General features: G+C 50.7%; 2 protein-coding genes across 4 annotated transcripts in view; both read left to right on the forward strand.

The window, feature by feature from the left end:
• Positions 1 to 3,211: 3,211 nt before the first annotated feature.
• TBC1D21 (TBC1 domain family member 21) lies at positions 3,212 to 18,360 on the forward strand. 2 transcript variants are annotated; one of them, XM_025390523.1, is made up of 11 exons: positions 3,212 to 3,414; positions 10,710 to 10,817; positions 10,954 to 11,057; positions 13,454 to 13,548; positions 14,083 to 14,193; positions 14,305 to 14,405; positions 15,384 to 15,480; positions 15,820 to 15,920; positions 16,936 to 17,052; positions 17,745 to 17,828; positions 18,215 to 18,360. In XM_025390523.1, exons 1-11 carry the CDS (start codon positions 3,355 to 3,357, stop codon positions 18,245 to 18,247), a joined length of 1,011 nt encoding a protein of 336 aa, XP_025246308.1. In that variant the 5' UTR covers positions 3,212 to 3,354; the 3' UTR covers positions 18,248 to 18,360. The 2 variants fall into 2 exon arrangements, with proteins under 2 accessions (XP_025246308.1, XP_025246309.1); XM_025390524.1 differs by lacking the exon at positions 10,710 to 10,817.
• Positions 18,361 to 53,245: 34,885 nt separating this feature from the next.
• LOXL1 (lysyl oxidase like 1) overlaps positions 53,246 to 70,398 on the forward strand; it is a 25,982-nt gene continuing 8,829 nt past the window's right edge. For both annotated transcript variants that reach the window (XM_025390496.1, XM_025390497.1), the window contains exons 1-2: positions 53,246 to 55,142; positions 70,044 to 70,152. In XM_025390496.1, the coding sequence (XP_025246281.1) occupies positions 54,035 to 55,142; positions 70,044 to 70,152 (1,217 nt within the window). In that variant the 5' untranslated portion in view covers positions 53,246 to 54,034. The remainder of the gene's footprint in view (positions 55,143 to 70,043; positions 70,153 to 70,398) is intronic.

Below are 70,398 nucleotides of genomic sequence, written 5' to 3' on the forward strand. Positions count from 1 at the left end.
CAGACTTAGACAGTCATGGGTAGGTATCCTTTGAAGAGGTTGATACTTGTTAACGGAGACAGAGTTGCATGGTGTTTTACAGAGTTGTGTCTTGTTGCATTGATGTGAAGGGGACTGGAGTGAACCTGGTTTTTAATACTGGCCTTACCTGCTTTTATAGTAATCCTGGTCCCCTAGGTTCCCAGAGACATGCAGAGAAGTGGAAATTGGCTCAGAGGGTCTTTGAACTTGTACATGGATGTCACTACAAGCCTCATGGAAGCAGGCAGCATCTTGACGTGAGTCTAGTTCACAGAAGGAAATTTTCCTAGTGATTTTTGTGGACAAGTCCTAGGCATTAGTAACAATACTGGTGATGCTGAGGATAATAATAACTACCCTGCACTCCAGGGCCATGCTGGGCTCTTTACGTACACTGCTTCAGTTAGCCTTCAGTTCTGTAAAGCATTACCATCCTCATGGCACATGTGAAGATGCCGAGACTCGGGCAGGGTAGAGAAGTCGCAATGTGTGGAGGATGGCAAACAGCACAACAATGCCCGCCAACAGGAGCAGCAGAACCAGGATGCCAGCCCACTCCATGGTTTATAGGTGTCGCCATGAAAGACACGACTCATGCAGGCACTAGATGGAACAACACTTTACTCACACAGAGAAGAGACAGAGCAAGATCAGCTGCAATCGCAGGTTCAGTCCCTCATGGCCAGGGGTCTCTTCCCACAGCAGACATAAGGTGATGGTCTGCATGCCTCCCTCTTGTGCAGCAGGGGGTGGACCCTGTTTCCTCCCCACCTGGAACAGATATAACAGCGGGGTTGGCCAGGTGCCTGCCACATGACGCACAAGCTTAAGCAGAACAAAAGAGTACACACTGAGTCTGGAACAGGAAAAACATATTCCCACACAAGGCGATAAGCCCAACACAAGCTATGAGAGTTCTTTATCTCTTGGTAAGCAAGTGTTTTTGGCTCAAGGCCATTTGTATGGGGCTGAGCAGAGGTTAAAAGACCACACGCATGAGACTGCCTTTCTCAACCAAGGTCATATCATTGGTGTGCAGCAGAGCCAGGATTTGAACCAGGTCTTTCTGGCACCAAAGCCTATGAGCTTTCTCACGGATGAGAGGTCTTCCCCAGGCCCCTCCAAGTCTCCTCTCTCTCCTCACACCACAGCCACATCAGCTAATGGACAGCCAGATTCTGCAGAGAAAAATGGACTGAGTGGTTTTCTCCCTTCTTGGACTTCTTTAATGCAAACACCTAAAATGATATTTTCCCTGAAGAATCCCCATGTACAGGAGTTTAAAGCAGAAAGCTGAATTCCCATCAGAGATGAGAAAATGCATAACAGAAAAGCAATATATGGGAATCTAAGGTACTTGGGCAATTATGTAAATCAATGGACATGGTAAGGATCATTCAGCCCTGGAAAAAAATGGACACATGTAATTCCCTTTCAGAATCTGAAAAAAGAAGAAAGAGGGATGGAATAAAAGCCCTTTTTGCTTCAGTCACAGAGTCCTGCAATTCTGTTTAAATATTAAGCCTCCATGTGGTTGCTATGGGGCTTTTGTAATATGACTAAACTGTATTTGCTCATTTGGGGAAGGGTTATCACCTGCAATTCACAGATAGGATGCCAGAGGTTAAAAGAAGTTCGGTAGCTGATCTATGTTCACCATGTTCATTTTAGAAGCCAGGTTGAATTTAGCCCTCAGATATTTCCAATTCCCGACCTGATCCTCATCTTCTCGAGGAAAAATTGCAGTGAATTCTCAGTTGCCTATTTGGTTAATGTGGAAGAATAGAGACATATATAATTCTAAATGATGTCTATGTCCCTTGCTCTAAACATTTGCTTCGGAAACTTCTTGCAGATCTTAGAATGAAGCCACCCTAATGTGCAAGGGGCCCCATCCTTACTCCACACCTTCCCTACTCAACATTGCCCACCTCCCACTCCATGAAGACCTAGGGGCAGTAGATAAAAGGCAAGAGCCTCTTAACTCTCTCCTAGGTTGGGCTAGGGTAGTGGGTAGTGGAGAGAGGCTGATAATAAGGCATTCTGATTTAAAAGGGCTTCTGCAGTGCCGCAGGCAAGCAGAACAGAAACAGTAAATGAGACAATGAATTGTGTCCGCGGAAGACTTCCATATGGATGGTGATTCATTATGTTAATAAGGAGGTGAAAGCCAGAGGTTGACTGTATTCTGATTTCATGTCTGGGGAATCTGTAGCTCAGAAGCGGGGAGCATCCAAATTTGAGGTCAGAGTCCAAATTCCAATTCCCAGCTCCTGATTCCAATTTGGTTGGTCTAATCACTGTCGTCTTCTAATGACTAAGGATGCTTTAGAGCCAGATGGGACCTGAGTAGAAGAGCAAGCAATGCTTAAGGTGGAGAACAGTGATGCTGGAGACAAGCAGAGCCAACTCCTTGGATCCATGCAACAAATATTGAGCACATACCAAGTGCCAGCTGATGGCAGAACTGGTATCGGGAGAGGGAACCACAGAAGAATCTGATACTGACCCTGACCTAAAGGAACTCAGGGTAGGAGATGATAAGGAGCATGCACAAATCTCTGTCATACATACAGAGAGGGAAGTGAGATGAGGTCTAAGACTGCTTCATTTATTCTCCCATTCAATTAAATCATTAACTCAGCTACTCAGGCACGATCCTGAGTGCTCTGGATAAAAAGCTAAGTAAAACTGATCTCCACCCCAGAAGCTACCATTCCAGTGCTGAAGCTGAGTCACCCCAGGAGGCATATCAAAAACATTCCCCAGCCCCTCAGGCCCCAGCCCTAACATACTGATTCTGAATCTGTAACTGGTACCCAAGACATCTGAAGCCTGGTTTCTAGCTATTCTCCAACTTTGGGCACTGGTCTGATGGAATAGGGAGGGAGTCCAGCTAAGAGAGTCCAGAGGAAGAGTCTGAGATAGAGAGCAAGGATTCATGACCCACCTCTCCCTGGAAGCCCTCCTTGACCAGCATAGCCCACACTGATCCCCATGTCCTCTGAATCCAACCTCCACTGTGTGTACTGCAGTTTTGCTTTTTTTTTTTTTTTCCCCCCTAACTAGCAGCTTTAATCCCTCCTCTCCTGCTTGTGTCTCATCTCTAAAGGTGGGTGCTCCTATCTTCCAGGTCATTGTGATGAGGGTTCCGGGGGCCTTGTGACACACCGCTGGCCGGCCCTGTTCCAGTGTGGGAGGTCAGGAGCAGCCAGTTCCTCCTGGGAATGCAACCCATCTCCGAAAAGGAAGATCATATTCCTCTGCTGATTAAGCATCACTAGGGCTCCAAGTGAGTTCTGATCAGAGGCTATTTGGAAGACAGCAGAGGCCATGACCACCCTCTCTCCTGAAAACAGCCTCTCTGCCAGACAGTCAGCCTCCTTCATCCTGGTGCGTGTTCTTCATCAGTTCTGAGTGCCTCCCTCCCCAGCCTCTGGTTGACACTGGGACCATTTTCCCCTGCTGGGTGGGAAAAGCTAGAACCCTGAGCTAACATAGAAGGTGGAGCAAGGGCGGTTGTACCTTACTCTTACCATCAGCCCAAGAACAGGACTGAGATATCCAAGCACCCTTTCACCTTCTTTCCAAGCCAGCAAAACCTTCTCCCCAAATGTGCTATTCTAACTTTATTGAGTTGTGTAGGTTTGCAAGCACGTCCCTGAAGATGCTGATAGATTTTCATCAGCGCTTTTTGCCAACAATTTTGGTATACGGCCACCAGGTGGCAGTAATGCTTTTGTTAGTAGCTAGTTCTAAACCCAGTTTACAAGATACAGCTATTTGTTAGAAGTCGGCTTCAGTCATAAAAATTTTCCACACAGTATTTTTTCAAAATCATAACTAATTACAATAACTTTAGCCAATCTGAGGTCTCATTAATCATAGTGATTAAGAGAGTGATACATAAAAATGCAAAATGGACACCCCGTCCCTGAATTTTAAATGTTATTGCTTTATTGCAAATTATCACCAGGCCTTGCTTTAAATTTTCTTTACATCTTTCTCATTTCTCTGAGCTTAGAGAAGGCTAATAAAATAAACTGTCACATAGCATTTATTATATACGATGACTGTTCTAAATGCTTTATTTATAGTCATTCATTCTCATCACAACTCTATGAGGTGAATAATGCTGTTGTCTTCTTTTTATAAATGAGAAAATGGAGCCACCGAGACTTTGTCACTTGCCCACAGTCACACAGCTTGTAAGTGGCTTAACTTGTATTTAGACCCAGACAGGTGGGGTGCAAAAATCAATATTCTCAACGTGTGGCACCCAAACCTGCAGCATTAGCACCAACTGGGAACTTGTAAGAATGCAGACTCTTGGGCCCCAGATCTTCTGAACAAGAAACTTGAGACGAAGCCCAGAGATCTGTGTTTTTTGTAACTCATCCCTCCAGGGGACTCTGATGCACAATTAGCTTTGTGAACCACTGTTTAAAACCATTTTCTTCATCACTGTGCTGTACTGATGGTACACCATCCACACCTGGTGTGGTAATAATTGCTGAAGTGGGGACCCCCTGTTACGGTTGGGAGTGTATCTTGTCCTCAGGTGAACTGGAGTAGAAAAGAGAACCTTGTCTGGGCGCAGTGGCTCACCCCTGTAATCCCAGCACTTTGGGAGGCCAAAACGGGTGGATCACCTGAGGTCATGAGTTCAAGATCAGCCTGGCCAATATGGTGAAACCCTATCTCTACTAAAAAATACAAAAAATTAGCCAGGCATGGTAGTGAGCCCTGTAATCCCAGTTACTTAAGAGACTGAGGCAGGAGAATCTCTTGAACCAAGGAGGTGGGGGTTGCGGTGAGCCGAGATTGTGCCACTACACTCCAGCCTGGGTGACGAAGCGAGACGCCATCCAAAAAAAAAAAAGAAGAAGAAGAAAGAAAGAAGAAAGAAGGAAGAAGGAAGGAAGGAAGGAAGGAAGGAAGGAAGGAAGGAAGGAAGGGAGGGAGGGAGGGAGGGAGGGAAGGAACCTTAAGCAAAGTCAATGACCTTCCCTGGGCTTTATTGGAGGCTCTGTGGCTATGAGTATTCAGAGAAACTTGGCATCAAAATCCTCATAAAAAGTTTTTCTTGTCCTCCAAAAGCTTTCTTATTTTACTGAAAATAAGGGAGAAAAGCCCTAACCCAATGATGCAGTGGCGAGAGGAGATGTATGCCTGAAGCCAAGGCCTCTAGCACAGGAAACTTTTAGAGGGGCTGAGCCACTTAGGGCTCCCACTTCTGATCCCCTTCCCCAGGGGAAGAAAGGCCAAGGCTTCCTCAGATTTGCTGATGCAGAGCTTTAACCTGCCTAGACACACCCTGAAGGTGAGAGATTTCCACAGCTGCTCTATCTAGCACTATGCTTCCCAGGAGACTAGGAAAGGCACCATTGCAGAGCTGGAGGTAGCCAGCCCCTCGCAAACTGCATAGTTCCCCTCCTGGATTACCAGCTCATTATATCCAGTGTATGGGAAAGGGTGTTAATAGGTTGGTTGAGCAAAGAACAGAGGAACATGGGAAGATGAAGGTTGATTTGAGAAGCCACTGTGCTGACAATCTCCATCATGTTAAAGGAGCCTAGATACACATTCTCTGATTTCTAGCATAGGCAGGTAGGTAGTGTGCATGTAGACAGGGGGCTTCTAAGTGACATTTCCCCCTTGGCCTTCTACGGGTCAACAGCCTTCTTGTTCTGGTCCTTGGCTTAATAGCAAGTCTCTTAGATAGTCTTTTGGGTGGCCTATAGTTTGCTGAGGTTTGGAGAGATACAGGGAACTGGTGGGTGTAGACAAATGAAGTTTCCTAGAAGGAAGAAGCAGTGACGTTTTATAAACAAATTCAACCATGGCAAAGTAGGCAGATGGCCAATTGTTGCAGGTAGAGGTTTAGAGATGCAAAGTCTCTGAATACTCAACAGATGTCTTCTTGTGATGTTTCTAATTATTTCTGTCTTGTTGTGTTGATGCTGTATGTTTTGTTATGGTGTGCTGTGCATATTACTTTAATTTCAATATTACCTCTCCATTGTGTTTGACATTTTTTCATACCTTTGTTCGTTGTTTATTTTTTAATCATTGTAGGACATTTGATTTTAAGGTATTTCTTTTGTTCACAGCTTACGTAAGATACATATTTTTTATTTGAGTGGAAAATCCTTGCCTTTTAATTCCTTCCCACTGCCCCTCCCACCCCCAGCATGGCATTAGGGTTAGGCCTCTGACTCTTGCATCAAACAGCTTTGGGTTCAAACTTCAGCTCTGATACTTTCTGTGTGGTCTCAGATATGCTAATTAACTCTCCTATGGCTTCAGTTCCCTGATCTGTAAAACAGTTCAAGAACTATACCACCTCATAGATACTTGTGAAGATTAAATGGGTTGATATATATAAAGTGCTTAGAACAGTGTCTGGCACATCATCAATTGCTTTTTAATGTTTACAGCTAATAAGAGAATGTAATGCATTTATTTTCATAATTAATTTATTTGGATTTCTATCATTTTTATGCTTTATGCTTTTATTAATTCCTTATTGTTTCCTGTATTGCTTGCTTTTATTTTTTAAAGTGAGTTAGAAGGAAGATGTCCTGTTCCTTTAAATTCCTAATGTTTAAAGTCAAAAATAAAGCAATTTCTTTTGACTCCATCCTAATATCTAATAAAGAAATGAAATCTGTAGTTAAAAACTTTCCCACAAAGAAAACTTTAGCCCAGATGACTTCGCTGGTTCTACCAAATATTTTAAAAAGAAATGATACCAATTCTATAAAAATACTTCCAGAAAACTAAAAAAAAAAAAAAAAAAAAAAAAGAAACACATCCCTACTCATTCTGTGAGGCCAACATTACCCTGATACCAAAATTAGAGATATTACAAGAAAAGAAACTCACAGGCAAATGATTCTTGTGAACATGGATGCAAAAATTCTAAATAAAATTTTAGCAAATAGAATCCAACAATGTATAAAAAGCATAGCACATCATCACCAAGTGGGGCTCATCCCAGGAATGCAAGGCTTATTTACCATTCAAAATTATTCAGTGTAATTTACCATCCTAACAAACTCAAAAACGAAAAGCCATATGACCATTTCAATAGATACAGAACGCTATTTGACAAAATCCAACATCCATTCCTAATTAAAAACTCTCAGTATGCTAGAACGGGAAGGGACTGTCTTCAACCTGATAAAAGGCATCTGTAGGAAGCCTAGAGTTCACATTATACTGAATTGTGAAAGCCTGAATGCCGCTCCTCTAAGATTAGGAACAAAGCAAGAATGTCTTCTCTCATCACTTTTATTCAACGTTGCACTTGAGTTCTAGCCAGTGCGGTAAAACAAGAAAACATAAATAAAAGGCATCCATACTTGAAAGGAAGAAGTTAAACTGCCTTTATTCACAGATGAACATGCTCATCTATGTCAGAGTTGATAAATTTTTTCTGCAACGGCCACAATAGAATTTTTGGCTTTGTGTCCATGCAATCTCTGTTGCAGCTACTCAACTCTGCCATCATAGCATGAATGCAGCCACAGACGAAAATGAATGAGTGGGTGTGGCTGTGTCCTAATCAAACTTTATTTAGAAAAACAGATTGGAGGCCACATTTGACCCATGGATCACAATTTGCTGACCCCTGGTCTATGTCATAAATCCCATGGAATCCACAAGAAAACCACTAGGACTAATAAGTGAGTTTTACTAGGTTGCAGGAATACAAGATCGATATATAAAAGTACATTGTATTTCTATTAGAAATTTTAATTTTAAAATGATGCTTTTTATAGTAGCATCTGAAATATAAAATACTTACGGCTAAATCTGACAAAATATATGAATGACGTAGACACTGAAAACTACAAGACACTGCCAGAGAAATTTTAAAAGACCTACATAAACGGAGAAATATACTGTGTTCATGGGTCAGAGGACTCAATAGTGTCATCAGTTCTCCCAAACTGGCTTACAGATTCAATGCAGTCTCCACCAGAATCACAGCTGCCTTTATTATAGAAATGGACAAATTGACTAAAATCCTTATGGAAATGCATTTCTAAAGTTAAAGCATTTCCTTTTATAGTTAAGGATCCCGGGACACAGCCCAGCTTTGCCTGTTCCCTTCTGCTTCCTGCCACATCGCATGCTGAGTGTTGCAGTTTCTGAATGAGTGTAGGTTGGGAGAACATGATGACAGTCAGAGGGGCAGAAAGCTTGCTCTGATGAGTGGCAGTGTCTATGCAGGTGCGGAACACATCAGGGCAGACCCTGCTTCCCAGGGTTAGGCCCACACCGAGATTTGTAACTTCTTGGCCCATATGTCCTATTTGGGTCCAGATGACAGGGCATGCACGAGTTATTAAAGAATGTGTTTCTCAATCCATTTCCATCAAACATACAGTTAGTGGAATTATCCCGATTTGGGGCCTGTGGGCTCTGATTTTTAGTTAACAAGGCTGCTTTGCCTTCATTTATTTCTGTATTTATTTATTTGAGAAGGAGCCTTGCTCTGTCACCCAGGCTGGAGTATAGTGCCATGATCTTGGCTCACTGCAACCTCCGCCTCCCAGGTTTAAGTGATTCTTCTGCTTCAGCCTCTCGAGTAGCTGGGATTACAGGCACCCCACCACCACACCTGGCTAATTTTTGTATTTTTTTTTAGTAGATACGGAGTTTTATCATGTTGGCCAGACTGGTCTCGAACTCCTGACCTCAAGTGATCTGCCCGCTTGGGCCTTCCAAAGTGCTGGGATTACAGGCGTGAGCCACCATGCCCGGCCTGTTTTACCTTCTAATACTTTACTACTCATGTGGTTTGTGGACCAGCAGCATCACCTGTTACTCAGGAGCTTGTTAGAAATACATCATCTTGGGCCCCACCCCAAACCCTCTGAATCAGAACCTGAACCTGCAGAAGATATTTAAGTGATTTGTATGCAAATTTAATTTTGAGTCACATATTCAGATGTATACTAATGGGAAGTTGGGAGTGTGTATATTTACCTGTCTCCTCAGCTCTGTCCATCAGCACATCTTTATGTCTGCGATGTGGCATTTCAAGATATTCTTCTCTCCAGTAGAAGGGAATACCCCAGGAAGAAAGGAATCTTCTCTTATTCCAACAGGAACCCCCACTCCTAGTTGTTTTGTTGTCGTTGTTGTTGTTATTGTTATTATTATTAGAGACATTATTATTATTATGTGCTCTGTTGCCCAGTCTGGAGTGCAGTGGTATGATCTCAGCTCACTGTAACCTCTGCCTATCGGGTTCACTTAATTCTCCTGCCTGAGCCTCCCGAGGAGCTAGGATTACAGGCATGCACCACCATGCCTGGCTAGTTTTTGTATTTTTAGTAGAGACAGGGTTTCACCATGTTGCCCAGGCTGGTCTTGAACTGACCTCAAGTGATCCACTTGCCTCGGCCTCCCAAAGTGCTGGGATTATATGCATGAGCCACTGCACCTGACCCTAGTTATTGTTTTATAAGCATTTTGAATTACTTTGCACACAGTGCACTCACCTCTCTCCAGCACATATACACACACACACGTCCACATACACATAGCACACAGATATATACAACACACACACACATACACACACACTCCCTTATCAAAAGCAGAAACCATCCCTCATAATGAACCATTTTACATTTCCAGGAAAGGTAAAGTGGAGCTCATAACTGTGTCTAATTAATGCTTATTTTATATTTTCCTATGATCAAAGCAGTATACATTATTATAGAAAATTTTAAAAATACAAGAAAGGCCAGGTGCGGTGGCTAATGCCTGTTATCCCAGCACTTCGGGAGGCTGAGGTGGGTGGATTACCTGAGGCCAAGAGATCAAGACCATCCTGGCCAACATGGTGAAACACCCTCTCTACTAAAAATACAAAAATTAGCTGGGTGTGGTGGCGTGTGCCTGTAGTCCCAGCTACTCAGGAAGCTGAGGCAGGAGAATCGTTTGAACCTGGGAGGCGGAGGTTGCAGTGACCCGAGACCACACCACTGCACTCCAGCCTGGCAACAGAGTGAGACTGTCTCAAAAAAAAAAAAAAAAAAAAAAACAAGAAAAAGGATAAAAAGTACTTATTTCCTATCACTCAAAGATAATCGCTGCTGTTTTTAGTTGTGGGGGGGACTTTTTTGTTTTTTTTCAGTCTTTTTCTAACAACTTTATAGTAAATGCATTATATATTAGAGTTTATGCGGGGGGTTATTATAATACATAACAGACACAATACATAGAGAGGTATTACTATGAGTGCCATAGTTGTACTACAGAGTATAGCACATAGAGAACATGCTAGATACACAATTCTGTATTCTGCTTTTTTCTGTTAACATTTGTATTTTTTCAGATTATTATTCATTCCTTGTAAACAACATTTATATGCCTCAAAATATTCCATTGAGCACATAAACCACAGTTTACTTAACTACCCCCTTATTGCAGAACATTTAGAGTGCTTGCATTTTTCATGTTGGTAAGTAATGTGCAATGAAAGTTATTGTGCATACAGGATTTTTTCTGTATATTTTTAGTAATGTCCTCAAGATAGATTTCCAGAAGTAAGTCGGGCTGTGCGCTTTGATTCATATTGCAAAGTCCAGAACGTATTATTTAAAATCACACTTAAAAGCTGAAGGCTCCTAACATAAGGTGGAACTGGTTGCTGCTTTTGCCAGGTGAAGAGAAAACCACCCATTGACAAGACGGAATGGGACAGCTTCTTTGATGAGAACGGCCACTTGGCCAAGTCACGGGACTTCATTTGTGTTAACATCCTGGAAAGGGTGGGTCCCCAAGCTACCCTTGGCCTTGCCCTGGAACTGGGAGCATGGACGGGCAGGGGGCAGGTGTGGCGTTGGATGAGGCCCTTTCGGTAGGCATCGAAGAGTCCATGACCCCTACCTCCCACCCCCACCCCAGGGTCTGCACCCCTTCGTGAGGACTGAAGCCTGGAAGTTCCTCACGGGCTACTTCTCATGGCAGAGTTCCCAGGATGAGCGGCTCACGGTGGACAGCATGAGGAGGTAGAACACTCCAGATCCTGTTGGGACGGGAGGGGGCCTGCAGGTGGCAGGTGCTGCCTCCCCAGCCTGCAGACTGTCTTCTGCCCCCATGCAACTTCTCATTCCGAGAGGAACCCCACGCCTCCTGACCCAGGCACAGCACACAGGAGGTGCGGCCAGTTCATGCCAGTGCCTTCTCTCCCTGAGCTCCATTTACCAGCCTACCAACTGCCAGGCATGGGCTTGGTCCCAGCCACTCCTCCCACCCCTGGGCCCCCAAGTCCCATCCTTCCCTAGGGTCTATGCATTCTCCCTCTGAAGCAGCCTTTGAACACAGTCTGCCACCCGCTTCCCTGGGTGCCACCCCAACTCCACCTCCTCCCTGCCCCCTGTGGCTGAGCTGCCTCCTGGGTCTAGTCTCCCCACTCCCCGCCTGTGTCCAGTGTTTCCTCCCAGTGCCCAGGGGGAAGGTACAAAACCCGTATGGGCTGCCCGTGTCCTTAGATGAAACACTCCCAGTGGTATAATTGGTAACGTTTCAAATAGCACATCTCTTCCAAAAACTTCCTGATCCGAGCTCCACATCGCCCACTATCCCAGAGCCTGACATTCCAACCACACTGACAGCCTCACTGACTCCTCATTTGCCCGCCCCTGCCCCACCCCTGCCCCAGCACAGACCACATTTGCACTCCCCTCTGTCCTTGGTTCACCCTTTCTCCTTCCTCCACAATGGATTTCTATCATCCGCCTATCAAAAGCCCACCCTTCCTTCAAGGCCCATATCCCATAGTGCGCCTCCTCCAAGCAGCCCTCCCAGATCTCCCAAGGGAGCCAGGGATGAGGCACTTTGGTTCAGTAGACAACACACTAGCTTTGAACTTGGACCGTCTTGGATTTGGAAACTGGGTTCAAATTTCAGCACTCTGATTTACACGCTGGGTGAACTTGCCCAAGAACTTCAGTGCTGAAGTCTCAGCCTCCTCCTTCATAAAATTCGGGTTACAGTTTATTTCACAGAGTGGTTGGGGGGCTGAATCAGATAATACAGGTAAGGCACCTTGCACAGGGGAGGAATGAGTAGCTTTTATGATTTTGACAGGAATGCTCCCTCCCTCAAGCCAGAGGCCCTTGACTTGCACTTCCAAGACCCCAGGCACTTGGTGCCACAGTAGTGAGACTGGAGCCTGTGTCTTCCCTCCCAGGTTGAATGCAAATAAGGGCAGAGGCTGCCGCCAGTTTGCCTTTGTCTTGGGCCCTCTCCTGACCTTGCCTGTCCGTGGGAGGTCTCCGTACACACTGGCTGAGTCAGACTGACTCCACTGCTGAATATTTTCCCAAGACTGACTCCACTGCTGAATATTTTCCCTTCAGAGGAACGGACTCCTTTGGATTGTGGCTGTATCACGGTGTAGCCTGAGGTGGACTCACGGGTTTGGGAGCCTGAAGCAGGAGCTAGGCCCAGCCCCAAGAGAGTGTCCAGACAGGATGTGGAAAAGATTCACATGCCGGGGCCAGCCAGAGTGACCGGGGTCACTCTGGGACGGGGGTGTGAGGGCCGGGCTGGGGAGCTCAGAGAGGCTCGGGAGCTCTGACAAGAGCTCACCTGTGTTGGTTTCCTGAGGCTGCCTTAGCAAGTACCACACGCTGGGTGACTTCCGACAACAGAAACCTGTCCTCTCACAGTTCTGGAGCTGGAAGCCCAAAATCAAGGTGTTGGCTCCTTCCAAAGGCTCTAGGGTAGAACCCTTCCTTACCTCCCAGCTTCTGGTGGCTCCCAGTGTTCCTCGGCTGGTGTGCCTCACTCCATTCCCTGTCCCCGTGGTCGTGAGGCCTTCTCCTCTCTGTGTGTTATAAGAACACATGTCATTGGATTTGGGGTCCACCTGGAAAGTCTTAAGTTAAGGATCTCATCTGGAAATTCTCAGCTTAATCACATCTACAAAGACTCTTTTCCCCATATGATTACATTCACAGGTCCTAGGGGTCAGGACATGGATATGTTTTTTTGGAGGCCACCATGCAGCCAGCGATACCAACTAATCATATTCTAATAATGAGGACAAAACACCGCCTCACTCAGCACTTCCAATTCTTAGGCACAGGTGCCAGTATTATGCCCATTCTACAGATGGGGAAACTGAGGCTTAGAGATGGAAAATGACATCCCCAAGGCTTGCCCCCAGTGGCAGACACCCAGTTATTAAGGTGTAGAGCCAGGATTCAGGTGCAGTGTTTGGAGTACAGAGCCCAGGAGGTTAAATCGTCTCCATTCTGCACTCCAGGTGCACGTTGGAGGACAGTTAGGGTGGCACAGGTTGAGATAAGGGAGAGCATCGCAGGTAGCTGCAGCTGCTCGTTCTCCACTTATCAGAAGGGGAAAGCCACCTTGTTCAGCCTCAGTTCTGTTCTCACAGGAAAAACTACAAGGCCTTATGCCAAATGTATGAGAAGATTCAGCCCCTTCTGGAAAACCTGCACCGGAACTTCATAGAGACTCGCAATAACATTGGTGAGCAAAGTGGGGTGGAGAGGGCTGGGCAGAGGGAGGGCTTGAAGCCGACTCTGCCCCCTTCTCAGTCACTTCCAGGGAGGGATGGCTCCAGGATCCTGGGAGTTGCTTTGACTTGTGCCTGGAGTTTTGCCAGCTGAACCTTGGTTAATCTACCCCACCAGTCTCTCCTGTGTGGCCCTAGATGCCCCATACCATGTTTCCCTGGGCGCATGACGTTCCTGCTGCCTGGTCTTCCTCTCTCCTTTCTTTGGCTTTGAATGAGGTTGGATTTGAACTGGACAGAGAGGAAGGGTGGGGGAGGACATTCCTGGCTGAGGGTATGGCCTCATCAAAGGGTTGGAGGTGGGAAGAAACACAGACAACTCAGGGTGTGTTGAAGAACTGAGCCTGGCAGGGGCTGATGTACCTTTCACAGCTCCCTCTCCCTCCAGGATGTCCTAGGGCCTGCCCATTGGAGTAGGGGAAGAAACTCACCCATAGCCCTGCTGGATGTGATCTGGTGCCACCCCTTGCCCCTTGCTTCCAACCTAGCACGTGACATTCAGAAACTCTACGACAAAGACCCCCTGGGCAACGTCCTCATCGACAAGAAGAGGCTAGAGAAGATCCTGCTCCTGAGTTACGTCTGCAACACGCAGGCAGGTGAGCCTCAGCCTCCCCTTGTCAATGCCCTCCCAGGACCTGGCCCAGCCTAAGCCAAGGGTCCAGGCCCTCCCACCCAGCCCCTCCTCCCCAACCCCCTCTTTGCCACAGAGTACCAGCAGGGCTTCCATGAGATGGTGATGCTCTTCCAGCTGATGGTGGAGCACGACCACGAAACCTTCTGGCTTTTCCAGTTCTTCCTGCAGAAAACGGTGAGGGCAAGGCCTGAGCTCAGGGATGCCCCTCTCCACCCCCTACTACTCCCCAAACAACTTCTTGAGGCTGGGCAGGCATTGGCAGCCCCAGCCATTCCCTCCAACCTCCAGTCTTCTGGGTCTCAGAGGAGCCTGGGAGGGTGATGCTAAACCCAGTGGTTCAAAGTAGTGGCGGTGGGGAGGCATTGAAGTGGAGAAGGGAAATGGAGCAAAAGCTCTGGGTCCACCTCTCGACAAACCTTGAAAGAGCATGAATCCGCCAGGCCCAGGGATGGCGCCCTCTCCTGGCATTTTCTTCCCCAAGCACGGCTCTCCTCCCTCCTCACCTCTCCTTCCTCAATGGCTCCCCGTGGCCTCCAGAATAAAATCCAATAACCTTAGCCAGTTATTCAGGGCTGTTCCCTTCACATAACCTGAATTCCAGGCACACCAGGAAACTCAGTAGTTCCCAGGAACTCCCTCACAGTCCAAGTTGAGGGGTTTTGAAGGTGCAGCTCCCTGGAACACCTCCCTGGAAAGCCTTTCCTCATGATCTGTGAGAGGCTGCCCAGAACCCTCCCTCATGCCTCCCTCCACCCCACCATCCCTGCAAATGTGCTTGCTGCCTTTGCCTTGTCCCAGTCGGCTCTGCCCCAACACTATTGTGTGAGGGAAGAACTGGGCAACCGGGCTCACTAGACTGTGAACTGCAGTTGAGAATCTCTACTACACACACAGACACACACACACACACACACACACACACTCTCTACACAGCCACCCAGAGGTGCACAACATATACAGACAAACTTGCATACAGATCACAGTCACACAGATATGTGCACACACACACACACAGACTTGTAGAGACATGGGGGCCCAGCGCACAGATAGACACACAGAGCCTCCAGAAGTGAAGCTGGGGGAAGCAGAGTTGACTCTTACAGTGCCCTGAGGCCCAGGAGGACTCGGTCTGTCTCCCACCGTCGTGTGCAGGAACACAGCTGTGTCATCAACATTGGCGTGAGCAAGAACCTAGACATGCTCAGCACCCTGATCACCTTCCTGGACCCCATGTTTGCTGAGCACCTAAGTGAGTGGCTCCCACCTCCTGCCACCTCACCCACCCCCCAGGGTAGGCATGGGAGAGGGGCTGGGACCCAGCTGTCGTCCCTAATCATGGGGGGCTGGAGAGCAGCAGAGTCATTTGATTGCCTCTCCAGGCCCTGGGAAGAGGGTTATCTGGATGGGGTTGGAATCTGGACAGTTGAAAGTTGACTCTAAACCATCTCCTAGGGCAGCTGGAAAAAGGGCAGCAAGCTTTTTGTATTTCCCAAGTGTTTTGCAGGCTCCATAGTTTGGCCTCATCTGCATGTGTTTGCTGCATCATGTGTGTTTTCCCTGACTACAGCCTCAGCTTCTCTCCCCACAGAAGGGAAGGGTGCAGGAGCTGTGCAGTCCCTCTTCCCCTGGTTCTGCTTCTGCTTCCAGCGTGCCTTCAAGTCCTTCGATGACGTCTGGAGGCTCTGGGAGGTGAGGTGCCCAACTGGGGATCATCAGGCTGGGCTCCACCCCTCGGGCAGAGTGGAAGCTGCAAGTCTTCCTTGCGTCTCCCTTTCCTTCTGGCTTGGATGGAGTTCAGTATCTTGGGGTTTTGTTGGGTCAGCAACCCTGCTCCCATCTTGCTGGAGGAAGCTGGAGCATCACTTTGTCCATATGTTCATTTAACACAAAGGCCTCACTGGCTGTGCCTTCTGTGGGCAGTCGACACAGGAGGGCCCTCTGGCCTGTGCGGTGGGAGCCTGGGCCTGCAGCTCCACTTCCCTGCTTCCCTGCGCAGGTGGCCTCCCCACGCTTCCACTTCCCCAGCTGTCCCCCCAGCCCTGGCCTTCCCCTTCCCCAGAGTGCTGCTCCTGTGGAACTCTCTCACAGAAGGTGGGTCCCCAAGGACACCTGTAGTCCTGTGACCACAATACCCAGAGCCATCAGCAGATGAACCCCCTGAGGAATGCCACGCCCACCCATCACTGCCCTCCCATGGCCGCTGCTGCCTGCAGAGTCCAGCCCAACCATCCACCTGACATGTAGGGTCCCACAGATCTATTCCCACCTGCCTGTCCCTCCCTCTTGGCTGGCTGGTCTCCATGCCCAAGTCCACGACTACACCCAGGCCTTTGGTGACACCCTTGTGTCATTTAATTCCCATCAACCCTTGCTTGCCAAAACCTCACTCAAATTCGACAGTTTCCTAGTGTCTCCCACCCCTCATTGCCTCCCTCCCCTTCCTCTATCTAATGAATTCCCTGAAGCCTCAATCTCTGAATCCCCCAGAAGACAGCACAATGCCTAGAGTCAGGGGTACCTGTGAGCACATGCCTGAGTGAATGGATGAGTGAGTGAATGAAGGAAGGAATGAATGAATGAGCAAGTCAGCAGCAAGACCCAGGAATGGCTGACCCCGGACACGTGGTTGGTGGGTACCTCACCATCCTCAGGGCATCTGCAGTCTCAGGCTACGGGGCCCAGACTGAGACGCCCTGACCCACAGGTTCTGCTGACGGGGAAGCCCTGCAGGAACTTCCAGGTGCTGGTGGCCTACAGCATGCTACAGATGGTGCGGGAGCAGGTGCTGCAGGAAAGCATGGGCGGGGACGACATCCTCCTGGTGAGAGCACCCTCGGGCAAGCCACCAGCCCAGCTCCTGGAGGCCCTGACACCCCACCCCAGCTGCAAGACCGGGGCTCATGGGGTGCTGGGCACCAGTGCCACCTTTTCCCCCCAGGCAGGAAGGGCAATGAGAGCTAAGGTACGGATTACTGTGCCAAGGGCTTTTAATAGACTAGCTCATTTAAGCCTCACCACAAGCCTGACACAGAGAGGCTATAACCATCGTCATCACTCGTAGTTAACATATGAGGAAACGGAGGCCTTGAACACTCCCTAACCATTAAGCTCTACCATCTCGCAGTCAACCCCGTGGCCCTGGGATATTCCTGAAGCAGAAGGACCTAGAGTTTTCCATCATTTTAAAAAAGCTACTGAAGTCTTTGTTGGAAGAAACAAATCTTAGGTGGCACCCCAAATATAAACCAAGTCATCCTTCGAAGACCCTAAGACACTTGGTGGAACTCCAGGACTCCCTAGAGCCTAACATGAAAGCTAACATTTACCATTGCCCCCAAATATCAAATTTTAGGCATTGAGCCAAGCAGGCTGGGGAGAGGTCAGGTGGTCCTCAGCAACTGCTGTGAGCAGCATCCTTCTTCCCTGGGTGCTGCAGGCAGCTGCCTGTGCCCAAGAGTGCAGGGAGACATTTGCCCCAGCCCCATCCACAACAGCTTCCATGCTCCTGCGCAGGCCTGCAACAAGCTCATTGACCTTGATGCTGATGAGCTGATCTCCGCTGCCTGCGTGGTTTATGCTGAGCTCATCCAGAAGGATGTAAGTTACCCCAGTGATTTGTCCTCCTCCTCCTTCTCCTCCTCCTCCTCCTCCTCCTCTTCCTCCTCCAAGGAGCCTACCCTGATCTCCCAAACACAGCCCATGGCAGGCACATTCAACTTCAGAGACACAGACTGTGCCGCGTTCTCTACCACCAACCCACGCATGTTGCTCCTCATGGTCTTCTTTCTGTTTGCACATGTAGCTCCTTCCTCCCTGAGCAGGCTGTGCTACTTGACAGCATGGCCTTCATCCCCCCCGCATTCCGTGTCCATCCCAGTGGGTCTGGGTACCCAGGGCCTCAGGAGGATGTCACTGCTTAGAAGAACTGAAGAATGAAAGTGACAGACCAATGTCTGTGCACCTCCCACCTGCCTCCTCCCTAGGTTCCTCAGACATTAAAGGATTTCTTCCTCTGAGGACACCAAAGCCCACAGTGGACCGATGCCCTCGATGGGCAGGATGAAGGTCAGGGGCACTGGAGTGAGGGAGTAGATGAAACAGCTGCAATATAAACAGTCCTCTGGAATAATGGTTTGTGGTGGGCGTTATGTCTTCTTTGACCTTAGGGGCTGGGATGCACGTGAGGGTTGAGACAGGGTCGTAGGATAGGAAGAGAGGCTAGCTGGCTAAGAGACACGTTCTGAGGCTAGGGAGGGTGCTTACTGGAAGAGACTGGGTCAGTGGCTCCTCCTCAGTGGAGGGTTTTCCAAGGCTGCAGTGGATCCACATCTGGAAACAAATGGTTAGAGTAGAACCAACTCTGAAAGATTTCCAGACCCCCTTGGAAGACAAAATTGAGCACATTTAATAAAGATTAATTCATCTGGACTCAGGTCCTGAGAGGAAGGCTGGTCCTGGGACTCTGACCCCACCCCCACTGCTCCCCTGAGTCCCCCCATATCAGTCGCACAATTAAGTCATTTTTTCCAGAGATTCCCTGCTAGTCTGTGGAAGGGGCTGGCCTGGAAGGGAGAAATATCTGACGAGCAGGCAATTCCCTTCCTGGTTTCAAAGGCTCCCTCATAATTGTGCCTTCATTTATCAGCCTGTAAATGTGTCCTCAAGCTACATTTTATTTTCCAGCCTTGATCAATCTTTTTTGAGAATGCACTCTGTCCTTGGCCAGGCAGTCAGTTGCTCCGTGAGGAAAAGGTGCATCACACCTGCTCCCCCGGGCTATGCCACAGCCCTGAGCCCCTGCCCAGCCCGCCCCATGCTCTGGCTGGCCCCCAAACATGTAGATGGGCTGGAGAGGCTGAAATTGCAGGAGGGTTGGGGCTTGCTGTGTGCCCCCAGAGCTGCTCAGCAACACACACACACACACACACACACACACACATAAACACACACACATACACACTGCCCTGCCCAGTGACTATAAGTTTTCAGGAGGGCTGACATTATACACGGGTCGGAGGGATCCCTTGTTTTTGCTGCGAACTGGTCCTTAGAGGTAAGGCATGACCATCCCTCTCACTCTTTAGCCAACTGCCCCTCCCTCTGCTCCCATCCTGGCACTCTTAGTGACCATCACTCCAAAGCCATTATGTCCCCAGTGAGTGCTTGGTCTCCTTCCCCTCAGGCGACAGTCTCCCATCCAGGACCGGCTCTGAGTCTGTTAGCGGCTGTATCTTTGCTGGAAGGTCAGGGAGGAATGCTGAAGAATGAGGGACTGTCCCCCCAGCAACATCTTCTCTGCATGGCTAAAGAGCTCGTGTTAGCTGGGCAGGAAGGCACATGGGTAAATTCATATACTACACTTCTCCTTTGCTTTTATGTTCCTAAGGCAGTTTATTTAAATAAGGATTCCTGCATGAAAGACAGTTCTCCAAGGATGAAGCTGTGTTTGCATTTTGCCAGAGAGGCAGAGAACCAGAGTAAAAGACATCTTGCTGAGCTAGTTTTGGCCTTGGGAAGAGAAGAATCAATAGAAACATCAAATGAACATTTTCTAATGCTTCTTTTAGACTGGTGACTTTAGATGGCCGATCATTTTTTTGTTGGGACCTACACGCAATGCCAAACATCTATTTTAAAACAAAAATTTAAGAACTCACCTTCTAGACCACTTGCTGCCAAACCTGTTTTTAAAATCACTGGAGCACTATTATTACATAGTCCTTCCCAGAAGCCCAGTGGATGAAGTTTGGGTGTAGATCCCAGATCCCTCTCCCCGCACAACCCGTCTCAAGCCCCCCTCCTTGAACCTCACATCATTTCCTGTGCTATCTGCAAGGAGCCTCTTGTCTACTAGAGCACTTATTTGAAAACCTGTTAGGTCTTAAGGACGAGGTGGATTCAGTCTTGACACCTAATTGATCCGGATTCAGATAAATTCCAGGTGATACAGTGATGAAAGTAACAATCTTGGAAGAGTGGAGCTTCTCTCAACTCATCTGCAGCACTCCCAGCCTGGTGGACTGTAGATTAGGATCTTCCCACCATGCTGCTATGCAGGTCCTAAAAAATAATACTGGGCTGTATAATTCATTCATTTATTCCCCCTTCTCTGGCTCACTTAGTGAACTCACTTAGTTTATAATTTATACAGCCCAGTGTTGTTTTTCTCTAGTAGGGTCCATTCCAGAGACAGAACCATAGGAAGCATTGAAATCCTAGAGCCTAAGTTTGTGTTATGATAGTCTAGTTTGTTTCAGCATGCATTTATTGAGTACTGTCTTAGACCATTTGGACTGCTGTGATGACGGCAGTGGTGGCCCATCTGGAGCAGCCACTGCCATGATGCCAGCTGCAGTGGGGGAGGCGCAGTGAGGGCTGCATGCTCCATGGAGCCAGTGGGGGCCGGAAACAGGCAGGAGCCCCGCCCCCTTCCTAGTTGGAGGGGTGGGAGCCCCACCTTCCCAGGCACAGCTGCAGCCACCCTGCCACGGCTGTGGACCCAGGCATCTCTGCACTCTTGGGGGCCCTGGAAACCCCCATGCCCCCACAGACTTGGAACTGCCTGCTCCCACTGCCTGGCCTCTCTCCACTCCTGGTGCCCACTCTGATTTCGGAGCAAAGTTGTGGCTGAGCCCAGGTGCTGTCACAACCTGGCCAGGTGTGTGCACACCTGGGCAGCACTGACACGCCAGCCCCATGCCTTCTTGGCCCCCCTCTGGACTTTGGGCACCAACAAGCATGGAAGAGAGGCTGAGAGACTGAGGGGGTGCTAAGGATGGCTCAGCATGGGCCTGCAGGCACCCCTCATCATGAACAGCCTGGGCACCATGGATGGCAGGTTAATGACAGCAGGAGGCAGGCAGACCCTGGGTGGGAAGGGGGCAGATCCTGGTGAAACCCCACCTTCAGGCCAGGGACGTTCTGAGGCCTGTGGGCCAGGCTGCCAGTTCCGTGGACTGCGTGACAACCTATGGGGCTTTTTCTGGGCCTGCCCGTGGCCACCCATGGACCAATCAGCATATACTTCCTCCCCTCTGAAGCCCATAAAAACCGCCAGACTCAGCCAGCTCAGGCAGACTACCAGATGACCTGCCTGTGGAGAGGAGCTACTCACTGAGGGTCTCTTCTGAGCTGTTCTGTTGCTCAGTAAAGCAACTTTTTGCCTTGCTCACCCTCCACTTGTCCACATGCCTCATTCTTCCTGGATGTGGGACAAGAACTTGAGATCCACCGAATGGCAGGGTTGAAAGAGCTATAACACAAACAGGGCTGAAACCCACTCCTTGCTTGCCATGTTGCAGGTGACAGGAAGGAGAGAAGAGAGAAGGAGAAAAGAGCTATAGCCCTTTGGGGAGCCCAGACCTAGGAGCTCCCTGAGCCAGGGCTGTGACACCCTCTTTGAGGCTCTGTGGTTCTTGGTGTCCCCAGGCTTCCATGCATGACTGCATTCCCTTGTGCCAGCCATGGATGCTGCTTGTGGTACTCCTGGTCCAGCCACCACCTTGCAGGGAGCCAGCGCCCATGCCAGCATCTGGAGCTGTCCCTCCCACCACAGCTGGCATGCCTGGCTGTATGCAGTGGCCAGACCCCACATTCACTCGTTTGCACACCCCTCAACACTCCATGTCTGGCTCTCCCTTGGCAGGTGTGGGCGCCAGGCCAATAGTGCAAGCCTAATGCAGCCTGCCGGGCTGAGTGGGCAAACAAGCCCAGTAGGCCCAAGCAAAACCAGGCAAAGGTGTCACTGTCCAGAGAGGTTTCCAGCTGGAAAAGTAACACCTCAAGGATTCCGTGACAATAACACAATAGAGTAATGTCAGAGATGATGGTGGTGATGGTGATGGTGATGTCGGAGACGTCAGTGATGGTGGTGAAGCTAATTATATGGTGGTGTTGGTGGCAGAGGTGTGATGTCATTTATGATGGTGGAGGTGCTAGTGATGGTGACATCAGTGGCAGAGGTGATATAGAATCTGTCAGTGGTAATGATGCCATCACTGGTGGTGGTGACAATAGTGCTGACTTTCATTCTGCCAACAAAAACTGGCTGTTTCTAATGGTATTCCTTAAGTAGCGCCAGAGGAAAAGACGTGAGATTCAAGGAAGGGACTGAAGGGGATTGCAGTGGGGAGGGCTCTGATATTGATGATGGCAGTAGTGATGAGGGCAATCATGGTGGAGATGAAAGCAGTGACTAATTCATTCTGAAAAAACTAGTGCCCAGCACACTTCCAATGAGCAAGGCCTAGACATAATATCTTTAAATGAATCACCGTGGCCATGAGCATAGAGATAAAGAAAATGGAAGCAGCCAGGCCCTATCCAAGCTTTCCAAAACTTAGTCCTGAGCCAGATATGAAAGCTTGGATTGGATTGGCTGCATTCCTTCCATGCTCTCACTCTCACCTCTCTTTCTTTCACTCTTCTTCTAAGCGTCTTCCCTGGAGAATTCATTCATTTATTCCTTCTTCTCTGGCTACATTGAATGACCCCAAGGCCACTCTTTGTTCCTGAAGCTAGGATAATAGCTCTCTACCCACTAACAACTGCACAGAGGCATCATGGATAAAACTCCAAGTGCTCCGGACCCCAGGGTCTGTGTTTCCCCCCTCAGAGAGGAAGAAAGAGGGTGGGCTTCTGCACCCACCCTCAGGCTTGCCAGTAGAACCCAGTCCTGGCCTGAAGCCACCAGACCTTTGGTCAGTGAGGAGGAAGAACAGAGCTACCAGGAAGGGCCTCCACTGCTCAGGACCCAACTCCAAAGGACAGTCAGTGGGCTGGAGCTTCAGGAGGTCACGAACAAGGTCACGTGACCCCTGCCCTCACAATTATACAGAAGCTGTACTAATTGGGTAATTAATATGTTCCACGCCTTGTGCTAAGCAGTCACATGCTTTATCTAACAGAATCAGAATTCTGATTCTGATTTCACCCTCATGACTGAATTCAAATTCAGAAACAGGTGCAGTTATTGCCCTCTCATTACCAGCGAGGAACCTGAGGCACTGGGTTACACAGCTAGTGATTGGCAAAGTCAGGATTTGAATGCTAATGGGTGAACCCCAGGGCCCCACCATTATGCCGCGGCATTGGCTCTTGGGCAGCTTCCGTTTTCACCTCTTTCCCTGCCCACAGCCTCACTTGGCGTCTGCCATCCTCCCTCAGCCCACACTGAGTCTCCTGTCTGGTCCTCTGCAGAGCAGGCCCTCATCTCACAGGCCACCCCACCCTTGGCAACAGAAGCCCCACCGATGGGCCGAGATGGTCCAGGGCTGGATGACGGGGGTGATGTGTGCAGGAGGCTCTGCCCTACTTCCCTCATCCCTGTCCATGCTTTTGATGACCCCAGTAAGTGTGGGAGGGCCCAGACGCAGCCATGTTTACTGCATCTTGTTTTGAAACAAGGCTCTGAACATTCCTTCTGCATTCCTTCTCCAGGATGGGGAGTGGGCTGGGGATCTGGGGTTGCAGGAAGTCAGTCTGCAGGGGTGAGTGTGGGGACCGAAGATGGGGCTGGCAGTTCCCACACAGAAGCAGCAGCAGCAGCAAAGCCTGGGCAGCTGGGGTGGGCCAAGTGTGTGAGGGGAGAGCCGCGCAGCTCTGGGAGACAGGGTGGAGGAAGACTGTGCAGAAGTAGCCTCTCTTTCCTATCCCTGCCCCTGCTGACCTTTCTCTGGACCAGTCCCCAGGGCAGAGACCCCTTGGATGGAACAAGACCAAGGTGGAGAGGAGGGAATTTCCAGTTGGTGCCAAGTGCCATCAGCCACACTGCCCAAGAGGGAAAAGGACTTATTTCTGGGACCTCAAACAAAAGCACTAGCTCCAAACTGTCCTGCCAGACCCTGGGGCTCGCTGAGCTTGTAGTGCAGAAGAGATTCCAAACCAGAAATGAGGGAGGCTGGTGGCAAGCGTAGGGGGGCGGAGTCACAAGCAATAGCATTTAGTCTGGGTGCACATTAGAATCACCAAGGGAGCTTTTTAAAAATAACGAATTCCCAGGGCCCACCAATTAAACCAGCATATCTGGGGGTGGGGCCAGGGCACTGGTCTTTTTCAAAAGCTCCCAGGTGGTTCTAAAGTGCGATCAGGAATGAGAACACCTGAGTTCAGAACAGGCGCTTAATGAAGGGGGATTAGTGATCAGCTGGTTTGACCCCTTCCTTCCACTTAGAGGGAGTTCAAGGAAGTCCTCACAGTGAGTGATTATGGCCCAGAGAGGACAGGAGTGACTGTGCAGGGCACTGCCCAGGAGCAGAGCTTGTCTCCGCCGTCGATTCTCCTGTTACTCTCCTCCCTGGACCACACCAATGGCTGCCCTCTTTCCAGGAGCTCTGGAATAGACCTCCCTACACTCCCACCTTAGTGCCCTTCAGCTGACTGACTCTAGAATTAAGCATTCCAAGTTCTATTCTAAGCCAGCACATAAAAGAATTTATTTAGGGAGTTAATAAGAGCCAAAGTCTCAAAGGTCTGACCCTTACCTGCAGTAATATGCAAATGGTACCCGAACACTGGTAGTGCAGCATTCAGAGGCTGGGAGCAAATAGGATGCAAATGTATGCAATCATTATGCAAACAAGGGCAGCCCAGATTAATGGCCTCAATCGTTCAACTAGACAGCAGCTGTCTCTTTAGGTATGGGCATGGCTGACATGGAGGACTGTGTTGTCTCCTGTCAATGACCCTAAGTGGGCTGCAGTGTGAATTGGTTAGTCCTTGGACTCTGAAATCGGGCTCCAGGTAATGGTTGTGTGACCCTGGACAATATACTTAACTTCTTTGAGCCTCTGTTTTCTCACCAAGAAATTAGAAATAACAATACATGCCTTACAGGTTGTAATATGGCTATGTCTATGATGCATTTAGCCCAGGAAACTTCGACTCAAAGAAATGGTAGCTGTTGGAAAGGCACAACAGGAGCCAGGCTCAGAATTATTTTGTAACCCAAGAAACTGTAGCCACAGGAGAGAGGACCTCTCCAGGATCTGTGGCTTCCCACAGACTAAGGTGCAGCCTCCAAGACGAGCCACCTTCTCCTTCCTGTGGAGCTTGCACTTGCGTGTGGGAGCCTACAGAGGGCGCTCCTCCTCCTCTACAAGCCCAGGACTCCATGGGGAGGCCCGGTTGCCCCAGGGACCAGGCACCCTGCCCAGGTTGCAAGAGTCCTGGGCAATCCCTGTACTCTGGGGCAGAGGTGTTGCTGAGAGGGAGGAAGCCTAGCTAGCTGGCCCAGAGCTGCTTTGGGACTGAAAGGGGGTCAGGGAGGACTCTGTTGTTGTTCATGGCTCTCAGAGGCCCTATGCCTTCTACTCTGGCTGCAGATTTGCTGGGGAAGGAGCTTGGGACCAGGGTAGCCTCGGGTCCCCCCAGAAGCATTTCCCGGCAGCCCTAGGACCCCGTGAGCAGGTGCAGTGGGACCCACGCTCCGCCTCTACTCCTCCTTTCCTGGCTGGGAATCCCGCCTGCCCCCCCAACACACACACACATTCTCAGTGTGGTTCCATATGATTTACTGTGAGTGGTCATCATCGTCCTAATGGCCCGCATCATGGCCTGAGGACAGCAGAGACCTCAGATGAGTCATCTTCCCAAATGGTAATGAGGGCAGTCTGGAGAGGGTCTGTCCTTCAGCCTCCTCCCTGGGCTCTTGGTCTCCGTCCCCTCACCATGCACAGGCTTACCCAGGGAGCTGCTGCTTCACCAGCGGGGGCCTGCTGTGCCTCTCCAGGTCCGTGTGGCACAGGGTGCAGCTGTGCAAGCCATGCCCTCTGGCCACAGGGCAGGACATTAGGCCAGCACTCATCCTCCGCCAGGGTCAGGGTTGTGTGGGGCTGGAATCAGAGGCCTCCTCCATTTTCTCAACCTGATTCATAAACATTACCTGTTTCACTGTGAAAAACCATCCACGGACCTCTCCTGTGGTTTTCTACTCCCAAGACCAGCAGTGTTCAATAGAAACAGAATGTGAGTGAACCACAATTATTTTAAAATTTTAATAGCCACAATAAAAAAAGTGAAAAAAATGTGTTTAGCCCAATATATTCATAATATATTGTTTCAATATGGGCCAGGCACGATGGCTCATGTCTATAATCCCAGCACTTTGGGAGGCTGAGGCGGATGAATCACTTGAGGTCAGGGGTTCAAGACCAGCCTGGCCAACATGGTGAAACCCTGTCTGTACTAGAAATACAAAAATTAGCCGGGCGTGGTGGCGCATGCTTGTAATTCCAGCCAGTCAGGAGGCTGAGGCAGGAGAATCGCTTGAACCCAGGAGGTGGAGGTTGCAGTGAGCCAAGATCGCACCACTACCCTCCAGCCTGGGTGACAGGAGATGACAGGGAGCCCAGGAGGAATCAGGGGAGAGAAGAGAAGAGAAGGGGCCATGGAGAAGGCTCACCCACTTCCCAGGAGGTTCTCAAGGGCTGGGCTCTTGAGAGAGAGGAACAGCCATCGCCCTTGGAGAGGGGTGTGTGTATGAACACTAAATGCCGAGCCTGGACAGAATAGAGCCATGGAAGTCTCTGAGACAGGGAAGGAATTTCAGTGAGATCAGGATTTGAGGCACATTAGTCTGGGGGCTGTACAGAAAGGGCTGGGAAGGGAAAGATGAATGGGGAAGTAAATGGGCTAATTAAAAACATAGGCAGGAACGCAGAGCACTTGGACCTTCTGTGGTTGGCCCCAGGGAGCTCAGCCTGGGATGCGGGCCTGTGTGCCAGAAGTCTGCACAGGGAACTGGGCCAAGGGCTTTGAGGTGGGCAGCGAGCCCTGGGTCCCCGCCTCCTCTGCCTGTCTCCTGGAGAACCTGGACAGCTCCTACAGAGAGATTTGCAGAATCAGTGGCTTCTGGGGATGTGACTGTGAGTTGGGTGTGGGTTTGCTTCTCCCTCCTGTACATCCATCACCATCCGTTCTCTGCCCTGAATGCCAGGGTCTGAGGGCTGAGCTGCCAGCTCTGGGCTCCTGCAAAGCCAACATATAATTCCGGGCCACTGAGAACCCAGGCAAAGCTTTTGTGAGAATTAAACAAGACAGGCCCCTCTGAGCAGACACAGCCTCTTGGCAGATGGTGTCTTTGTGCTAAGCAAAAAGTGCCCGGCGCGGGCTGGGTTTCAGTCCCCACCACACCCTTGGCTGAGGCCCGGCACATGAACCATGTAACCATGCACGACAGTCCTGCATAATTCCCAGTGCTGGGGGAAATGGTATGAAAGGGGTGAGTCATACTTGAAAACCACAAGGCACCAGAGAAGAGACCTTCAAATGAGACCCCCTACCTGTCCTGCTTTCTCCTTCTCCCCTGGACCAGGGGCCCAGAGCTACTGGGGGACTGGGCGAGGGGAGGTACGGCAAGAGCAAACTCGATGAGTCCAGGGAGTCATAGCAGCAGAGTCTCGGGCCCAGGCACAAAGCCTGCATACATCTCCTCTCTCCTGGAGTCAAGTGAGAACAGCCCTAGGAGAGAGGCAGGACAGAGACTAGAGTCTTGTTTTTTTAAAAAAACAAAACAAAACAACAACAACAAACAAACAAACAAACAAAACTGAGGCCAAAAGAAGTTCAGTGGTCTATTCAAGATGACCCAGCTAATAAGTAAGGGTGGACAATGAGAGGCAAAGTCACAGGGCAGTGAAGAGGCATCAGGTGGCCTAGGGAGAGTCCTGGCTCTGACTCTGAACATTCATTGAAGTTCTTCAAGTATCAGTCCTCTCGCCTGTAAAACGGGGCTCATAGCTACGGTTATTCCTAGGATTAAAGACAGCAGTGTATGTAAAGCACTTAATGACAGTTATAGAAACTGGGACTCAAACCCCAATTTCCTGCCCAGGGAGAGATGTGGATGCATTGCAGAATTCCTCAATAGATGACGAAGTCCAGGATATTAGAAAGTTGTCAAAGTACCAGGCCCATAGAGCAAAGGAAGAAGATTCAGAGAGATGCACCTTCCACAGCTCTGGGAGATGCATAGCTTGTCCCCGGGGCCTGCTTCAGGACCAAGGTGAGAGTGGCCGAGGGCTCAAAGTAGGGTCCCTCTCCATGAACTGCTCTTGGCCAAAAGGAGCTGCCCTGTTTAAGGCCACATCCCCTGCACAGGGAAGCCCCATCCAATGACTGTGTGAGTCCCCGGGCCAGGCTTTCCTGCCTCAATCTCGGTAACTCTGCAGGCTGCCACGCCCTGGAGCTGCCCAAGGAATCACCTGCAACTGCCCACCTCTGCTTTTCTCTCCCCACAGGTGAGGGGCACGCCCCCAAGAGCACTCCTCATGCAAATTCCCGTGTGTACATCTTCATCATAGAGTCTGCTTCCTGGGTGTATTGTTTCTGTGGCTGCTGTAACAAATTACCACAAACTTGGTGGCTTAACACAATGCACATTCATTCTCTTACGGTTTTGGAGGCCGGGAGTCTGAAATCAGTTTCACTGGGCTTGAGTCATGGTGTCATCAGGGCTGGTTCCTTCTGGAGACTTTAGGGGAGGATCTGTTTCCTCACCTTTTCTAGCCTCTGGGTACTGCCTGCATTCCTGGGCTAGTGGCCGCTTTCTCATGTTACTCCAACCTTGCTTCCATTGTCACATCTCCTACATCCTCCTCTGAACTTTCCTCCCTCTTATAAGAGGAAGGCCCACCCAAATAATCCAGGATAATCTTCCCATCTCAAGATCCCTTTTTTTGTTTGTTTGTTTTGAGATGGGTCTCACTCTGTCACCCAGTCTGGAGTGTAGAGGCACCATCATGGCTTACTGCAGCCTTGACCTCCCAAGCTTAAGCAATTCTCCCAACTCAGCCTCCTGAGTAGCTGGGACCACAGGCGCACACCACCTCACCCAGCTAATTGTTTTTAGTTTTTATTTTTTGTAGAGATGGGCCTCACTTTGTTTCCCAGTCTGGTCTCGAACTCCTGGCTTCATGCAGTCCTCCTGCCTTGGCCTCCCAAAGTTCTGGAAATTACAGACATGAGCCACCACACCTGGCCAAGATCCCTAACTTCATTACATCTGCAAAGTCCCTTTTGCCATTCACAAGTTCTGGAAATTAGGATGTGGATATTTTGGGGGACTATTATTTAGCCTACCACACCAAAGAACCTAACCAAAGAAAGCAGCTGCCTGCTGCCGTGGCCCTCCTCATCACCTACCAAGCATCCTCTTGTTGACACCTCCCCAGCAAGGGCAGTCTGACTCCATCACAGGATGGTGGGAGGGGTCTGGCTATGGAAGGCCTGTCTCTGGAGTCAGTGAGCCCCATCGTCCTGAGGGTGTGTGATACCCAGCTATCAGGAAAGCTTAAGCAAGCTGGAAGCCTTTGAAATCCAGAAATACCCGTCCCCTCTTTTCTCCGCCTCTCAGCCTATGTCACATTTCAAGACTTTTCTGCTGCAAGAAGCCTTCCCCAGAGCAGACAGAACAACTGCCTCTTCTCTAGCCTCCACCATGCTCGATGGTGGCACCACTGGTGCCCACCCCACAGCCTACTGCATGCGTCTGTCTTTGCATGCCTACCTCTCCCATCGACTATGCAGTAGGTCTTTCTCATTTTCCCACCCGCTCGATGATTAGCATGGCGTCTGCTCCCCTGGAGAGCAGAGACCTTGTCTGCTTCCAATCAGTCAAATAAATGCTTACAGAACTGGGTCATGCTGAGCCAATCCACAATTTCCAAGGAGGAAGACGGAAGTGTGAGGTGTCAGCCGAATGTCCTGGCTGCTCAGTCGGAATCAGTGCAGGCTGGGGTGGCCTGGGGAGGCCCCCCTCTACATTTCCATCAGTCCGGGTCTGGCAGCTGGTGAGATGACACGCTGCTGCTCCTGCAGGTCTGCCTGCTTGTCTCCCTGGCTCAGAGCAACTCCATAACCAGACCCAAGCTTGCCAGTTCCCCAGCCCCAGCGACCGTGCAACAGTTTTCCCACTGTCCATACTTTTCAGAGTAGTCCATAGTCTCTGTGTGTCCTTCTCTCTCATTCTCCCTGTAACTCGCTCCCCTTTTTCCCATTGAAACTGCCCTCCCCAAAGTCACGACCACCTCTGTGCTGCCCAGTCCACAGGACACCACTCAGTCCTTACCGTAACAGGCTGCTGCTGCCTCCTGTCCTGGCAGAAATGCCTCCGGCTTCTGCATCTCTTCATGAGGGAACTATCTGGCCCACATGGAATGCCAGGGGGATTCACACCCCAGGAGCAGCCCTTGAAGGAAGGGCAGGGAGCTGGTGGATACATACCCCAGATTCCCCACCCCTCGATGGGACAAGTCTGAGACCTGTTCTGTACACTCAGAGAGTCCATAGGGGGCTGAACCTCCGTGTTCCACAGCAGTAGCTCCTGGGTAACTCACTCTTATCTACCTTTTTCTCTTCCCTGTCTCACTTCCCTACTCCCTCACATGCTGCCTAGGATCACCTTCCAAACAAACAACTTCACCCAAATCCTTGTCAAAAGGCCTGTTTAGTGGGGGCGGGGAACCAACCTAGGGCAACATATTCAATCATATTACTCTCCTCAATGCTAATAAGAAAAGACCAGGCCCCTTCACTCAGTATTCAAGACCTCAGTGATCCTGTCCTCAGTCTGCCTCTTTGACACCATCTCTTACCTTTTCCAGCCTCAAATGTATACTCTGGGCTGGGCACGGTGGCTCTTGCCTGTAATCCCAGCACTTTGGGAGGCCGAGGGTCTTGAGGTGAGGAGTTTGAGACTGGCCTGGCCAACATGGTGAAACCTCTTCTCTACTAAAAATACAAAAAGTTAGCTGGGTGTGGTGGTATACACCTGTAGTCCTAGCTACTCAGGAGGCTGAAGCAGGAGAATCACTTGAACCTGGGAGGCAGAGGTTGCAGTGAGCTGATATCATACCACTGCATTCCAGCCTGGGCAACAGAGTGAGACTCCATCTCAAAAAAAAAAAAAAAGTATTCTCTGGCAACACAAAATTTCTCATCTGTTTTGTGTCTTAGCCCAGCATTTCATCTAGGAAGTCTTCCTTCCAAGTCTAGAGGTCAGTGGGCTTCCTGCCCCATCCTAAGGTGAGCACTTCTATGAGTCAGCCACAAGGAAGAACTAACCAGGCTGGAGTGGGCTGTTGGCCCAAAATTGAGCTCCATAAGGCTACAGTGGGCTGCTCTGTAGCCAGCCATGTGGGCACTCTCCCAGCCCCTGCAGCCATTCAGGAAGCCCCTTCTTGCCTAGTGGTGTGCTGAAGTCAGCTTGCACTGGCTCAAAAGAATGAAACTTGTGTACCTCTTCCAGTTCTGCATTCAGTAGCGTTATGTGGGTTGTCTGAAATCTGCCATGGCAAGAGTATTTACACCATGGAAATGGGCACATGCTACAAATCAGGAGTTTCATTTTCTTCAAAGAGTGACCATGGCCTCCCACCATGTGCCATAGTCCTGAGTATGTCTGTGGGTTCCTAGTACAAGTCCCAGTTCTGAACGTCCTTCAAGAGGCAGGGCAGAATCAGCTTGGGGGAAGGGGTGTTGATTGGCAGCATGGTGCCAAGACAGATGTGGAGCCAGGGGTTACAGTGCAGTTGGGTGAAGTGGAAACCGAAGGAGGGAGGAGAGGAGCGCATGGGACTTGGGGACAAGGGCCAGGGGTGTGTGTGTGTGTAGAAAAGAGAGAGACTCCAAGAGAAATGGAGAGAGACAGCAAGGAAGAGACATGGAGAGAAGAGAGAGACATGAAGACACAGACAAAACAAACAACACAGAGGGAGGGAGGAAGACAGAGTGAGACAGCAAATAGAGACAGAGGCAGAAACAGAGAGCGAGAGACAGCTTGAGACTGGGAAGAAATGACAGAGTGAAGGAAGCCAAGGGCAGAAATAGAAGAATTCAGCGACAAAAACATAAACTGGAGAGTGACAAACAAAGACCGTAGCAGCAGAGAGGGCCCAGGAGGGTGCAGCCCAGGCCTAGCTGGGGCCCATGGTGCATGGGGCAGCTTGCAAGAGAGGCTCAGGGCCCACTTAGGACAAGGCCTCCCTTGCCCCCTAGCCCCAGCTATCATGTGAATACCTCCTTAACTGTCCATCAACTACTTGAAGATGTGAATGTTTGATTGCTTCTCCAATTTAGGCATTAAATCCCTCAGTAATTCAATAGTGCATTGTCCAGTTACCCACATGACACACAACTTTAAATTAGGAAAAAATATTTAGACAATTCAGTTGCTAAGTGATCTGATTGTTTCTGAAAGAAATTCCCTCATAACGCTCCCTTGAGTTATTCTCCCTTCTTAAATCAACTTGAGAAAGGGATGTGCACACTCAGCAGTCTGTTTCATGGCTCTACCTGGCTGAATTCAGCACAACCTTTAGATTAGAGTCCCCGGATTTAGGCCCTTTACCTTGTCCAGTGGTGTGCTAAAGTCAGCTTGCTGGATAAAAAAATGCAATTTTCACACCTTTTCTTAATTCTGCATTCAGTGACATCATGTTGATAGCTTGAAAATGGCTGTGGTGGGAGTATTTACACCATGGAAATTGGCAACTGCTACAACCCAGGGCATTTTTTTTCTTTAAAGAGCCACGACTGCCTTTATTCACCTCCGATACTCCCACCTATCTGTGGCCCCCAAGTGTGATAAAACCCTGAGCAGATTTGTGGGTTTACAGCATTTGCTCCAGGGCCCAGCTGGGAGCCTCCCTAAAGGGGCAGAACAGAATCAGTTGGCTTGGAGGTTTGGGAGAGTCAACTGAGCAGCATAGGACCAAGCTGGGGATACCAGGGACCTTCCCTGGCCTTTGTCCCAGGGATCACTGTGCCTCCCCATCAAGACAGCACAGTCCGGAATGAGGAGCACCTGCCTGAACATTGGGAGAACTCAGGTATCACTCAGTGTTGGTCAAGGAAACCCAGGCTCAGCAAGGGACTGGCTCCTGGTCACCAGCAGGGTGGGTGGGATGGGCATGTCTGCTGGGCTTTGGTTTCATGTCCTGTTTTTCTAAGCTCCTCACACTCAGAGTCCCAGAAAGTTTGCTGTTGTGCACTTCTAAATAGAGAAAAATTTTGTCTCTATAAATTTATACTCTCCACTGCCTTCTCAGGAAGCTGAGTCCTGGTCACTGGTGGCCCTTTGTGCTGCCATCCTGAGGAGCTGGGTAGACAAATTAGGGACAGGAGGGGCTAGGGAAGTGGGAGACTTATGTGGGAGGAGGTTGGGGAGAGGCTGGAGAGAACTCTGGAAGCCTCTATGGAAGAAGGATTTCATGTGTCTCCTTGGGGTATGAGACCATCTTCTGAATCTTCCCAGCTAAATTGTCAGTAAACTCAACCTTGCTCCCTGATGTCTTTGAGTGAGTGGAATCTGGAGGGGAGAGCGTGGCGGCAGGTTGGAAAGAAGGATGAGGGACCAGCCCCACTGGTTACATGTGGAGAGGACAAGGTATGTGGAGGAGGAAGGCAGGCTTGGCAGAACTCAGACATCTGTGGGAGGAGGAGGCAGGTTCTTGCCTCTCTCTTCCTCTGGGAAGCAGCTTGTCTGGGAAATCCAAGCACAAGTCCATCCAGAGCAAGTTCCTTGATTTTCCCTTGTGAGGAAGAAAAGGGCTATCCTGACCCAGGAGGAAGAGAAAACTGAGGTCAAGTCAATCAAAGGGACAAAGCTAACCCCTATGCCATCAAGGATGTATGTGCAGTGCTGAGTACTATTCTTTGGATCTGAGCTGTGCTGAGTGTTGGTTTACAGAGCTCCAGAACCCCCAAGTGTAGAACGACTCATTCACTGATGTCGTGTGTGTAGAGAAGAGACCCGCAAGCCTGGAAGATTCTCCTCTGCAGGCTCTTGTTCTCTGTCCCACCAGCCTAGTAACATGGGCAGGTCTTAACTTCATGAAGAGGCCCCGCCAACCACAATTCCATGAAAAGCTTGCTGCAGAGACTGAACTCTGAGGGCAAGGACCCCAGGCCAGACAGCAGACAACTGGGCATCTCTCTTTCTCTCTCTTTTCCTCCTCTTCCTCCTCCTCCTGCTCCTCCTCCTCCTCTTTCTTTCCTCCAGTCTGAGCCCTCACTCCCCACCAGCTAACTAGCCCAGAGCAAGCAGCTAAATATAGTTCCTTATTCTTTGACTTGTAGAAATCAGCCACAAACTGTCTGTCAACATGAATTTCTCAGCTCAGTGGTTCTAGCCATGAGCAGCTGCTGCTCCTGATACTTCACCGGGCTGCTCTCAAGTTCATGTTTGGTGGGGTCTGCATGGGAGGAAAACACAAATTCGAGAGGGCAGCTTTAGAAAGTGTGAAGCGGGCAGAGACTTTGAAATTGGAGACAGGAACCAAATCTTAGCTTGACCACTTCCTAGCTGTGTGATCCTCTGCTGGCTCAATTGTTGAGCTCTTACTTAAATTCTGTGAGATACTCTAAGATCTTTCCGATAAATCCTCATTTTGGTTCAGGCTAATGTGAGTTGGGCTTCTATCACTTGCAAGCTGAAGAATAAGAACTTGCTTCTCAACCCCTTGGGTCCTCTGCTGATGGCCTCTTCCATCCATCCTCACTCACACGTTCCATTCCCACATTTTTGCAATCTCTTACCCCTAAAATGTTCCAAAGCTGTTTTCTTTCTCTTTTACTTTTAAGAAAGATTTTTTTCAAGTGTAACACACTTATTGTATAGTCTCAATTTGTTGGGGTATAGACGTGAAATTGTTTTCTAACTTCCCTGAGCCTCACTGTCTTCATCTGTACAATGGGACTACTATTGCCTGGCTCACAGGACTGCTAGTGCAGTCAACCAGGGAACCTAGATCAAAGCTTCTAGCCCAGGCCTGGCACGGTGTGGACTCCTCTCCCTGTGTGGAAAGTTATTCTTTACCTATCACACAGTAGAACAGAGACTAGAATTATAATGCCTGCCCCCAGGAAGTGGCTTTATTGAGATGTACAAAATATTCTACACGAATTTTTATTTCATCCTCACATTTATTGAGATGAACAAAATCAGTGTTGTAGATCGTTATAGACACAGTATCTGTCCCTGTGCCCTGACCCTGACTGTGGGACTGTCAAATATGCTTCCTAGGGAAACCAGACACAACAGACACACCACACACACACACACACACACACACACGAACACATGAAGCCAAGCACATTCAGAGACAATTTGATGACTGTAATACACACACATGCACACACACGAGGGCATGTGCACATTTGTGAGTGCACTGCAGGGCCATGGCTGGATGCAGCATGGGAAATGGGGGAATCCACAGGCGCACGTAGCCCCACTGTCTTGGCTCCCAGCGCTCTCCTTCTGGGCCAGGCCTGGGCCATGGGTGTGTTGAGAGGCTTTGGCGCCCTCTGCTGACTGTGGTCCTGCCTGCAGCCCTCTCCAACCTAGCCAGACCCGGTGCAGCAGGCCCAGGGAAGCCAGGAGTCTAGGAAGGGGGAAAACCAGAAGGGAAGAGAGTGAAAGGGGGTAAAGAATGAGGGAGAAGAGAACCAGGGCCTATACTGTCCCCAAAGCCACCAGGATGGAGGACCCAGCTATGCAGCCACTCACTGACCACAGCAGCTGCTTACAGACAGGAGCATCACCTCCCAGGTGCTCATGATGACTCTCTAGAGACCTTGTAGTGGCACAGCTGGTGGTGTGAAGGGCACAGGCTCCAGAAAGTTCCTCAGGCTTTGGCTGTGATGCCTTGTAACTCCACGTGGCAGAACATCCACCAGACCAGTGAACTTTTCCACCTCCTCTGGGAATGCCCAGGCCCAGAACTTCAATCCTGGAGGCTAGGGAGCTTGATGATGGAAAACATGGACTTGGGAACCAGACTGACCTAGGTAGAATGCCTGCACTGCCCCTCACTAGCTGTGTGACCTCGGGCTCCTAATCTCTCCATGTCTCTGCATCCTCGTCTGCAAAGTGAGGGGAGTAAGACAGCTGCGGTCAGGATGAAATAAAAATCCATGTAGAAGCCAGGCGCAGTGGCTCACACCTGTAATCCCAGCACTTTGGGAGGCCAAGGCAGGCAGATCACTTGAGATCAGGAGTTCGAGACCAGCCTGGCCAACATGGTAAAACCCCATCTCTACTAAAAATACAAAACTTAGCTGGGCATAGTGGCACACACCTATAATCCCCAGCTACTCCAGAGGCTGAGGCAGCAGAATTGCTTGAACCCAGGAGGTGGAGGCTGTAGTGAGCCGAGATCATACCACTGCACTCCAGCATGGGCAACAGAGCGAGACTCCGTCTAAAAAAAAAAAAAAAAAAAAAAAAAATCCGCGTAGAGTGCAGCCCAGGACCTGACACAAAGTGCATAATAAATGCTAGCTACTAGCATTACTGTTGTCGTGTTGTTGCCCTTGCCACGGGCTTCACGAGAGATGAAGGACATAGTTTCATCAGGGCCTCTACAGCTGACATGACTCCTGGGAAGTGGAGGGAAGGTGGGATCATCAGAATCTCATGTTTGCATAAGGCCATGATGTCAGGCTGTTAGACTCCTGTTGGGAACACCTGTCCCAATTGTCTGACCTTTCTTCTAGGGTGGCACAGCCTTGTTCCTCTGCAGGACTCACCGCTCATCTCCCTACATGAGGCTGTTCACCTAGGCCGAGCTGACTGTCCAGGACTGTGTGCCTGGCCTGAGCTCAGCCAGGGAGGCCCCTCTTCTGGTGTTTTCAGACTTAGGGACGCGGAGACTCACTTCTTTCTCATGACATAACCTCCAAGTTACAACACTCAGAAACTGTCAGTGGTCGTATTTTCTGTCTTAGACAAAACCAGTCTTCTGGGGAAAGAACGAATGAGGCTGACCTGCAGCAAGAAGCAAAAACAAGAACCTGGTGGGGCTGCCGTGGCTTGCAGATCCCTGGTCCCAGATGTCTCTAAGGCCCACCCACATCCCTGCCCCTCTGCTGGCTCAATTACTGAGCTGTTTCTTAGATTCTGTGAGATGCTCCAAGATCCTCCAACAAATCCTCATTTTTGCTCAGGCTAACTGTGAGTTGGGCTTCTGTCACTTGCAAGCCAGAGAACAAGGACTAGCTTCTCAACCCCCTGGGTCCTCTGCTGAAAGTCTCTTCCATCTGTCCTCACTACTCACATGTTCTCATCCCACAGTTTTGCAATCCTCTACTCCTAAAAAGTTCCAAAGCTGTTTTCTTTCTCATTTACTTTTAAGGACTTTTTTCAAGTGTAGTACGTTTATTGTAGGGCCTCAATTTCCTAGGATGTAGACGGGAAATTGTTAATAATCTCTCCCGCAACACACACACAGAGTCAACTGTGCTCTTTGAAATCCTTTTCCTGCTGGGTGGTAGGGATCTTAATGACATCGTGGCTGCATCCCACAACTCCGCTGTCACTTTCATCTACTAGAACTGTCTCATTTCAGTAACCAAGACTTGTTCCTGTTTGTCTCTCCTGCCATTCCCACTTCTGCCCAGACAAGAGCGGTGATTGTCCCTCCCACCCCAACAAGGCCACAATGGAGGGGAGCATCCCGCTCCTGATCAACCTCCCTATCACTTTTCTAGTCTCTTAGTGACAGGGGGCCCAGAAAAGGGACTTGGAAGCAATTCTCACATGTCCTCTCCTGGGTGGATTGTCACTGCTTCTCTGGCTACTCCACTGTCTCCTCTCTGCCCTGGTGACTGTCTTGTGGACAGCCTGTGCATTCTCTCAAGCCCTAGAGAGATGCCCTCATGGGTGAGACACCAGCTTGTCCACTTGAGCCCAGCCACCTCACACAGCTCTCTCTCTCCACCCTGCCATCTGTCTCGTATTGCCCTCTTCCCCAACTCAGGTAGCTCAGAGGTATACAAGGGGGTTCACAGACTAAGGAGATGCCCCCCTGGGGGATGCTATGCTTGTCTCTCAAGAAATTATCTTACGTTATCAGGGAGGAAAGGCACCCCACCCTACCCCTCATCTCCCGTGAAGAGGGGAGCAAGCAGCCTCTACCACAGACACTGCCCTCCCCACACGGCAACCACCGACGGTTCCATCCCCTGCTCCTCTTCCAGTCGCTGTGGGAGGTGGTGGTGGTTGATGACAGAAGAGCCATCAGCCCTGCGGGAGGGAGATGGTACTGGCTGCTGACCACCCACTGACAACTCTCTGAATGCAGAAGGCAGGGTCCCCGGTGCCTTTTGTACTCAGCTTTGGGTGTTAGCTGCAATTCCAGAACAGGAGGAAGAGTCCCACACAATATCCTGTTATGCTGGTGCAGAACTCTCCTCCCTCCCAGATCCCAGCTGAATTGATCAAAAGACTAGGAAAGAAGAGAACGCCTGTTGGCCTGGACTGAAAGCCAGAGAAGGTACATTCTCGTGCCAGGAAAGCTGGGGATTGCTGCAAAATGTGCAAGAGACAGATTAAAAGAAGACCCCAAGGGCTGATTCACAACTCTAATTTTTGAGAAAGCAAAACTATACCATGAGAAGTAGATGAGGTCCTGGCAGAAAGTACTGACCCTCAATTAGGGCAGATGGTGGGACACGGGCTTGCAGGGCATCTTTGGAAAGCCCTTTCCATACTACCAACTGCCTTGGGAAGGAGCTGACTGGGCGGTGGGCTGGGGTGGGGTATGTGGTTGCCATGTCAAGTAGATAACTGAGCTGGGTGGGGTGGGAGGAGTTCCTCCCTCAATCAATTTCTCTCTAATACCATGTTCCTCCTTCCCTGTTAGAGTGGGCAGAAGTCTTATCATAGCTATGTTGAATACCTACAGGAACAGCCTGGAAACCCTGGACACCGGGCAAATAGAGCTGGTCCTTGGTGCAGAGGAGGCAAGGTTCCCTGCTGGGCCTGGCCCCGGCCAACCTCCACACATTCGTCCCAGCTAGATCTCTGAGCTGGTAATGCCCTTAGAAGCTCTACCTGGAGTGGGGAAAGAATGGGACACTTGCACGCAAACACTCACACAAAGCTGCAGCCAGCTCGACTACTGGCTGGTGCCTCTGGTGATGAGTGAGTGGGGAGGCATGTCATAGACGGTTTGTGTTCATAGCCAACTGGTGATGTGAAATTGCATTAACCATTCCTAAAATATGACAGGACAATTGGAGCAACATCCAGGCGAAGGGTGACCTAAAGAGAATCCATTTCCTTCTCCTCGTTTGGGGGAAAATAACAAGATTTTATCAAACACTCATTTTTAGCTCAGTGTGGTGGTGCCTGCCTATAATTCCAGCTGCTTGGGAGGCTGAGGCCAGAGGATCACTTGGGGTCAAGAGTCCGAGGCCAGCCCAGGCAATGTAGTGGGACCCAGTCTCTAAATAAATAAATTTAAAAAAATAAAATGTAGAAAAGTTTAAAACACTCATCTTTAAAGTAGGAGTACAGAGAAAAGCAAACACACACCCCCACACATAAACCCACATGCGCACACATATACTTGGAAATACACAGAGCCTTTGAAAAGACTCTGCATGAGGCAAGGAAGAGAATGTAGCCCTAAAAGGGCAGAGAAAAGTAATTCCTTTGAAAAGATTTATCACATAAACAGAAATAACTTGCAGACCACATCTGCTCTGTACTCAATTCATTTAATTAAAGTGTGCACTCTAAGAAATGAGAGTTGAAAAATAAGATGGAAAGAATGAAGTGAGAAGGCTGCTGGCTGAGAGGCAGGTGGAAATCAAAAACAAACCAGAGGAGAGAAAGAAAGACTGCAAAGAAACTAAAAATGCAGCAGAATTTTAATTTTCATCAAGATGGTAAAGAACAGAATTGGAACTACAGAAAATGGAATCTGTAAATATGAAGGACAGATAGAAGTTCTCTGAGACTGCAGAGGAAAAGCCCAACAGGATAAAAAAACAAAGGGAGAACATGATAGGTATCCGGGCTTACAGAAGACACTAAACAAATGAAATAAAAGCAAGAATTACAGGAGAAAGATGTTCCTGAGCTGATGAGAAGCCTGAGCTTATACATTTAAAAGGTTCCTCCTTAAGTCAAATTAATAAAAAGAAATGAACACTTAGAAATGCCATGTAGAATTTCTGAATTGCAAGGGTAAGGAAAGAATTCTGTCAGCACCCATGCAGACAGAAATATGGAGAAATATCTCCAACATTTATTGTTGTTGTTGTTGTTGTTGTTGCTGAGACAGGGTCTCACTTTGTTGCCCAGGCTGGAGTGCAGTGGTGTGATCACAGCTCACTGCAGCCTCAACCTCCTGGGCTCAAGTGATCCTCCCGCCTCAGCCTCCCAAGTAGCTTGGGACTACAGTCATGTATCACTATGCCCAGGTAATTTTTTTGATTTTTGTAGATATGGGGGGTCTCACTATGTTGCTGAGGCTGGTCTTGAACTCCTGGGCTCAAGTGATCCTCACACCTTGGTCTCCCAAAGTACTGGGGTTACAGGTGTGAGCCACGACACCCAGCCCAGCATTTCTTAAAGTGTATAATTGGAAGAGAGAGTCCATGGAATTTTGTTAACTATTTATACTGGGGAAAAAAGTTTCTGTCATAAAATAAGCTTGGGAAATGCTGAATTAAACAAAACAAGATAAAACCCTATGCTGAGGCTTTCTCAGGGCTTTTAATGTGTTCATGCATGTTGTTAAACTGGCAATATTAGCAAGCACAGTTTTCCAAACTTATAATGACTATGAAATCCTTTGCCATAGACTATGTGGTAAGACTGGTGTTCAATAGAACACACTTTGGGAACCACTCTTCTATAGAATTTTGAGAGAACAGTTGTGACCTTACATTTTAACAATTTGCCTGGTGCATTCATGCATGAGGACAACAGAAAAAGACTTTCCTACATGCCAGAACTTAGGACACATGCCATGTATGGCTCTACTTTTCACGGGGAAAAAAGTACTCAGAGATGCACTCTTTCCAAGCCAGCAAGAGTCAAAATAAGTAAAATAATAGTAAGTGAAAAAGCAAGTCCTGGGCTGCAATTCTCAACCCTGGCCCAAATAAACTAAATTAAAAAAAAAAAAAAAATCCAGCCTGGGCAACATGGCAAAATCCCATCTCTACAAAAAATAAAAAATAAAACATTAGCCAGGCATGGTGGCACAAGCCTGTAGACCCAGCTACTCAGGAGGTGGGCAGATAGATTGAGCAGGAGAGGTCAAGGCTGCAGTGAGTTGTGATTGCATCACTGCACTCCAGCCTGGGCAACAGAGTAAGACCCTGTCTCTAAACAAAAACAAAAACAAAAACAAAAAAAATCAACACAAAGAAATTGTATAAAAGCCCTGGAAGTGAATATTAAAAACATGTTAAACACATGGTTATGCACATATCAGTCAGGAGACAGAAATCACACCAGAGCCACTTCCTTCCCTGCCCAGCCCTGAGCCCCACAAACTGCATTCATCACCCAGGCTCCCTTGTCCTCCAGCTCCTTGCTGACTCTGACAATGGAGGGTATGGGCAGGAGTGTGGAAGGCAGGAGGTGAGAAGAGCTGGTGTTTCTCATCTGTGCCCTGCCTCTTTTGTGCCCTCTCTCTGGCAAGGCCTTTGTTCCTCCACAAGCTCAGCTCTTGCCCGCACCTCTTTTCCAAGGTTCCAGCTCTCCCTGGGCTCCAGTTACACTGGTTCCTCCCATTGTCCCTGAAGCCCTAAGGACAGTAACACTCACCATGTCTAGTCTAGTCTCTGGGTACCTCACCTTATCCACATTTCCTTTTTTGTTTTTTGAGACAGAGTCTCACTCTGTCACCCAGGCTGGAGTGCAGCGGCACAATCTTGGTTCACTGCAACCTCTGCCTCTTGGATTCAAGTGATTTTCCTGCCTCAGCCTCCCGAGTAGCTGGGACTACAGGCATGAGCCACCATGCCTGGTTGATTTTTTTATTTTTAGAGAGACAGGGTTTTGCCATGTTGGCCAGGATGGTCTCGAACTCCTGACCTCAAGTTTTCCACCCACCTCGGCCTCCCAAAGTGCTGGGGATTACAGGCATGAGCCACTGCACCCAGTCCCCTTATCCACATTTCCATAAGAAGTCCCTTCATTAAAGTCTTGTTAGTTAAACCATCTTGGGTGAGTGTTTCTTGCCAGGACCTTAACTCAAACCTCCTCGATTATTTTTGTAAAGCCAGAATAACCCTGATGCTAAAACTTGACAAGTGGCACAAAGTGAGACAGAATGAATGAGTCATACACCAGCCTCATTTACACAAATGTAGAGTGCTAATGAAAATTTAATCAGATAAGTCCAATGTATGTCAACAATGTATTAAAAGAATACGGCATGAGCAAACATTCCTGGAATGCATGGATAATTCTACATTAGAATGGCAGTGAACTGATTTACCACGGCAATAGGTCAAAGGAGAAAAAGGTCATTTTACATACTGAATAGATGTTTGGTAAATTGCGACATCCATTCCTGATTTTCTTTTTAAAAGCTCAAGTAAACGGGAAATCAAAGTATACTTATCTCACATGATAAAAAATAATAAATCTCAAACCAACAGCCAAAATCAAAAGCGTAAAATACAAGTAGCATTCCACCAAATCTAAGAACAAGACAAACAGTTCTAGTATCTTGTTATTTAACGTTATTCTAAAGATCCTAGCTAATACCATTATATAGAAAATAAGAGAGGGAAACAAATTATAATTATTTGCAAATATGATTGTCTTCCCATAAAAAACTAAGAAAATACAAAATTACCAAAATAGAAGAATTTAGTAAAGTGGCTAGTTATAAAATAACTTTTTCTTTTCTTTTCTTTTTTCAAGACAAGGTCTTGATCTGTCACCCAGGCTGGAGTGCAATGGGGGTGATCTTGGTTCACTGCAATCTCTGCCTCCTGGGCTCAAGTGATCCTTCCACCTCAGGCTCCCAAGTAGCTGGCACTACAGGTGCTCACGCCACCATGCCCAGTTAATTTTTGCATTTTTAGTAGAGACAGGGTTTTGCCATGTTGCCCAGGCTGTTCTTGAACTCCTGAGCTCAGGTGATCCACCCACCTCGGCCTTCCAAAGTGCTGGGATTACAGGTGTGAGCCACTGCATCCAGCCTAAAATAAATTTTCGTTTCCTAATAAACTGTTAGAAAACATGATGCAAAAAACAGGGGCTATATTAGCTATCTCTGCTATGTAACAAATTACCCCCAAACTGAGTGGCTTAAAACAACATTTATTATCTCAAGTTTCTGTGGGTCAGGAATCCAGGTGTGGTTTAGCTAAGTCCTCTGGCTCAAAGTCTACAAGAGTAGAATTAAGGGGTCAGCCAGGGCTCTGGTGTCATCTGAAGGCTCAACTGGGGAAGGATTTGCTTCTAAGTTACCTCACATGGCTACTGGCAGCATGTGGTTCCTCACCAGTTGTTGGGCTGTGGGCCTCAGCTCCTGGCTCACTGTTGGCCAGCCACCAGCCTTGGTTCTCTGCCACTCGGGTTTCCCATAAGGTGGCTCATAACACAGCAGCTGGTTTCATGAGCACAGGCAAGCAAGAGGGTTAGAGAGACAAAATTACAGCAAAACAGAAATTAGCCTCTTATAACCTAATCTCAGAAGTAACAACCCATCATTTTTTGCCATATTCTATTTATGAGAATCAAGTCACTAGATCCAGCCCACACACAAAGGAAAGGGATTCTACAAGGGGGTGAATACCAGAAGGTAAGGATCATTGGGAGCCATTTCAGAAGCTGCCTGCCACAGATGTCATTGCTTTATTTTATGAAAATAAGCACCAAACACACTACATTCACCTATAAAATAAAGCTTCCTAAAGACCTATAGTAAAAAAGACCTTAATAATAGAAAGATATGCCACATTCCCGGACAGAAACACTCAATGGTGCAAAGAAGTTGATTATCAGTAAATTAATCTATAAAACTAATCCAGCCGGGCGCGGTGGCTCACGCCTGTAATCCCTGCACTTTGGGAGGCCGAGGCGGGCGGATCACAAGGTCAGGAGATCGAGACCATCCTGGCTAACACGGTGAAACCCCGTCTCTACTAAAATACAAAAAATTAGCCGGGCGCGGTGGCAGGTGCCTGTAGTCCCAGCTACTCGGGAGGCTGAGGCAGGAGAATGGCACGAACCCGGGAGGCGGAGCTTGCAGTGAGCCGAGATCGCACCACTGCACTCCAGCCTGGGTGACAGAGTGAAGACTCCGCCTCAAAAAAAATAAAATAAAATAAAATAAAAAATTAAAAAAAAAACTAATCCAATTGCAATGTCCAGCGGGATTTTTCTTTGCTGGTTTATCTTGGCAGAAAAAAAAAAAGTTTAGAATTTATCTCAAAGAATATATGAATGACTGCAAAGAACACCTCAAAAGAAAAAAAATGGGCCAGGTGCGGTGACTCATGCCTGTAATCCCAGCACTTTGGGAGGCAGAGGCAGGTGAATCACTTGAGGCCAGGAGTTCAAGACCAGCCTGGCCAACATGGTGAAACCCTGTCTCTACTAAAAATACAAGAATTAGCCGGGTGTGGTGGCACACATCTGCACTCCCAGCTGCTCAGGAGGTTGAGGTGGGAGAATCACTTGAACCAGGGAGGTGGAAGTTGCAGTGAGCCGAGATAGTGCTACTATACTCCAGCCTGAGCGACAGAGTGAGACCCTGTCTCAAAAAAAATAATAATTAAAATAATAAAATAAAACAATGGGACTTGTATTCTCAGTCACTAACCCTTATTAAAAAGTTACAATCATTAAAATAGGGCAACAAATACCAATGTAAGAATGATGTGATAGGCCAACGGAACAGAATGGTAAACCCAGTCAAACACACAAAAATATTTAGTGTATGATAAAATGGGCTTTCAGATCATTGGAAAATGATTAATTTGTTTATAATTCATTTGGCGACAGTTGGTTAATTTGCTTTAAAGTTATGTTCTTACTTCTCACCACACATGAAGGTAAAAGAGTTTAATATAAAAAAGTGAAATGAAATCATAAAATCACAGAAGCACATTTAATTGAAAATGTATATGTTCCTGGTGAAGGCAGCAGTTATGCAACAATAAAGTCCAAGACGATAAAGAAAAGATTAATAATCTGACAGCTTAAAAATGAAGCATCAAGAAAGTATTTTAAAAATTGATGGAAATGATAAATTAATTGCATAATATGTGACAAAGAGCGATATATGAAAAGGTGCTAAATACACATCTTATAAACCAATACTAAAAAGATGAACATTACCATAGAAAATAGTCAAAGAATATGAACAGAAAATTTATCATTCATTCACTCAACAAATATTTATCGAGCACCTCTTCTGTGCCAGACAAGTTTACACATGGGACACAGCAGTGAACAAGACAAAGGTCTCTGCCCCAAGGAGCTTACATTCTACTGGAGAGAGACAAACAATAAACAAGTAAATTATGAAGTATTTTAGACAGTGGTAAGTACTATTGGTTAAAAAAAAAAAAAAAAACAGAAGAGTTAAGTAAGGCGATCAGGAGTGAGACATGGGGAGCTCAGGGGCTGGGGAGGTCTCATTAGGAAGGAGACATTTGAGCAAAGCTTTGAACAGATTCAGGGAGTTGACCACACAGAGCAGGGGAAATTGCCATGGTGCGGTGGAGGGGCAGGAGAAGGCCAAGGTGGCTGGAACAGAAAGAGCAAGGGACCAAGTGGCGAGGATCCTGGAGACCTTGAACAGGACTTTGGCTTTTAACCTGAGAACCATTGCAGAGCTTTAAGCAGAAGAGTGAAATGTCTCAAAAGGATCATTCTGGCTACCATCTTGAGAGCAGACTTTTGGGGTACAAAAGTAGGAGCAAATAGACCATTTAGGAGGTCAGCAAACATAAGGCAACATGTTCACTCTCATGGGTAACCAAAAAAAAAAAAAATGCAACTAAAAAAATATATTCACCTGTTTTTAACCTATCCAATTTTTAATGTTCTTTTAGAAAAGGGTACCCAGTATGAGTAAGGGTGAGGGCACTTCAGGCAGGTAAATGGGAACCACCTTTCTGGATCTGGCTGGGTATTCTGTGCTAAAGCCTTAAAAACACTCAAACCCTTTCACCAGAAATGCAACTTCTAATAAATTAATCTAAAGGTCTAATAATTACTGATACTTAGTGAGTGCTTGTACGCACCAGGTTCTGAACTAAACACACTCCACATTACTTCATTTAAATTCTTACCATTATTCCCATCTTACAGAAAGAAAAAAGGCATGAAGAGTCACATGTTCACAAATGAGGGCTAGAACCAAACCCAGGCACTGTGACCTGCTACACAGCAGAGGCAGATATGAAGATTTCTTCAAGGGTGCTTACTACAGCATCATTTATAATAGCAAATAAAGTACCCAAAAAAATCAACAAAGGAGGTGATTCATTCAGTTATGATTTGTCCACATAAGTGAGTCATTAAAAATCTGGTTAAAGAAAACTCATTTCCGATCCTGCCAGGTGCTGATACAGGCAGAACTTTCCGGAGCTTCTCCTTGGAAGCTGCCAGTTGCTGTGATGTCCTATTTCTTGATCCAGGTGGTAATGCAGAGGTGTGCTCACATTGGGATCATTCATCAAGTGGTACACTTCGGATTTGTGAACTTTTCTGTGTGTGAGCAGAGATCGCGCCACTTCACTCCAGCCTGGGCGACACAGCAAGACTCCATCTCAAAAAAAAAAAAAGTTATTTTTAAAAATTTAAGTTGCCAGGTGTTTCTCCCTACGGGGACACCATAAGGCTGTGGAGCAGGCTTCTTGGGTCAGGGATGAGGCCATAGTTATGTAGACCCAAGGCTGGTAGCCACCGCTTGCTCCATGTGGAATTGGCTCTCAAGATTCTGTGGTCTGAGAAAGCCTGGTCCTTCCCATACTGCAGGAAGGAAATGCTATGCAGGAAGTGGCTGGCCTTCCGGCAGATAGAAATGAAGGTCCTCCCCCACCTCACAGCCCACCTTCCCATTCCAACCAGTGGGTTGACATTTCCACCTCCAAGTGAAACTGGCAATCTGACTGCAGGCCCAGGATACAGGTCCAGTCCTGAGGGAGACAAGGTCCTAACAGGGGAGGGGATCACCACTCCAGAACAGAGGGGGTATCTTGGAGAGTGGGGGACACAAGTCTTGACCTCCTCTTCATCTAGGCAGGCAGGAGCTCCTGTGATCAATATGAACATTGAAACAGCAGTTACCTTGACACAAGGAAATGTTCATCAACTGCTATCACACAAACAAAGCAGCTTGTAAAATGACATAGACACTATGATGTAATTGTTTTTTTAAATGTGTGGGCGGGGGGGGGGTGTGGAGCCTAGAACAATGGTTTTTCTCTAGGTTACAGAATGAATTACTTTTTCTCTTTTACTCTGTATTCTAAATTTCCTATAATTGACCTATTTCTTTTGTAATCTGAGATTTAAAATTATATTACAAAAAACCTTAAGGGAGAGATTGCTGGTATCTCTTCTTTCATCACCCTGTGGCCCTTTCCTTTCCAGCGCCCAGCTGGGCAAAACTAGTCTCCACTGGCCCCAACAGCCTGCTCCTTCTGTTACAGGAAAGGGGTCCCGATCCAGGCCCCAAGAGAGGCTTCTTAGATCTCACACAAGAAAGAATATGGGGCAAGTCCACAGAGTAAAGTGAAAGCAAGTTTATTAAGAAAGTGAAGGAGTAAATGAATGGCTACTCCATAAGCAGAACAGCCCCGATGACTGCTGATTATCAGTCATCTATGATTATCTTTTGATCATATATTAAAGAAGGGGTGGATTATTCATGAGTTTTCTGGGCAAGAGGTAGGGAGTTCCCAGAACTGACAATTTCCCTGTTCCCCTTCCTTTTAGCTGGCACAGGGTAACTTCCGGACGTTGCCATGGCATTTGTAAACTGTCATGCACTGGTGGGAGTGTCTTTTCACATGCTAATGTGTTATAATTAGCGTACAATGGGGAGTGCGGTCAACCAGAGGTCATGATCACCACCATCTTGGTTTGGGCTGTTTTTGGGGTTTTGTTTTGTTCTTTTTGAGACAGAGTTTCGCTCTTGTTGCCCAGGCTGAAATGCAGTGATGCCATCTTGGCTCACTGCAACCTCCGCCTCCCAGGTTCAAGTGATTCTCCTGCCTCAGCCTCCCAAATAGCGGGGATTACAGGTGCACACCACCACGCCTGGCTAATTTTTTGTATTTTTAGTAGAGACAGGGTTTCACCATGGCCAGGCTGGTCTTGAACTCCTGACCTCAGGTGATCTGCCCGTCTCGACCTCCCAGAATGCTGGGATTACAGGCGTGAGCCACCATGCCCAGCCAGCTGGCTTTTTAAAAATTTTAATTGCATTCTGTTTTATCAGTGGAGTCCCTGTGACCTGTATCTTGGGACCTCCTGTTTCATCCTGTGACTACCAAGGCCTAGCCTCCTGGGAATGCAGCCCAGCAAGTCTCAGCCTCATTTTACCCAGTCCCCATTCAAGATGGAGTCCCTCTGGTTGGAATGCCTCTGTCACTTCCATCACCCACCTCCACTCTCAACCTACACCACCTCCCCTTCTCCAGGTCCACTACCAACCCCCACCAGGGGGAAATAAGTAAACTGCATGAGCTCTGAGAAAGCAGAAAAAAAGCCACCTCATGAAGGTGAGTCAAGGACTGAGTCACTGACAGAGATGGATAGGTAAATGGGCGGACAGATAGACAGACATGGAGACTGAAATAGAAATGCCTCCCAAAGGCCACAGAGAGCCAGCACCATGTCTTCACCTCCACCCAGGACTATCACTTATGACACCCTCACCAGCCTGGGCACCCACGGGAGACTTGGCAGGTCTGGCTGCTCTCTGTGACAACTGTAGTCAGCACAGGGGCTGGTATTCCACAGATACCCAGGGAACTTGCTGAGTGAGTGAGTGAGTGAGTGAGTGGATGAATGAAGGAATCGTTCATTGGGAGAAGCATCAGCAGATAGAGATGACGGGAGGGAGTGTGTAACAGAGTTGAGGAGGAACAGAAACAGATGGAGACAGATGGAGGCTGCAAGTCACACAGTTGGCCACAGACAGAAAATGAACGAGTAAGATGGAGGGAGGTTACTGCAGAAAATTTAAAAGCTATAGAAAGCCGGTCATGGTGGTGTGCACCTGTAGTCCCAGAGGCTAAGGCAGGAGGATGGCTTGAGCCCAGGAGTTCCAGGTTGCTGTGAATCCACTACACCCCAGCCTGGGGAACATAGCAAGACTATGCTTTTTTAAAAAAACAAAAACAAACAAACAAAGAAAAAGCTAGAGAAACCCAGAGAGATCCCAGTGAAAGTTAAATATACAGACAAAAAGAAAAGGAGGGAGAGAGAGCACACAAGCCCTCCCTTAGGAGGACGTTAGTAGTCAGAACCAGTGGTTCCTGCCTTAGTTTCCCTCCTACATTTGCAGGCCTCTGCTGGATTGTGTCCCCAGGGCCTGGCGCCCTGCTTGGTTTTGCCAGTTCTCTCCCTTGGGCAGGGGACAGTTGCCCTCTTCCCCCCAGGGCATGCCAGCTCAGGGCCCTCCCACCCAGAAGGCCCAGACAACTATGCAGGCAGGTCCCTGGGAGAAGATCCCTCTCCCCAGCTGGTCCTCATTCCTGCAATAACAATCGGCCCCTGCCTCTACTGGCTCTGGGCTCAGGGCCCCCAGGTTGGGTAGGGGTTGGGGCTGGAGGTGGAGGTAGAGACGGGAATGTTACCATTCTGCAGGCCACACAGAGCCTGCTTGCCCCAGACTCTGGGGAGGGGTGAAAGTCAGAGAGGGGAGAAGCTCTAAGGGGCTGAGGGGGCTTCCCGCCTCCACAGAACCCAACCTGAATGCCCAGAGTACTGTATCAGCTTGGTTATTTCCCAATCCCCTGGGAGCCGTGGGGGAGGGGGCCCAGAGAGCTGGGAGGAAAAAGGACTGGGAAGTAGCCAAAGCCACAGAATTCCCCTGGGTCCTAGAGAAGGGTGGGTTCCTTCCACCCCCAACCCCATTAGTCCCTCGAAAAGGCTCTGACCTCACCTCCCCCACTTCCGGAGTGGAGTTCCAGCCCTGAAGAAACACTTCCAAACCCATGGCTCTGGCCCCCTCCTCAGGCCCCTTCCTCAGCTGCCTCGGCCCTGGGGACTGGGTCCCCCGCCCCACCGTTGCACCAGATGTGGCTGCGGGGGAGGGGTAGGCACGGGGCCCAGCTGGCAGTGGTCACTTGGTGGTCCTCTCCCTGCAGAGTCAGCACTTTCTGTGCCAGCTCGCCCAGCCTCCTCACTCAGCACTTCCTCCAGCCCACTTTCCAGAGGCAGCAGCTGCCTGGGTTGGGTCTTGGATTCCCAGTGCTGCCCAAAACCCATCTACAGTGCAGCCTGGAAGATGGAGGGCTTGGGTGCTCCGGGGCCTGCCCTCATGGCTTCCCCACTACCACAGAAAATTCCGACCCTCAATGGGCCTCCTAGTACTTTCCTCTGCAAAGCCAGTGAGGAATCCCACAGCTCCTGACCCCTCTCTGCTCCCTAGACCTGCTGCTGGTCAGGCCTGCTGCTTCCTGGCTCCCCCATGGACTTTCCAGAACCCGGCCTTCCATGACAGGGTCACAGGACCCTGGCTGCTCCGTGGGAGCCCCAGCAACACAGAGCTGAGCATGCGGTAGGGGCTTAATAAAGTCGTGCCCGATCAACAGGCTCTTTCATCCTTCTATCACCACCCCTCTGAGGGTCCCTTGACACTGGTTCCTAGTGCCAAGAACTGGCAACAAGCCTCAAGCACATGCCTGGGTCTTAAAAATGTGGGTGTGAATCCCAGCCTGTAGGGACAGGCAGAGAGAGCTGCCCTTCCCCGCAGACAGCTCTGGCTCAGCTCAGCCTTTGAGTCCACGCCCTCATTTGACCCCAGCTCTGCACCCTCCATAGCCTGCCCAGGTCTCTTTTAGGACCCCACCCTGCAGGTTTCAACCCAAGGATGCCAGGACACCTCCAGCCACCGAGGCAAGGCCTTGCTCAGCATGAGGAGAGGTGAAGGTAGGCAGGCTCCCCTGGGCTCACAGAGCTGCTGGGCCTGTCAGCCACTGCAGGAGACCTAAACCCAAGCAGAATGAGGTCAGAGGGAGGGAGTAGAGAGGAAGGGAAAGGACAGCTCTGGTGGAGGGGCCACCTCTGGCCCCCCTGCACAAGGTTCACCCTGGGCAAGGAAAGATGCTGAAGACAGATAAAAACAGGAAAGACAGAGGAAGTGGGAATGGGGGTCAACCCCAAGAGATACACCCCTCCCTTCTCTCACAAGTCAAGAGGAAAGAAAGAAAATAGTGGCCACATATCTGGCTCTGTGCTGGGGACTTTTCAAAATCCTCTCATTCCATCCTCCCAAATATGCCACAAGAAAGGTATGATTACCCCCAGGTCACAGACGGGACTCTGAAGCTCTGAGAGCTTAAAAACCTTCCCTGGGGAGTGGCTGGGCCAGGCCAGGTCCCCCGCTTAAGTCATGGTGTGGATCCTGGGTCTCCATCTCAGCAGGGATGGCTGGCAGGAGCGCCGTCCTGGCCAGGGAAGTCTGTGCAGAGGCCCAAGCTATGTTCAGAGCAGAGTTTATTCAAATAGAGCCTAACAGGAAACTTGGCTCCTCTGACTCACTCTGATTCGACCTTATTAAGAGAAAAGAGAGAGGAGCAGGAGCCAGCATCGGGTAAGGTTTCACGCCAAGAGCTGGCTCCGAGGCCCGCTGAGTGGAATGGCCTGTGCCCTGATCCCCCCACACCCAAAGCCTTGAGGCACTCCCTACTCTGCTGTCTGAGTCAAGGCGAGGGGTTCTGCCTTCATTTTAGGGCAACTGAGTTCCCTTCCTCACAGTCATCCTCTATCCTCCCTCCACTCCTCTTCCCTTCCCTCCCTGCCTAGGGGTACCCTGAGGCCTGTTTCCACTTCTCCCCCTCCTCTGCTGCCGCAGCTGCCCATCTGGCTGGCGGGAGGGCCCTACAGGACCCCAGGGATTCCAAGCAGCTGAGGCCAACACTGCAGGGGGCAAGCAGGAGGGAGGGAAGGCTTAACCCTCCAGGTCCCGGCCCTTAGTGAGTCCTGCCTCAGCATCTTGCTTGGTGTCAGTCACACCAATGGCTCTTTGGAGGAATCTTTTCTGGAGTCTGAGATGGAAACCCCACGCTAGGGAGCTGAGGTGTGAGCGTTGACAGGTTGCTGGCCAGGAGATATTGGAAGCCCCTGACCTCTGGGCTGAATTCCGGGCATTTAAAGGGTAGAAACATGCCAGAGTCCAAGCCTCAGTCCTGAAGAACAGTGCAATGGGTGAACAAATGCTGCCGGGCAAGGATGGGGTTGGGAGGTCTACAGTTCCCAAAGAATGTCCACTCTAGTTACCTCCTCCCTAGGTGGGCTCCAGGCATTTCCAAAATAAGAAGGAATATACAGGGGCCAAATTAAGGGCAGGTCCTTCATACCTTGTTTATAAGCCCAAGAGGGCAATTTCTGCCCTTCGGTTCCCAGGAATACGGTTGGAGAAGGCAGCCCAGGGGAGGCCGGAAGAGCAGTATTTGGAGTGTGAAGTGTTCAAATTTCTGGGACCCCCTCCTATCCCTGCCATTCCCAGAAGGAACAGAGAATCACCCAAAGCACTCTCAGGAGTGGCCTAATCTTCCATTGGTGAGATGTGGCAGCTGGATCAGATAGAGTAAGGGACTGAGCCACACAGCAACAGGACCAGGCCAGTTCTCCGGAACCACCCTTCTGTTGCTCTATGCTTACAGGCTTCTCTGTCTCACAGTGACCCCTGTCCCATATCAAAGACAGCCCCTGGTTTTGTTTTATCCATGTGTACACTCAAGTTATTCCCAGGCTATGCAGAGTCAAGAGATGCAGGACAGAAACGATACGTGATGTTTGGGAAGTTGCCCTCTCAGAGGATCTCACAAGTGCTATTCAGCCCAGGGATACACCCCACTCTTCAGACTGGGAAAGTAAGCCCTGAGGTGTGCCACGAGGGAAAAGCAGCAGCTCCAGTGCCTCTCTACACAGGTCCAAGAGCTGCGGTGCACCTGAGGCCTGGAATTAGAGAGTGGTCCCTGTTCAGCATCTCCCTGAGGAGGCCCACAAACAAAGAGGGTGTGCGGTTTTGTTTTTTTTGTTTTTTTCTTATTGAGGGTGTGGGATAATGGCGGAAGGAACATACAAAGAGGGTGTCTCTTAATTAGCACTGGCTCTAGGGAACAAGGAAAAGGGAAAACTCGGGAGTACTGGGAGGAGGCTGGAGCAGACAGGAGTCAGAGGCCCATTCCAGCCCAAAGGAGAAGGCAGTGAGCAAGGTGGAGACCAGGGATGCTGTGTCCAAAGCAGAGAGGAATGGGCGGGGTGGTGCTGACACTCCAGCCCTGTTCTGCCTGCCAGAGCCCCACTTACCAGGCCCGAGTCCCCAGAGGTCCTCTCCTACTCCCTGCTCGATTCCCTTCCTCAGAGGCAGGTCTGTGGCTTGGCTGGGAACTCCAGGGACGGAGGGAGCACTGCAGCTGTAGGACCGGCACATAGCTAAAAGCCGGCGGGCCATAGGGCCCCGCGGAGGAGGCCCCAGCAGGCGGACCAAGAGGCCGAAGCCTCCCGACGCTCTCAGCCTGTTGCTTATTCATTCAGAGTGGGAAAGCGCCAGCCGAGCGGCCAGCCAGTGCGGGGCTGGCCATGTAAGGCCCACAGGCGGTCCTGCCCGCCCGGTGCCCTGCGGAGAGCCTCGTGCAGCCCTGGGCACCGCCCCTGCCCTGCCCTGACCCCTTGGCCTCGAAATGCTGTCATCGGAGGAGCCGTCCCGCTCGGGACAAGGCCAGCATGGACAAAGCTAGAGCTGGGGCAAGCAAGGAGCCTTCCTGTCCTCGAGGCCGTGGGAAGAGAAGCACGCCCAGGGGGCCACTCCTGAGAGCCTCTCTGTCCACCAGGCCTCTGCAGAGGGGTCACCATGGCTCTGGCCCGAGGCAGCCAGCAGCTGGGGGCCCTGGTGTGGGGCGCCTGCCTGTGCGTGATGGTGCACGGGCAGCAGGCGCAGCCCGGGCAGGGCTCGGACCCCGGGCGCTGGCGGCAGCTGATCCAGTGGGAGAACAACGGGCAGGTGTACAGCTTGCTCAACTCGGGTTCAGAGTACGTGCCGGCCGGGCCTCAGCGCTCCGAGAGTAGCTCCCGGGTGCTGCTGGCCGGCGCGCCCCAGGCCCAGCAGCGACGCAGCCACGGGAGCCCCCGGCGTCGGCAGGCGCCGTCCCTGCCCCTGCCGGGGCGCGTGGGCTCGGACACCGTGCGCGGCCAGGCGCGGCACCCATTTGGCTTCGGCCAGGTGCCCGACAACTGGCGCGAGGTGGCCGTCGGGGACAGCACGGGCATGGCCCGGGCCCGCACCTCCGTCTCCCAGCAACGGCACGGGGGCTCCGCCTCCTCGGTCTCGGCTTCGGCCTTCGCCAGCACCTACCGCCAGCCGCCCTCCTATCCGCAGCAGTTCCCCTACCCGCAGGCGCCCTTCGTCAGCCAGTACGAGAACTACGACCCCGCGTCGCGGACCTACGACCAGGGTTTCGTGTACTACCGGCCCGCGGGCGGCGGCATGGGCGCGGGGGCGGCGGCCGTGGCCTCCGCGGGAGTCATCTACCCCTACCAGCCCCGGGCGCGCTACGAGGAGTACGGCGGCGGCGAGGAGCTGCCCGAGTACCCGCCGCAGGGCTTCTACCCAGCCCCCGAGAGGCCCTATGTGCCGCCGCCGCCGCCGCCACCGCCCCCCGACGGCCTGGACCGCCGCTACTCGCACAGCCTGTACAGTGAGGGCACCACCGGCTTCGAGCAGGCCTACCCCGACCCCGGCCCCGAGGCGCCGCAGGCCTACGGCGGAGACCCGCGCCTGGGCTGGTACCCGCCCTACGCCAACCCGCCGCCCGAGGCGTACGGGCCGCCTCGCGCGCTGGAGCCGCCCTACCTGCCGGTGCGCAGCTCCGACACGCCCCCGTCGGGGGGGGAGCGGAACGGCGCGCAGCAGGGCCGCCTCAGCGTGGGCAGCGTGTACCGGCCCAACCAGAACGGCCGCGGTGAGTACCGCCCCCGACGCCCCTCCGGCCGCGCGTGCCCATGGCGGCGCGAAACTGCTCCGGGCGCCGGGCCCCTCAGAACTTCCCGGAGGCCTCCCCTGAGCTGCTAAGCACGGAGCAGCGCCCCCTGCCGACTTCCCCCGACCCAGCCAACAGCCCCCCTGGCACCTCACCTCCCAGCTTAACCCGAACCCAGGCATCTTCAGTGCCAGGGTTTGGCCAGGCAGGTGTGGGCTCTGATCCTGGCTTTGGTGGAGGGACTAGCCGAGCTTTGGGAGGAGGTGTGCCTTCTGCACCTGGCTTGGGTCATCTGAGGACAAAAGGAAGAAACCCTTCATCCAGCTTCTCCCTCATTTCAGTGAGGGCATCTCCTTCTCCCCTTAGAGATGTCCTATGCCAGCTTACAGGGTGAGGCAAGGAGCATCAGAAACCTGAGTCTTCAGGGCCAGAAAGGCCTTAAGGGATGCCCCTGGAGGTGTGGCAGGTTGCCCATCACTGGGCATATGTGAGCTTGGCCTGAGTGCGCAGGAGGTTAGAGGGGAGCCTGTGCTCCAGGCGGCAGTCCAGACTTCCTCGGGGGAGTCTGCAAGGCTGGGGCAAGACAGACCAGTCAGGCACTGGCCTGGGTGCAGAATTTCAGAGGCTACCAAAAAACACAGTAGTTGAGATGAGTAATATTGAGATGTATTTTTTAAAGTCAAAATTAATGCAAAACAACAACAACAACAAAACAACCCTGTGAGAAACGATATATCCAAATTTTAAATAGAGTCAGTAATAGTGGTATGCCAAGCCATATTGGAGCCTGAGGCAAACTGAAAAGTCAGTAACACGGATCTTGTCTTAATTGGAAATTTGGATATTTTGTTCATTACAGATCTTTTTGCATTAATTTTTATTTTAAAAACTATTGCGTTAAATATTACTTATCTCCACTACTGAGTTTTTTTGGCACCCCCTAAAATTTTGCACCCCGAGCAAAAAAAGAAAGAAAACAAAACACCTCGCTGGCCTCATTCCCCTCACCCTGGTCCTGGTCCTGGGGGAGAGCCCCAGCTGTGGACGGGCTCCCTCTGGCTTTTCAGCGGGTGAAGATACGTCCTCCTCTTGGGAAGGCCCAAGCCCTCTGCGCATGAGGACACACTGGAGAGGCAGCTTCCACCCATGCTGTTAGCAGTCAGGGCTACTGTGACAAGGGCTGACGGGTGGGTCTGGCTAGTGCGGATGGCCATCACCCATTCTCTGCTGTCCTAGAATCCCCCACCCTGCTACCCTCTCCATACAGACAGCCTTTGGGTCAAGGTTTTCTGGTCAGTGCCTGGTACTTATGCAGTCCCACCCTGCCTTGCCTCTTTCAAGTTGTCATCAGTTCCCTCTACCCGTAATCCTCTGCTCCCCATTGAGGTTGCTGTGCCTGGCCCACCAAGTAAGGGCTGAGCCCTACAGTGCCCCAGAGCATAGGTGCTAGCACTCCAGCCTCCTCCTCAGCCTCTGTCAGCAGAGGGATGATGCCTTGTCTCCAGCCAAGCTGACCTCAGGAAGGGGCTGCTGCTCATGGGGTGCCTGTCTCCCTGGGTACTGCTGGAGGCCAAGACTAGGCGAGAGGAGTGTCTCCACTGGGAACACTCACTCTGTCACATCCAAGGGGACTCATTTGAGTTGTGTGCTGAATTCCACTTTAAGAACCTGCAGGAGCTCAGGAAAAATCAGATGGCAGGTCCTTCTGTGGTGTGATGCAGGATGCATCCACCTGCTCTGGTCCTTATCAGGTACTTGCAGCATCCCTGCAGAAGGGCACGTTATAGCCATGCATCAGCTGCTCTAGGGCCCCTTGGAGGACAGGATGTTTTACCTAGAGGGTGCTGAGCTTTTGCAGTGGCTTTTCTTAGAATGCAAGACCTCAGCATGAGGCTCAGCCTGATGGGCCCCACCTCTGGGCAGAGAAAACTGAGCCCTCAAATGCCACAATACTGGCAGAGGCAGGCCTGGGACTTGGCATCTGGGCACCAAGTCAGTGGGTTTTCTAGGGCCTCTCTTTGGGCTGTTAGTTCTTAGGGAAGCCAGTTGGTTGAGAGGGGAATGGGACAGGGCAAGGCCATGTCTGAAGTGGGGGTGCTTGGTGCTTAGCAGACCTCTGGCCACTACCCCTGAGCCCCACAGTTCATTTTGGGTCGGAAACATTTCTCCCCTGAAGGCAGCATCCTAGGTGCCAAGCTGAGTGTGCTCACATGCATCAAGTCCAGGCCCTTCCCTGGGGAAGTCTAGCAGGAGGGGCATCTCAGTGCTATAATTAGGTAAGCATTGGTGGGGCCAGGGGCTTTGGGAGCCCAGAGGAGGGCCCTCCCAGTCAGGGGCTACGGCTCAGGGAGACTTCCAGAGGAGGCAGTGTCTAAGCATTGCTGCAAGGGATGGTCGTCAGCACTATTCAGGTGTCCCTTCCCCTAATCATTGAGGGTGTGGGGTGGGAGTGTGTTTTTTGCTGGGGAGGGGGTTGCAGGCTAGTTTAGGGCTCACAAAGAGGCCAGAGAGGGAGTAGTCTCTCCCATCATTGGTTCCTCCCTCCCCACCCTGCTAGGCCAGACCGTGGAAAATCCCAGCCCAAGGAAGGCCAAGCCTTGTACTTGAGATCAGACCCCCAGGCCTGGTGTGGGAGCCCAAGGCGGATTCTCCGAGACTGACTTCATTCCTCCTGGCCACACACCCAGGGGTCTGAGGCTGGGCGCTGGCAGCCTGAGCGTGTGTGTGGGCGTGGACGTGTCCTCACAACACCAAGCACATGTGAGCACCACCCACCTCCCTCCATGGGTGGGTGGTTTCCAAGCGCCTGTCCTGAGTCCAGTTTCTTCCTCAGGTACCTGTGCCCTCTTTCTTCCTGCCCTGGGCACTGGTACTGCTTCCTGCAGTACCATTCTCACCAATTCTGAAACATGAAACTGAAAAGAAACTAGGGGAAACAGAGGCCCGGAGGGGGTCACATACTTTGCCTGGCTCTCAGAGCAAATCCTTGAAGAGAGGCCTGGAGGGTGGCCAGCCACTTCCCAGGCCCAGCTGCGTCCCCTGCACTGTGTCGGCTCCCTTGATGTGACCTCTCCCTCTACCACCAACCAGGCCCTCCTCTCCTGGGATCCTTGCCTCAGCTCCTGCCTCCCTGGAGTTTCAGCTTGTCTGAGCTGGGGGTCTTAGTGCCACGTAAGAAGCCCTGCAGCCCCAGAAGACCAAAGCTCCCCTCCCAAGGCCTTACCCTCCCACCCCCCGCCTGACTCACCGGCTCTGGCAATCCTGTGAAAGGAACATGGAACAGGCTGCCCTGGGCATCCTCCCAGGGCATCTCGGATGGCTGTGCTAGCCTTGCCTGGCATGTGTCCTCTATCCCTGACCTCACATGGCCAATCAGAGGCCAGGAGGGAACTGCAGCTGCCTCCTCCCTGGTCCCTTGCTCCCAGTCTCTCTGTCTCCAGTCTATCCTACATGTGGGCAGATAAACCCCTGCAGTCTGACCAGGTTACTCCTCTGCTCAAGAAGATTCTGTAGCTCCTCAGGGCCTTTAGGACAAAATCTAGTGTCTCAGCCTAGCACTTCAGAGCTAGAGGCACCCCCTTCCTGTCCTTTCTTCCTCCTTTTCTCAAGCCTCCATAGCCCCCATCGGACCATGCTGCTCGTGGGCCTAGATGTTACACCTCCCTAGACACATGCAAGGGTGTTTCTAGGGTACCCCCCTCTCTGTCCAGCCTCCTGCACCCAAGAGGCCAGACCTGTCTGGACCCTTAGTCCCTGAGAGCAGCCCTGGCTGCCTGCTACCACCCCTCCTGCCTGAGCCCCTAGCTCACCTGGGCCTGCTCCACCCTACCTCCACAGGCTGCCTGCCCTCCTCTGCCCTCCAGATCACTCACCTTCCCCTGCAGAGTTTGGAGTAGATGCAGGGAAGGACCAAAGCAGGCTTTACCCAACAAGCTTCCAGAGTTAGAGCCCAGAGGCAGGGATAATAATGCCAACTTGGCCATTTGCGGAAGAGCACTTCCTGGGCTTAGTGACTTCAATGTGCAGTTTCATTCATCCTCACAACCTCCTAATGAGGTGCAGGTTATGGTGCTCCTGGTGTAGATGAGAAAACTGAGGCCTAGGGAGGTGGCACAGAAGGGTACAGCCGAGCTTGAATTCAAACTGATGCATCACAATGAGATAACCCAGGAGGATGCCATGTTCAGCCTGCGGGCAGGGCAGGGCGTGAGCATGGACCCCTCTGCCAGCTTTGCCTCTGTGGTACTCACCTCCCCCATCTGCATCCAGAGGAAGAATATGCTTGCATTTGCTGAGTGCATTACACATCATCTCCTTTAATTCCCAGGTCCTAGCCAGGTACTGTTTTTTGTCCCATCTTACAGATAAGGTGACAAGCTCACTTGCTGGCTTTTAGTAGTGGAACCAGTATTGGAGTCTGTGTGACTCCCTATCTTGAGTTCTTAACAACCATGCATTTTTAAAAAATTGTTGTGTATTACTGCTTATCTTGTACACCTCATTTGTTCACTCATTTATTTGGTCATTCATTCATTCAACAGATATTTGCCTGCTAGATTCTGGGCACTGGTTGTGACAGGGTGAGATGGGACAGCGAGTGTGAAAGACTTTGGAAGCAGAGTCTCTCCCCAGTGTGGTGTTAGGGTGTAGCCTGGTCATGGTCATTGCTGATTCCAGAATGTTTGTGTAACAAACACTCATATAGTGCATACTAAGTGCCGGACGCTATTCTTGGAGCTTTGCAGTTAGAATCACTTAAGCCTCGACCAGGCGCGGTGGCTCACGCCTGTAATCCCAGCACTTTGGGAGGCTGAGGTGGGCGGATCACGAGGTCAGGAGATCAAGACCATCCTGGCTAACACGGTGAAACCCCGTCTCTACTAAAAGTACAAAAATTAACTGGGCATGGTGGCGGGCACCTGTAGTCCCAGCTACTCGGGAGGCTAAGGCAGGAGAATGGCGTGAACCCAGGAGGCGGAGCTTGCAGTGAGCTGAGATCGAGCCACTGCACTCCAGCCTGGGTGACAGAGTGAGATTCCCTCTCTTTAAAAAAAAAAAAAAAAAAAAAAGCATCTCCTATTCTTGTAACAACCATGGGATTGTTATCCCCATTTTGCAGATGAGCAAACTGAGGCCCTGAGAGGTTAAGCGACTTGCCCTGGAGGCAGAATCACAGATCAGCATCCCTCCTTCCTTCCCTGATTGTTCCTTCTCAGATTGTTCCTTCAGAAAGAAAAAGAGTCTTCAGGCTTAGAAAGCTGTGTTGGATCAGACAAGCTGTGGAAACAGAGGGTTCTGGGCCCTCCTCCTGCCTCCCTGTTTCTCCTTTGAGAGTCATCAGTGTCTGAACAAACAAGTAGAGTCCTAAGCAGCCTTATCCCAGGCAGACTTCCTGTCTCCTCTCTTATCAGCCACTTGCAAGACACCTTCTCTCTCTCTCCCCTGGTCTCAAACCGGACCATCCCTGCAAGAAGAGACAGCTGCTGTTTTCAATACTAAGAGTAAGAATATCTGATATTTATTGAACAGACACTATGCTAAGCATTTTATTTTTCTCATTTAATTCCCACAACAGCCTTGTGAGATTAATAGTACTATCATCTCCATTTTGTAGATGAGGAAACTGAGGCTTGGAGAAATTAAATAACTTACCCAAGGTCTCAGGGTTAATGAGTGGCCAAGCTTAGACCTAGGCTGACTGTCCACTCCAGTGGGCCCGGCCTCTGTTCTGTCTCTTAGGGAAGGGTGTTTTATGTTCTGTGTCACCTGTCTCTGTGTTCACTGTTCCCCTGAGGTGTGAACACCTGAAAAAAACAAAATTTGGGTTTTCGCCTCAAGTTTGCAGGCCCCACAGAGTTGCTGTGGATGGTGGCAGAGCTGGGTTGGGAGCCATTAGTGCCTTTATGGGCCCCAAGCTACTGCTAGACTTGGCCTGGGAGTTCTGGCTTTTTGTCCTCTCTCCTTCCTCCTAACCTCAGCGGTCCCCACTGCAGCATCCTCTGGTCTCAGAAGGGGTACCCCTCTCCAGTAGCTCCTGAGTAGCTCCTGAGTCCATTCTACCTCCTTTCTAAGCTGGAAACACATGGAAGACTTCCCAGGACAGTGGCTGACATGGGCAGGAGAGGAAAGGGGCAGGGAGGGAGCTGGGGTCCACCCAGGTGGCCCACACCTGCTTCCAATTGCTGTGCCCCGCATTCCTACAGAAGAGCAGTCAGGGTTGCGATGCTGGAGAGAGAGGTTTGGACTTGCCCCCTCCCCTGGCCCTGACCTAGCCACCTCATTTCCATAGGCAGCTGGACCAAGGGCCTTCTTTTCGTCTGGACTCATGATCACAGGGCACGGGTTGGGTCTGGGTCATTCTCCCTCTTGCTGATGAGCACCCAGAAACTGGGCATTGCAGTACCACCTGGAAATGGGGAGAGGGGTCTCAGAATGCCAAAGCAGGAAGAGACACAGGATGGGAAAGCGAGGCCCCAGAGGCCTTTGCCATCCAAACCTCAGGAGACAACCCAACCTTCCCCCTGCTTGTGGGCCAGTTGGAACCACAGGTTTTCCAAACCCGAAGCAAATCCTTTTGCAAAAGAAAGGACTTTGGGAATCGATTCCAGACTCTGCTTGACAATGAAGTCTGTGCTCACACAGGCAATGCCACCAGACCCTTTATGGAGTGTGGGCAATGGCTCACGCACTTGCCAAGGGCATACAGGTGCTAGGCCCTGAGCTGGGCATGGAGAATTTCAGGGGCACCTCAGACCCCTCCCTGGCCTCACTGACGTCTCAGCCTGGCAGTAAGAAAACAGACACCTGGGGTGCAGAGTGGCCCAAGCCCACGTCTGTCTTTGCCAGCTCCCAGCATCTGCTGTGCACCTGGGAGACGTGCGCCAGAAGCTGAGTACAGGCAAAAGACAATACCACTCACCCCTGCCCTCATGGGCTCTTGCCTGGCTGCAGAAGGCAGATATCATCTCGTGAGGAAATAGTCATGTAACAAATATTTATTGAGCAACTTACTGTATGCTGGGCACTGTTCTAGAGCTGGGTATTTGTGAAAAGAAAGAGACAAAATTCTTGCCCTGTGGATCTTCTATTTTCATGTATAAACATAATGAATACGTAAAAAAAAAAAAATAGAAGGTAATAAGTGCTGTGGAAAAATAGAGATAGGTAAGAAAGATCGGGAGTATAGGAGAGGGGCAGGTTGCAAAGGTGGTCGGGCCTCAGGAAGGTGACATTTGAGCAAAGACTTGAGGCATATGAGTGAACCATGCAGCTGTCTGCAGGAAGAGCATTCCAGATAGGAAGACAGTCAGTGCAAGGCCCTGAGGCAGGAGTTCTCTGGGCTTTTCAGGTATGCTCCAGTGTGGTTAGAACAGAGTGGAGTGGAAATGGAGGTATAACGGGGGACAGGTCAGAGAGGTAATGAGGTCCAGGCCATGGGGAGCTTGTCGGCCATTGTGACAGGTTTGCCTTTTGTTTTCTGTGCATCCTCTTCCTCAGAGTTTGAGCTGAGCAGAAACATGGGTTTCTGCTAAACAGGGCCCCTGACTGCTGCGCCAGGAGTGGACAGTGGGGAGTCAGCCGGGGAAACTGAGAGGCGGCTGTTCCAGAGACCAGGAAGAGTGGTAGCAATGGAGGAAGCCAGCTTTAGGGTTTGTTCTTGAGATAGAGCTGAGGGCATTTCCTGCTGGGTTGGATATGGGCTATGAAAGGAAGAGAGGTGTCAGGGATCACAGAGTGGTTTATGGCTGGTGTGGCTGGAAGGATGCAATTGCCTTGAGCTGAGATGGGAAGGCTATGGGCAGAGTAAGTTTTGTAAGAAATATAAAAATTTCAAGTCACTCTGCAGGGCCTGAGAGGGCAGAGAGGGAACCCCTGGAGTAACCGAAGCATCAGGGGAAGCTCCTAGAGGTGGGATAGGGGGCACCAGGCAGGGCTTGCAAGGGCGAGGAGGACTGCAAGGGCAGGGGTTGGGTTCACGCTGGGAAGAAATGTGCATTAGGTGTGCAGAGAGGCAGCAGAGGCTTGGCCTCTGGGCAGGGAGCTGACCTCTCCAGTGGGTAGTGTCGTCTGCCTCCCCCTCAGCCCAGCCTGCCTCCTGGGCAGCTGGTGCAATCAAGCACACACTTACAAATCCCTTCCGTGAGTCAGGCCCTTCTGCTGCTAGCTGTCTCTCCCCATCAGTGGGGTGGACAGACGAGTGCTGTAAAACGGTGCAGGGTGGTGGAGGGGAGGTCAGGTCTGACAAGGTGGGCTTTGGAGCTAAAGACTGTGTACCCCTGCATAGGTAGAGCTGGTGTGTGTGTGTGTCTGTGTCTGTGTGTGCGTGCACGCACACACATGCATAGCTGGGAATTCCAGGACAAGGGCACCATGGGATCAGGGGGTAGAAAGGTTGGGGTATGCTGCTAGAGACCTGCCTACTGATCCTGAGGGTTAAGAGTTCTGGAAGGCTAGGTAAGGCCAAACCACAGACGGCTTTAGCTGCCACTCTAAGACTTCTGGGTTTGATTCTGTGGGCAATGGGGAGCCATTGAAGACTCTGGGCCTGGCTTGATGGCTGTCCTAGCTCTCAGGCTTGAGCTGGGATTACACCTTCATTATGGGGCAAAGTGGAATCTGCAACCCCCTTGCCTGCCTGCTCACCAAGTAGGTGTGGCACCACCAGGCCAGTGCTGACAAGTTAATTTCCTGATTATGAGATAATCATTTCCTAGGGAATCGGGCAGCCAGCTCCCGCCCTGGAGGCCTCTCTGGCTCATCTTTATTCAAGGCGCTGCTCTGCAGAGCTTTCTGCTTCTCCCCCACCTAGGAGCTCCTCTGGAGTCTGGCCGTCCTAGCCAAAACATCCCTCTCAGCACATATTTCACAAGCAACTGACCAGTTCCTGCTGGACTTTGTTTATCCTCCAGCCCTGGGCTCAACAGATTAGGGCTCTTTTGCGTTCCACTTTCCATCATCTGCCCCTCATGAGCAGGAGGCTTGGAGAGGAAAGATTTCAGAAACAAGGTTTACTGAACCACAAAAAAGAGGAAGCCAAGAGGGAAACAGGTGAGGTGTGGACGAGCAATGGGAAGGCAGCCACAGGGCCCTCAGCGCTGGGCAGCCTCCAGGAACCGTTGGGCAGGAGGGAACAGATTTCTAATGAAGCAGGAAGGATTTAGGTCAGACGGTGGGAGAATTTCCTGACTGCTAAAGTATCGTCTGTAGGGGTTGTGAGAGGTCTCGGGCTCTTGCCCAAGGCTGGGGAATGAACTGAAGAGCTCCTAAAAAGTATTTTAATCTCCAAGTGTTTATCGATCCATCCAACCTGTGTTCAAGGGCCAGCTAGTTCAGTCTCCCTCATCGTCCAGATGGAGAAAGTGAGCCTCAGAAAGGTGGCTGGGGAGACCGGACAAGACAGTGAACTCGCCCCTGGAGCCTCACCCCTGAGAAGGCCCCAGCTGCATCCCACGAGGGAAGGGGCAGATGGTCTTTGTCCCCAGTTCCCGAGGGCTGGCACAGGAGACATCAGCAGCTCCAGACCCAGCGTTGAGCAGGAGGACAGGGTGGGCTTGTCCCAAGCACACGGGCCCCAAGAGTCAGTGTGACAGGTTCCTCCTACTGTGCCCCTGCACACTCCCACGGAGGAAGCTCCAGGGGCGGAGCCAGGACATAGAACTTTGGTTCTGTTTTCTCAGCTCCATGTTTTCACTGCCCTGGAGGGTTGAAGGGGCTGCTATAGCTAAAAGGCTTACCCCACACCAGTGGCTGGCTGTCTCCCTGTGAAATGAATGGCCCTGGGACCCTATTTCCTTGCACCCAGCTCCTCCCCAGCCGAGCAGCCTGGCTTTGGCCATCTCAAGGGTCTTCGCCACCCTGTGACTCAGCATCCCTGCCATCCTGGCCCAGGTTCTGTGCAGCCTGTATCCGAGGAAGAACGCCCACAGAGGCCAGCACAGGGCCTTAGGCCCCGAGTCAGGTGGAGGACAATTAGAAGTGGAAGAATGGAGACCATGAATTCTGAAGTGGGGCTGGGTCAACCCAAGGCCACACAGGCCTGTAACACAGTAGGGTAAGACCCCAGGCTCCTGTCTCCCTCCTGGGAGGAAGAAATGGATGGCGGCCAGGGTTTCCTTGGGCAGTCTGAGCAAGCCCATCCACCCAGTCTTTGGATGGTGAGGCCCACCCCAGCCTACCCCCCACCAGTGGTGCTGGGGGCTTGGGAGAAGACTGAGCAGGGCTGTAGGTGACCCAGGGAGCTGGATGTGTATCTTTAGGCCCAGGAGGGGAATGTACAGCCATTCACTGTAGCATGTTTGTGGAGCGAGTCAGAGGCAACCTGGGGGTCTAAAACAGGAGGCTGGCCGGGCACGGTCACTCACACCTGTAATCCCAGCACTTTGGGAGGCTGAGGCCAGTGGAACACTTGAGGTCAGGAGTTCGAGACCAGCCTGTCCAACATGGGGAAACCTCATCTCTACTAAAAATACAAAATTTAGCCAGGCGTGGTGGCACACACCTGTAATGCCAGCTACTCCGGAGGCTGAGGCAGGAGAATTGCTTGAAAATACAAAAATTAGCCAGGCATGGTGGCATGCGCATGGTCCTAGCTACTTGGGAAGCTGAGATGGAAGGATCGCTTGAACCCAGGAAGCGGATGTTGCAGTGAGCCGAGATCGTGCCACTGCACTCCAGCCTGGGCTGATGGTTTCCCCTGTATTTGGAGTAAGCAAAAAGACCTCATTTGGCTGGGTGCAGTGGTTCACGCCTGCAATCCCAGGACTTTGGGAGGCTGAGGCAGGAGGATCACTTGAGTCCAGAAGATCGAGGCTGCAGTTAGCCAAGTTCATGCCACTGCATTCCAGCCTGGACAACAGAGCAAGACCCTGTCTCAAAGAAAAAAGAAAGGGTGGAGGTGGCATGGGGAGCTGGATGTGTACCTTCACCAAGTCCAGGATCTTCCTTTAAAATGCATACTTTTTGAGGTGAGGGCTGATCACACAGTCTGATAGTAACTGGACTTCACCCAACATTGGCCACTCTGCTTGGAGGGCCTATTGTACCTTACAAGCCAGAAATTGCAGACCAGCCTCCCTACTCCTACACTGAGCGTGTCCACCAGCCCCCAACTCAATCAACCCCTCTTTATCCCCTTCCAACCTCACATAAGCCCCCAGCCCCAAGCCCTGCAGAGGGGCCAAGAGCCCAAGCCTACAGGCCTGACTGCTGACGAAATGTCCCCTGGGAGAGCTGTCCAGAGAAGGAGGCATTGTTCCTTCCTGGAAAAACATACCAGCCGTGGGAGGGGGTCTGCTGTTCTCTGGGACCTCGGCAAGGATCCTGAGGGTGAGGCGGGGGGGCCTGGCCTGAACTCCTGAGGCTACTCCTTTCCAGCAGCTTCCCCAAGCTGCTGCCTCTTGTGTCACCCCCACGGCCATGAGGGTGTGACAGAGTAGAGCACAGAGAGGAGGCCATTGGGGGAGTACAGGAGGCCCCGGTGATGGTTAGAGATGTAGAACAAAGAAAATTACAAAATAATGGTGAGAGTGATTCCATTTAAGTTCTAGAAAAGGCATAACTAATCTACAGTGATTAGAAGCAGTGCAGTGGCTGCCTGGGGTGGTGGAGGCGGGGCGGGGACTTACAGGGAAGGTACCAGAGGGTAATGGAAACAATCCACAGCTTGATTGTGGTGGAAGCTACACGGCTTTCTACATTTGTTAGAACTTATCAAACTGTACACCTAAAATCTGTGCATTTCACTGTGTATAAATTATAGCTCAAAATTTATTTTTATAAAGAGTGACAGGAGGAGTCCTGGGAGGGCAATGAGACCTAAGATCCCCTCCTGGGGTACCCCGGCTCCCTGTGTGACCCTGCGCAGATTTATGGGCCTGAGCCTCAGTTTCCTCCAGTGCTTCCAAAGACATTGTGTGCCTTGGTGTCTTGGGGGCAGGACATGGAACACACTTTGGATTGCCTGGAACAGTCATTAAAGAGGCTCTCCTGACAGAGCCTGAGGGGCTTTGGGCCAGTCAGTCACCCCTAAAACAAAAGTTGCTCCACTGAGGGCAAGTAGGACTCAGGCCCTGCCCATAGAACCCCGTCTGGAAGGGAGGAGACACACACAGGTTAGTATGGTGAAATCTAAGTGTAGATCAATACAAATGGGGTAGTAGTGAGAGAGGAGAAGTGTGTGCAGCCTGAGATATCATTACAATCAGGGGAGGCTTCCCACAGGAAGAGGCCCTTGCCTGAGCATGAGATTCCTCAACAATAAGAGGAAGAAGATGATAATCTGTGGGAGGGTCAAGGCTCAGATTGTGACCAGCAGCCCCAAGCTGTTTGTCCTCAGCCTCTCTTCCAAATCTCCACATGCAGTACTCTACAAATGCCCCTCCTCCATACGTCTGACACTTATAACCCTACCCCACTCAGTTTTAATCAAAAGGCTTGATGATATCACAGCGATTCCTTTTTTAAGGTTTTTTTTTTTTTTTCTTTAGCTGAAGAGCTTTCGCCCATCATCAGGGGACAAACAGAAATGAGCCTGAGATTCAGAATTGCTGATAGGAGTCAGACCTTGGTCTGTGACCAGGATCAGGGCCCAGTCTGTGACCAGGATCAGGGTTCAGTGTGTGACCAGCATCGGGGCTCAGACTGTGATCAGGAACAGGGCTTGGTGTGTGATCAAGGCTCAGGGTGTGCCCAGGGCCAGGGTTCAGTGTGTGACCAAGGTCAGGGCTTAATGTGACCAGGATCAGAGGTCAGTCTGTGACCAAGGTCAGGGCGCAGACTGTGATCAGGCACAGGGCTCAGTGTGTGTACATAGTCAGGGCTGGGAGAGGCCAGGAACAGCACTGGCCCCCACTGGCCCCACCTGGCCTCTTCCTCCCCGCTCCTCCAACTTCCCGGGGTTGCGTAGCCAGCTCATGAAATAGCCTAGAGAGGAAGGGTCAGGCCAGAAAAGCTTTGTGGAGCCATCTGTGCAGTATTTCTTGAAACTGGGCCTGGGGTGGGGGCAGCAAGCTGTCTGATGTCAAATGCTGGGTCTCCTGAGTCTTAAAGGCCCAGCTACCCCACCCTATACACAGCTGAGGGAAAGGCACTGGCTGATGGGGACGGGGCCCATCCCCAGTCCTCACCCCTCCCCCAGAGGCTTCCAGGGTCCAGAGAGTGAGAACCAGCTCCCAGCTGGCTTGAGGGCCTATGGGTCCCTTGGGAAATGACTGCAAACATTCCTAGGGGCTCAAGTAACAGGGCCTAGGCTGGCCAAGAAGTCCCCCACCAGCCAGGAGCCACCTCATCCTCACCCACCCTTGCACTCCAAGCTTCCTCTTCATTCCAAATAGGTGAGATCACCCTGGCTGCCTGGACCAGGCTCCCCCATGAGGCCCAGGTCCCAGGGAGAGCAACGCTAGGGTCTGGGAACTCAGGGTGGTGTGGGAAGGGGAACATGCAGGCAGACACTTCTGCCAATGGCTTAGAAGCCAGCCTTCCCCTCTTTGGCCTCATCTTCCAGACCTAAAAGCTGATGAGAGGGTCTTGGCAGCAGGAAAGGGGTGGGAAACCCCTCCATGGGACTTAAGTCTTCCCACCTTGCCTGCTGTCACCCTTCCCGAATCCCTCAAGAGCAGAGTACTTCAAAGAAAGTAAGAGGAGCTTATAGCCTCATCTTATCACCTGCCTGACAAAATCCCTGAGGCCAGAGAGGAGAGGGAATTAGAGGCCCCAGGACCACTCCCCTTTAAGTCAGTGGCTGGGCTGGGATAGAGCCCAGGGCCCTGGAGTCCCCTCTGCCCACACCCACCCCTGCCCGCACCCACCCCAGCCCACATCCCGTCACTCCAACATTAAGGTATTCCTTCTTCATTCCAATGCGGGATGGAGTCTGGACACCTAAGTGTGGCTTCTGCTTATTCCTAGTAACTCCTGCTCAGACTAATGCATGCCCAGGGAGGAAGGTGGAGGGGCAGGAACAGGATGGACAGGCCACAGGCTCTGGCACATCCTGGGGAACAAGGGACCACAAGGACGGGGGCAGCTTCCAGACTTCCCCTGGGTGCTTGACCCCAGGCCTTGCAGGGTAGGGAGCCAGGGTCTCCCTCAGATTGGTGGCCAGAGGTTGCAGACAGAGGAGGGTGTGGTCAGGTCTAGGGGGCTGATGGCAGGAAGTGGTGGCAGGTGATTGGGGGCGGGGGTACGGGGAGGAGTGGCTGTGCCAGGCAGAAAGGAATTCTGAGAAGGTCGGGCTGGGTGCCCAGGCTGCGAATCCTGCCCTGTCAGCAGCCTGCTCTGGGGAAATGTTTTCCTTCTAGCCCATCCCTTCCTGCCCACCCCGACTCCTGCCAGCCTGCATCCACCTGGCTCTGCCCATGAACCTTCAGGGACACACTCCAGGCCAGAAGCCCAGGACTCTCTTGGTGGTTCACAAAGAATGCTGACTGCAGGGATGAGAGGAACGGAGGGTGTCTGGGGGCTGCTGTCCAGAGGCCTGGGGAGTAAGGACTCGAGGGAGGGCCTCTGTCAGGAAGTTACATGGTTCACTCATTCCTGCCTCCAGGTCTTCGTTCATGCTGTTCCCCCTGCCGAGGACCCCCTTTCCTGCTCTCTGGTTCTCTAAATCCTGCCCCATCTCCCAGATCTTGTTCATGTCCAAGCTTTTCCAGGAAGTCTTAGCAGCTCCCACACCACAGAGCTCGAGATGCAAGCTCTTGCTGCCTGACTTCCCTGACCCCACACGTGAGCCCAGGACCCAACGCCCAAGGAGAATGGCAAAGGGTTTTGGGGTATGAGAGGATGTTTGGGGTATGAGGAGGTGTCTGGGCATTAACAGTGGCCAACCTGACGCTCTCAATGTCATGCTCTTCCTCCCTCCCCCCTCTGTCCCACTGCCCACTCCAGGTCTCCCTGACTTGGTCCCAGACCCCAACTATGTGCAAGCATCCACTTATGTGCAGAGAGCCCACCTGTACTCCCTGCGCTGTGCTGCGGAGGAGAAGTGTCTGGCCAGGTAAGCAGCTGAGGCAGAAGTGTAGCGTGTTGGGATAGTCCCTGGGAGTCACCCAGAACCCAGCCTAGCTGCGGCTGCCAGCTAGGCTGTCTGCAAGCTGATGACCCTGGCCAAATGCCCCGGCCTCCCAGAACCCTGACCTTTTCATCAGTGAGCCTTGCCTGCCCTGAGGAGGGGAGGGGAGGGGAGCAAGCGGGGACCCAGCATTTCTGTATACTGTACCTTACTATACAAGGAACTTCACTT

Source organism: Theropithecus gelada, chromosome 7a (genome assembly GCF_003255815.1).
Source record: "Theropithecus gelada isolate Dixy chromosome 7a, Tgel_1.0, whole genome shotgun sequence".
In the NCBI taxonomy this organism is placed as follows: domain Eukaryota; kingdom Metazoa; phylum Chordata; class Mammalia; order Primates; family Cercopithecidae; genus Theropithecus; species Theropithecus gelada.

What these genes read in the sequence shown, in the direction of transcription:
- TBC1D21 (XM_025390523.1), top strand. Translation starts at nt 3,355, where the DNA reads ATGACCACCCTCTCTCCTGAAAACAGCCTCTCTGCCAGACAGTCAGCC. An exon ending in CGTCTGCAACACGCAGGCAG is followed by an intron (nt 14,194 to 14,304) that starts GTGAGCCTCAGC and finishes TCTTTGCCACAG; the next exon opens with AGTACCAGCAGGGCTTCCAT. An exon ending in CATGTTTGCTGAGCACCTAA is followed by an intron (nt 15,481 to 15,819) that starts GTGAGTGGCTCC and finishes CTCTCCCCACAG; the next exon opens with AAGGGAAGGGTGCAGGAGCT.